Source organism: Lepidochelys kempii, chromosome 8, assembly GCF_965140265.1.
Source record: "Lepidochelys kempii isolate rLepKem1 chromosome 8, rLepKem1.hap2, whole genome shotgun sequence".
NCBI lineage: Eukaryota > Metazoa > Chordata > Testudines > Cheloniidae > Lepidochelys > Lepidochelys kempii.
This window is the reverse complement of record NC_133263.1, coordinates 826546-877839: the sequence shown is the minus strand read 5'-3', so window position 1 is coordinate 877839 and position 51294 is coordinate 826546. Positions and strand designations below refer to the sequence as shown.

The 51294-nt window shown below is 62.3% G+C and overlaps 2 protein-coding genes across 9 annotated transcripts; one reads left to right on the top strand and one right to left on the bottom strand.

The window, feature by feature from the left end:
• The first annotated feature begins 6789 nt into the window (after positions 1 to 6789).
• DBN1 (drebrin 1) lies at positions 6790 to 40652 on the top strand. 6 transcript variants are annotated; one of them, XM_073355075.1, is made up of 15 exons: positions 6790 to 6949; positions 16981 to 17036; positions 17292 to 17404; positions 18969 to 19043; positions 20692 to 20838; positions 25160 to 25237; positions 25801 to 25952; positions 32091 to 32154; positions 32474 to 32536; positions 33005 to 33119; positions 36399 to 36536; positions 38345 to 38479; positions 38571 to 39145; positions 39522 to 39621; positions 39742 to 40652. In XM_073355075.1, the coding sequence occupies exons 1-15, from the start codon at positions 6864 to 6866 to the stop codon at positions 39810 to 39812; spliced, it is 1968 nt and encodes a 655-aa protein (XP_073211176.1). In that variant the 5' UTR covers positions 6790 to 6863; the 3' UTR covers positions 39813 to 40652. The 6 variants fall into 6 exon arrangements, with proteins under 6 accessions (XP_073211176.1, XP_073211174.1, XP_073211177.1 ...); XM_073355073.1 differs by having other exon boundaries at positions 36396 to 36536; XM_073355071.1 differs by lacking the exon at positions 6790 to 6949 and adding an exon at positions 11014 to 11034 and having other exon boundaries at positions 36396 to 36536.
• Positions 40653 to 40980: 328 nt separating this feature from the next.
• On the bottom strand, positions 40981 to 49082 carry PRR7 (proline rich 7, synaptic). Of its 3 annotated transcripts, none has more exons than XM_073355082.1 (3): positions 48899 to 49082; positions 42079 to 42754; positions 40981 to 41678 (listed from the first exon to the last, which is right to left on the bottom strand). In XM_073355082.1, exons 2-3 carry the CDS (start codon positions 42371 to 42373, stop codon positions 41290 to 41292), a joined length of 684 nt encoding a protein of 227 aa, XP_073211183.1. In that variant the 5' UTR covers positions 42374 to 42754; positions 48899 to 49082; the 3' UTR covers positions 40981 to 41289. The 3 variants fall into 3 exon arrangements, 2 of the variants coding, with proteins under 2 accessions (XP_073211183.1, XP_073211182.1); XR_012160179.1 differs by lacking the exons at positions 40981 to 41678; positions 48899 to 49082 and adding exons at positions 43579 to 43661; positions 44367 to 47123 and having other exon boundaries at positions 42666 to 42754; XM_073355081.1 differs by lacking the exon at positions 48899 to 49082 and having other exon boundaries at positions 42079 to 42936.
• Positions 49083 to 51294: the final 2212 nt, after the last annotated feature.

Below are 51294 nucleotides of genomic sequence, written 5' to 3'. Positions count from 1 at the left end.
CTCAGCTCGCTTACAGGGGTCTAAGTTTTCTCTCAGCTCAGAGAAGGACCCTGGGCATAACTGCTGCTAGCTCAGTGGAGACCCCTGCTCGATGTGACGCTGGGGGCAAAACCACAAATCAGGCTGTGTAAAGAATGGACTGGAGACTAATCTGGAAAGTACAAGGCTGCTCTGTAACTTGCTGTCCCACTGTAGCTGGCTGCTGTGCCCAGTACTGGTCAGCCCAGTTCCAGCAGGACATGGCAGCCCCAGAGGAGGGGCAGCAAACAGTGACATGACTGAGCCGGGCTCTGGAAAACTCTTTTCTGAAGTGAATGAAAAGATTAGGATTGTTAATCTTAGAAAGGAGACAAGGGCCCCTGATGAAAGTCTAGAGCAGGGGAATTAGGAGCTCCTGTCTGAACATGACAAGCGGAGGCCTTCCAATGACATTGAAAGATGGCAAATTCAAAAGTGATAGTAACACTTTTCCAAAGAAAGTGTGATTAGCCAGCGGAACTCATTGCCACAGGATGTCATTGTGGCCCAGAACTTAGTGAGAGCCCAAGAGGGGCTGGCCATGTGTACGGATAACAGGAGTCAGCAGAGCTATAACACCAGTGCAGCCAGAGTGGGGAAGGTAAACCTGCACTGAGGGGCTAAAGCAGGCTCTGGTAGGATGAACAATGAGGAGTCCTTGTGGCACCTTAGAGACTTAACAAATTTATTTGGGCATAAGCGTTGGTGGGCTTGAACCCACTTCATCAGATGCATGGAGTGGAAGATACAGCAGCAGGTATAATTACATGAAAGGACAGGAGTTCCCTTACCAAGTGTGAGGTCAGTCTAACAAGACAGGTTTCAGGGTAGCAGCCGTGTTAGTCTGTATCCGCAAAAAGAAAAGGAGGACTTGTGGCACCTTAGAGACTAACACATTTATTTGAGCATAAGCTTTTGGATTGACGTGGACCAGGTGTGCTGAAGATTCAGAGAGAGTCGGTTTCAGGGGGTGGTTAACCCCTGGGAGTGTGTGACCAGAGAGAAGAACTTTTGCAGTAACAGGGTCCCCCGGGGGATTGCAGCGAGCGGTCCCAGGGGCGGAGGAGGCTGCAGCTCGACCCTGGCAAAGAGGTGGTGACCTCAAGAAGGACTGGCACCCTCGGGGTTCTTCCTGGAAACTGTGGAAAGCTGCCCAGGCCTGCGAGTGGCAGCAGGGAGATGTGATGCAGCAGGGAGGGGGGAGTGTTGAGCTGGGAATGTGGCAGGGGAGTTTCACTGGGGATGGGAGACCTGAGAGCCTGTCACCTGAGCCGGGAGTGGGAGGGGGAGGTGACACCTCTGCCCGGGAAACTGGACAAAGGCTGCAGGAGAGAGCCTGCTGGGGGGGGCGGGGTAGTTTCAGTTTGGGGCTGGGTGGAGGAACGCAGGGAACCCCAGGGCTGGGGTCTAAGCTCCCTGCCCCCCAGAAGGACTTGACTGAGGGGTCCTGGGTGTACCCACAAGCTCTGTTTTGGACTGTGTTCCTGTTGTCCAATAAACCTTCTGTTTTACTGGCTGGCTGAGAGTCTCAGTGAATCCCAGGAAGAGGGGTGCAGGGCCTGGACTCCCCCACATTCTGTGACAACTGGTGGCGCTGATCCACCAGGCACTGGAAGGTGGCCGGCGCTCCCTTGAGGCCGAAAGGCAGGGTCAGGAACTCATAGAGCCCCAGAGGGGTGATAAAGGCCGATTTCAGCCAGGTCTCTGCATCCAGCGGCACTTGCCAGTAGCCCTTTGTAAGATCCTTGGTGGTAAGGTATCGAGCTCCTCCCAGCTTGTCTAGGAGCTCGTCCGGCCTGGGCATGGGGTAGGCATCAGATTCAGTGATGGCATTGAGCTTCCGATAGGCCACACAGAACCAGACCGACCCATCCTTTTTGGGGACCAGCACCACCGGCGAGGCCCAAGGGCTGGCCAATGGCTGGATCACCCTGAAAGCCAGCATGTCCCGGACCTCTCTTTCCAGGTCCTGAGCAGGTGAGCTACAGCTAAATTGGTTAGTCTCTAAGGTGCCACAAGTACTCCTTTTCTTTTTTCTAATGAGACAATTCACTTAGCAAGATACCAAGGGAAGAAAAATAACTTTTGAAGTGGTAATGAGAGTGGCCCCTTTCAGACAGTTGACAAGAAGATGTGAGTAACCGTAGGGGAAAACTAGGTTTAGGTTTTGTAATGACCCAACCACTCCCAGTCTTTATTCAGGCCTTATTTGATGGTGTCCAGTTTGCAAATTAATAGGTAGGATGAGCTACCACTGGGGGCAGATTCTCTTGTTGGTTACTGCTAGGTTCTTGCCCCTGTCTCTGCAGTAACTGGCAGGGCACAGGACTAAACGAACCTCAGATCTGAGCCCATCTGTCAGTTGCTGAGGCAGCCAGGATGCTGTGGTGCTGTTGATGGACAAGCTGAGTCAGACCATCCAGCCTAGGATCCTGCCTGCCGGCAGTGGCCAGTTCCAGGTGCTTCAGGGGCACTGAACAGGACAATCATTGAGTGATCTCCACTCCTGGCTTCTGGTGAGCAGAGCATGGGGTTGCATCCCTGCCCATCTGGCCTAACAGCCCGGGATGGACCTGTCCTCCACGAACGTGTCTTGTTATAGCTCTGCCTTCACATGCCCTGGCAGTGAGTTCCGCAGGTTGTGTGCCTGTTGTCTGCTGCTCCCCAAGGAGCACAGCTCCGAGCAGGAGGCAAGGCAGCCACAAACACAGCAGCCTGGCAGGGTGGGCCTGGCCCCTGTTGATTTGCTACTGCTGGCTGTGCACCTGTCAGCACTCCCATTTCCCTGCTCCCTGGGTTAGCCCAGCCACAAGCGGTGCAGGGGCAGAGCTCTTAAAGCCCCCGGCAAGGCCAGGGGCTGCCGGCTCAAAGCGCGGCAGAGCTGGAGAAGCCAGCGCACTTTGGCATGAGTGGGGGGACCTTGGGGGTGGGCGGAGCCAGGGCTGGGACTCTGCCCAGTCCAGCTGCCTTGGGAGAACAAAGCTCCCGAATGCTGAGCTCTCCAGCGGCATCCGCGCTACGGGCCGAGAGCAGCCTGCAAGCGGCACCGGGTGAGGTGGCAGCTGCCCAGACCCTACCCAGCAGCTGTGGGCAGGAGCCTGCGTCAGCTCATGAAAGGCTGTGGGTGCAAGGGCATTTGGAGAGGCGCTGGAGCTGGAGTCCAGGCAGGAATCATAGAATATCAGGGTTGGAAGGGACCTCAGGAGGTCATCTAGTCCAACCCCCTGCTCAAAGCAGGACCAATCCCCAATTTGTGCCCCAGATCCCAAATGGCCCCCTCAAGGATTGAATTCACAACCCTGGATTTAGCAGGCCAATGCTCAAACCACTGAGCTATCCCTCCCCCCCAAGGCCTTTCCTGCCTCTGGCAGAGGACCCAGGGCCTTTCCTGCCTCTGGCAGAGAACTCCCCAGGGGAGCATTAACAGGCAGGAGCCACCACAGTCATGCAGGGGGCTTGAGCCCCTCACCATTGTATCTGACCTGAGATGCACGGTGCTGGGTCAGTGGGGTCAGCAGCACTGAGCACAGGGCCGAGTGGCCCCCTGCAGGGCCGCACCCCCGGTACCATGCTGGGGCATTGGAGTCAGGGCTGGCTGCAGGAAGCATTGCCCTCCTGAGCCTCTCGCACCATTGTAAGCGTTCCTTGGGTGGCGACTTCCTTAGGTCCCGGCTGATTCTCAGCTTGTGCCATCGGCCCTCGGGTGAGCTCAGGGCTGGTGAGGGGGCAGCACTACCAGGAGGTGAGCGCGAGTGACAGATGGGGGGCCTGGGCAGCAGATTCTCTGCCAAGGAAGATGCTAAGCCCAGTTCCTGGCTCTCGTGCTGCCAGCGGCTGGGGCAGGTTCCTGGGGGAAGGGCCCAGGCAGTGGAATGCAGCAGGAGTCGGTGGAATTGCAGGAGTAGGGCCCAGTGAGTCGTGTGCCCCATTAGCAGAGCCTGAGGAAGGCTAATCTTGGGAGGAGGCCCCAAGCTGCAGCCTGGGGAGCTGGCCACTGGTGCGGGATGTTGCCTGCCCACATGCTGGTCACCGGGGGGCTGCTGTTTTCCAGGGGGCTGAGGTCTGGGGCACGGCCTTTGGCTGCCTTGTAGCAGCTTCCCCCACCTGTAGGCTCCGGCCTTTTCTTTGGGAACACTGGTCAGGAGCCAATGGAGCTGGGAGCAGCCCTTCATTTGTAGCAGGGCTAAGCCCCCGCGCTTCTGGGCTTGCCACGTCAGTGATGAATGTAAAAAAACCAGCTGGAGCTCTGACCACTCTGTCATTACAAATTAAGCCCTGGCTGGGGGGTATGGAACCAACCGTAGGGCGGAACAGGTCCAGCCCAGCAGGGTCCCTGGTGCCTGTCTGAGGCCAGCCAGGGAGCCCTGCAGGGCAGCTGCAGTCCAGAGCTCACTTTCGCAGCCAGAGCATGGAGCTGGCAACTGTGTGGGCTCCCCCAGGGGCACAGCACCCGCCTGCAAAGCCAGGCAGTGCTAATGAAGGACGTGACGCAGGAGAAGTGGCGCGTTGGCACCTACCACGCAAGGTGCCATGGCAGCCCCGCAGCCGCACTCGCTGTATGGGGGGCAGGGAGCTGAGCCTTGAGTGCACTGGGCTGCTCTGAAACAAAGCAGTGGGGGGTGGGTGCTGGGGGGTCCGGGCAGTGGGTGGGGGGAGTGGGGGAACTGGGCGGTGGGTGGGGATTCTGGGGGAGGGCCTGGGGTGTGTGAGGGCACTGGGGGGTTGGGTGAGGGGTGCTGGGGGGTCCAGGCAGTGAGTGAGGGGAGCTTGGGGGCTGGGGGGCTGGGTCCATGTCCGGGGTGCTGGGGGGGCCTGGTGGTGTGGGGAGGGTTGGGCAAGGGGTGCGGGGTCCGTGTTCAGAGCGCTGGGAGAGGCTGGGGGGTTGGGTGGGGGGCGGGGTCTGTGTCTGGGGAGCTGGGGGGATCCAGATGGTGGGTGAGGGGAGCTCGGGGCACTAGGGGGCGGCATCCGAGTCCGGGCGGTGGGTGCTAAGAGGCGCGGGGGGGTCTGGGCCGTGGGTGAGGGGAGCTCGGGGCGCGAGGGGGGCGGGGTCCATGTCCGGGGTGCTGGGGGACCTGGCCGTATGGGGTTGGGCTTGGGGGTTGGGCGAGGGGCGCAGGGTCCGTGTCTGGAGCGCTGGGGGAGGGTCTGGGGGGGTCTATGTTTGGGGTGCGGGGGGCCTGGCGGTGTGGGGGGGTGCTTGGGGGTTGGGCACGGGGTCCGTGTCCGGAGCGCTGGAGGCGAATGGGGGGCTGGGCGGGGTCCGTGTCCGGGGTGCTGGGGAGCCTAGCGGTGTGGGGTGGGGCATGGGGATTGGGCGAGGGGTCTGTGTCTGGAGCGCTGGGGTGTTGGGCCGGGGCGCAGGGGTGTGGGGTCCGTGTCCAGGGCGCTGGGGGGTCCGGGCGGTGGGCGAGGGGAGCTGGGGGCGCTAGGGGGCGGGGTCCGGGTTCGGGGCGCTGGGGGGTCCGGGTGGTGGGCGAGGGGAGCTGGGGGCGCTAGGGGGCGGGGTCCGGGTTTGGGGCGCTGGGGGGTCCGGGCGGTGGGCGAGGGGAGCTGGGGGCGCTAGGGGTCGGGGGTCGGGGCCGGGGTCCGTGTCCAGGGCGCTGGGGGGTCCGGGCGGTGGGCGAGGGGAGCTGGGGGCGCTAGGGATCGGGGGTCGGGGCCGGGGTCCGTGTCCAGGGCGCTGGGGGGTCCGGGCGGTGGGCGAGGGGAGCTGGGGGCGCTAGGGGGCGGGGTCCGGGTTCGGGGCGCTGGGGGGTCCGGGCGGTGGGCGAGGGGAGCTGGGGGCGCTAGGGGGCGGGGTCCGGGTTCGGGGCGCTGGGGGGTCCGGGCGGTGGGCGAGGGGAGCTGGGGGCGCTAGGGGTCGGGGGTCGGGGCCGGGGTCCGTGTCCAGGGCGCTGGGGGGTCCGGGCGGTGGGCGAGGGGAGCTGGGGGCGCTAGGGGTCGGGGCCGGGGTCCGGGTTCGGGGCGCTGGGGGGTCCGGGCGGTGGGCGAGGGGAGCTGGGGGCGCTAGGGGTCGGGGCCGGGGTCCGTGTCCAGGGCACTGGGGGGTCCGGGCGGTGGGAGCTGGGGGCGCTAGGGGTCGGGGTCCGGGTTTGGGGCGCTGGGGGGTCCGGGCGGTGGGCGAGGGGAGCTGGGGGCGCTAGGGGTCGGGGGTCGGGGCCGGGGTCCGTGTCCAGGGCGCTGGGGGGTCCGGGCGGTGGGCGAGGGGAGCTGGGGGCGCTAGGGGGCGGGGTCCGGGTTTGGGGCGCTGGGGGGTCCGGGCGGTGGGCGAGGGGAGCTGGGGGCGCTAGGGGGCGGGGTCCGGGTTCGGGGCGCTGGGGGGTCCGGGCGGTGGGCGAGGGGAGCTGGGGGCGCTAGGGGTCGGGGGTCGGGGCCGGGGTCCGTGTCCAGGGCGCTGGGGGGTCCGGGCGGTGGGCGAGGGGAGCTGGGGGCGCTAGGGGGCGGGGTCCGGGTTCGGGGCGCTGGGGGGTCCGGGCGGTGGGCGAGGGGAGCTGGGGGCGCTAGGGGGCGGGGTCCGGGTTCGGGGCGCTGGGGGGTCCGGGCGGTGGGCGAGGGGAGCTGGGGGCGCTAGGGGGCGGGGTCCGGGTTTGGGGCGCTGGGGGGTCCGGGCGGTGGACGAGGGGAGCTTGGGGTGCGGGGGCCGGGGCGCTGGGGGGCCGGGCGGCGAGGGGCGCTGGGGGATCAGGGCGGGGGCCGCGGCCGGGGCCGGGGCGCTAAGGCCGGGCGGGCGCGGCGGCGGGCGGAGCCGGCCCGCCCCTGGCCCGCCCCGCCCGGCTGCTGCAGTGTCTCCGAGGCAGGCAGGCGGCCGGGTCCTTGGCTTCGCGCGGCTCCCTGCGCCCGGCATGGCTGGCGTGAGCTTCGGGGCGCACCGGCTGGCGCTGCTGGCCGCCTACCAGGAGGTGATCGGCGAGGGGAGCCCCACGGACTGGTGAGCGCCCGGCGCTTTGGGCGGCTCCGCGCGGGGCCGGGGGGGACCGAGCCCCGGGGCGGCGCCCCCCGGGCCCCCCAGCCGGGGCCGAGCGGCAGCCACGAGCTGCCCAGAATGGTGCGCGGGCGGCGCGGCGGGCTGGGGAGCCGGGGCCGGGCCCCTCGGGGCGGGCTGCGCTGGGCGAGGAAGCCGGGACCCCCCCGGGGCCAAGGGCGCCCCGAGACCAGCCCCCTGGGTCCGCCCGCTGCGGGGTGGGGGACGCCCCCCCCGGGCGCAGGGAGGCAGCGTCCGGCTCCAGGGGGGCCCGAACCCGAGCGAGCCCTGCCCAGGTTGCTCCAGCTCCCGGCGCCCCGCTCCGGCTCCCCGGCTGTGGCCCATCTCCGCGGAGTCCCTAGCCCCGGGTCCCCAGCACCGCCCCGGACTCTGCCCGGCCACGGCACCAACTGCCCGGGCGGTTCGGGGCTGTTGGGCCTTCGGGGCTGCAAGAGTCTGTAGCGACAAGCTGCACAAAGGAGGGTGGGGCTGGGGGATGCGGGGGGAGGAGAGGGGAGGGGAGGGGCGGGGGGAGGAGGCGGTTGGGGGGCTGGGGAGGTGGGTGGGGGGTGGTCAGGTTACTAGCCGTGCCCGTCCTCCCGCTGGCCCTGCCACTGGCTCCCGTGGGATCCATTCCCAGCCCTGCAGTCTGGCTCCAGCAGGCCCATCGCCTCCTGTTAGGGTGGGCCCTGGCCTGCCAGGCACCCGCTGGGGATAGGCAGCTCTGGAGGCCCCATTTCCTTTCGTCTCCCCATCTTTCTCCAGGGCAGTGTCTACCCTGCCTGTGCTGGAGGGACCCCCAAATTGCTTCTTGCTGGAGTGGCTGGTTCCGGTGGTGGAGACGCGGGCCCACGGCCCCCGAACCGGAGCCACTGACATCCCAGCCTGCACTGGGGAGACGGGCATTGCTGGGGATGCTGGTACCTGCTGGCATGGAGGGGCTGCGACCTCAGCCAGCGGGAGGGGGCAGCGAGGTCACCAGACCTGGCCAGCACCTTGGGGTGCAGGACGGCCGGCTCTGTCTAATGGCCCCCAGTAGGGGAACTCAGTGCTGCATGCCTGGGCCCAGGTCCCAGCAGGATCCTGCGGCTGTGCCCTGTGGAGCGAAGGCTCGTGGGAGCCTGGGCGGCCGTTTGGCGCCTTTGCTCAGCATTGGTGCTTGCTCCGGCGTTGGCCAGGCTGGGGAATGGCCTCGCGGTGTGCTCTGGGGCAGCCGAGTCTTTGTCTTTGAGCGAAAAGGCCCCCGTGGCTCTGGTCCTGCCCCCAGGCTCTCCCCGGTTTCCTAATGTGTCCCATGGCTGTGGGTTCTCTTTCCAGTCATCCTTTCCCAACAGCCGGTGAGGTGCCAGGCTGGTGCCTCCCCACCCTGGCCAGAGCTCCAGCTCCTTGGGACGGTCATGTGGGAGCAGGGTCTCAGGGTGCAAAGTCTCTTGCTTTTGACACCCCCCTTCTGGGGTGAAATAGCGATGTTGCCCCTTGGCCCGACACGCCTCCGTTGGTGCAGGGCATGAAGGGAAGCAAATGGCTAGTGGCCATGCAGGGCCGGGGCTGCGTCCGGCGGTTCCCCGGGTGGTCGGGCCTGGAGCTTTTCTCTGCCCCCACTCGCTGGTCCGAACTGACCAGGGGAAAGGATCTGTGCTGTCTGGCCCCTGAAGCCACGACCACTCAGCCACACCATCTCATTGGCATCTCCCCTCAGCTGGGTCTGCCCCCTCCCCACAAATCGCTTGCACATGAGTGGGGCTCTGCTCCCTGGCCCTGCTGGCCCTGGCTGAGCGCTCTGTGCAGGGATTGTTGCCCTCGGCCCCTTTTGCATCTTCCTCCAGCTGCCGGCCGACGCGGCTGGTGCCCGGTTCCGCTGTTCGTGAGCGCTGGGGCCTGCTCCCTGCCTTGTCGCTGTGGACCCACAAGGCCCTCCCAGCGAGTGTGCACTTCACCCCCACTCCAGCTGCTGCGCTCCACTCCCTGCCCTCCCCGGGCCCTACCAGCTCCCCGCCTCTCTCACCCCCCAGCCGAGGAGCAGGGGTGCTGCCCTTCTTCCTGCCCACGCCCCAGTAAAGGGCCAGCAGCATGTGAGCTGCTCTCCTCCCACACAGGACCTGGGGGCTTGGAGGGGCATCAGCCCCCTCCCCAGCCATGTTACCGCAGAACAATAACGGGGGGGCTGGGGCAGGGGCCAGGGAGCAGGTGCAAAGGCTTCTGGGGAGACGGCCAGTGAGCTGGCGATGTGGTGAGTGTGGGGTGTGGGGAGCTGGAGGCCGGGGGCCAGCGGGGGCCAGCGTGGCCCCCGGCAAGTTCTAACCTGCTTTGTGAAGCGAGGCTGGAGCCCTAGGTCTGGGCGGGGGGGCGCCGAGCAGGGGGCGAAGTGGGGAAGCTCCATGGGGTGTGCAGGGAGGAGGGTCTTGAGGCGCTGGGGATGGAGTTGACCCCCGGGGGCTGAGGAGGACTCCCCACTTCAGGCAGGCTGGAGCCCCTCTGGCTCTGGAGGCAGCTCTGAGCATGTGGTGGGCAGAGGCTGCATTGGAGGCCCCGGCCAAGGGGAGACTTTGTTCCTGGGCGTGCTGAGGGAACCTGGCCCAGGGGCTGCTGCATGGAAAGGTGGCTAGAGCCAAGGCACCGAGTCTGGCGGCAAGGGGAGCAGCGACCTAGGGGCCGGGCGTCTGCCAGCACTTGGGGATGGCCAGCTCAGCCAGAGACGTGGGCTGGGGTCGGGTGCTCAGACCGGGAGCTCTTTGAGCCTGGGGGCAGCGTCCCCCTCCAGAGTCGGGGCTGGGGGTCGGGGGCTGCTCTGGCATGGGGCAGGTAGCTTGTTGCTGGTGAGATGCTGTCCGGGCCCCTGGAGCGCAAGGCTCCCAGGCTGAAGGGCCTGGCACGTCCCGGCTGGCTCTGGGGCTGCTGCCCAATGCGCCCCAAACATGGGGCCTGGTGCCACTGTGGGGTGAGGCCCAGCTTGCAGCCAATCAGATTGCAGGATGCAAATTGGCCCAGTGGCATTTGATTGGCCCAGCGGCCATTGATGTCACATGGGGCTGCTGAGCAATTGCCCAAGTGGGAAGCGCAAATCTCCAGGGGCGGGCGGAGCCGCACGGGTACCCTGGGCAGGGATGTCCTACCCGAGACAGGCTGGGTGAGGGCGGAGGGGGCATGTGCCAGGCAGCAGGAGAAGTCCCCGGTGCTGCCCCCTGCCCAGTGCGGAGTGCCCACCCTGGCAGACCAGGCTGAAAAGGAAGCCAGGTCCCCCCTGCTCCAGCCCCAGCAGCCGCCTGAGGCTGCAGACGGGTCACCCCTGCTGGCCTACGTCGTGGGAGGCGCAGTCAGGTTGCTGCTGGCCCTTGGGGGCGGGGTGGGCACACGGCACCTGTCTAATCCTGCAGACAGTGGCATTGGCTTCTCCCCCAGCAGCCAGCGGGACCCTGTCTCCGAGAGGTCACGGCCAGGGCCCCATCCAGCGTGGCCCTTCTGGCCAAGTCACCGCTCCTCAACGGGGGGCGACCCGAGGGGGCGGCACATCTCTGGTCACACTGGCCAGGAGACACTGGCAGTGTTGGGCTGGCTTCTGACAGACTCCGCCTGTGGTCTCTGGCTGGGAGTCCCCTTCCAGGCCGCCTTCCCTGTGGCTCAGGCTGACCTGAGCATCCCCGACCCCCATGTGGGCCCGTCTGGCCCCAGGGGGCAGTAGGGCAGCACCATGGGGAAAGAGCAGGGGCAGGGCGGGGAGCGCTCCTGAGAGCTGGGGTGCCAGGGCCCAGTCTGCCCACCTGAGACAATCCGCTGGGAAACACTGCGCATGCAGCAGGGCCGGCCTGGGGGCTGAACAATGGGCTCCTTATGCAGCCAGTCCCCCAGCCAGCCATGCAGCAGCTGGGGCACGGGCTGTGTGCTGCATAACAACAGCCCTGGCAACAGTGTGCTCTGGTCACCTCCTCCCCACCCACCCGGATGAGCCGGGTTGGGGACAAGACCCTTGTCCGGCCTCCTGGGGAGCACAGGCCAGAGACCTGCCTCACACGGTTCCTGCAGCGGAGCTGGCAGAAAGCTCTCCCATGGCTGGGGTGAGTGCAGCCGGCCTGGGTCCTCGGCTTCAGGCGCGGCGGGGCAGGACTTGCTTCTGGAGTTTAGGCTTTGCCCCCTCCTTTGGGCTCTCTGCCCCCTCCCTCTAGGTTGCTGCTGGGTGCGTGGTGGTTCTGGGGCTGGCAGCCCTGGGAATCTGGCAGCTTCTTGGAAGGGGCAGCAGCCCCAGCCACTGGGCCTGAATTGTTCCTTTCTAAAGATCTAACTCAGGGGCTGGGCTCTCTGCTGGAGAAGCTGGGTGCAAGGGGAGGAGGCTGGGGACAGGGCGAGGTGGTGCAGAGGGGCCGCTCCACCATCCTCTGGGAGAGAGACTGTGCAGGAGATTGTTCTCAGGGCATGGGCATCAGGCTCCGTGCTCAGGGTTCGGCTCAGATAGCAGGGGCTGCGGGTCAGGAGTGAGGGCCATCATCAGAGCAGGGGGCTGGGGCTGGATGGGGCCATGGAGGGAGCTAGTGCTCCTAAGCACGGCCTTGTTGCGCAGACAGGGCTCCCATCCCAGGGCTGCTCAGCACAGGGAAGGGGATGTTTAGTCTGGGGCTTCCCCTCCCCTGAGCGTCCCGGAGGGTCCGGGGTCAGAGCGGCCCCTCCCCCTCCCTGCCTGGTGGAGGCGGCTGGGCCCATTACTCCATAGGAAAGGAATTCGGTGCTGTTTTCCGTGCAGTGACTTGCTGGGCCTGCATTGGAAACACATGTGCGCAGGCTGGGGGGGACGGGGCTTCTCCCCCTCCAGGCCATGGGGTGCAGGGGTCGGAACAGGGCTGCCTCATGCCCCATTCACACTCTGCGCGGGCATGTCCTGGGCCCGTGCTTTGTGCTTCCCCCCTCGCTGGCTGCTGGGCCCCAAGCCTGGGATGTGCAATGTGCTGTCCCTGGCCCACGTGGTGTGAGGGCTGGTGGGGCAGGGCGCGGTGCTGCTCCCAGGGTACTGGGGGGCGCTGGCTCGGCTGCTGGGGTGCAAGAGGCACGTGAGGGGCTGACAAAGGGACACTTGAGGGAGGGTCTCATGAGGATGATCCCCCTCCCCCGGCCTGGCTGTGCAGTGACTGGCTAGCTTGTCTGCGGCTGAGCCCGGAGCTCTGAGCAAGGCAGCGGCACTGGGGGGGTCTTTGCCAGTGTCGTCCTCATTATTTATGTCCATGTGCGGAATGAATTTTGTGATGTGTGGTACATCACCTTCGTACTGGTGCACATAACATTCATGGGGTGGGGCTGAGGGGTTCACGGTGCGGGAGGGGCTCTGGGTTGGGAAAGAGGGTTGCGGTGTGGGGGGATGCGAGCTCTGGCTGGGGGTGCAGGCTCGGGGCTGGGGATGAGGGGCTTTGGGTACAGGAAGGGGCTGGGGTAGAGGGTTGAGATGTGGGGGGTGAGGGCTCCAGGGTGGGGCCGGGGATGAGGGGCTTGGGGTGTGGGCTCAGGGCTGAGGCAGAGGGTTGGGGTGGGGGGTTTTGGGCTCTGGGGTGGGGCCAGGGATGAGGTGTTTGGGGTACAGGCTGCCCCAGGGCTGCAACGGGGAGAGGTGCCTCTCCCCAGCCATGGCAGCTCTGGCGGGGCCAAGGGAGGGGCTCCTCTCCCCGGCTGGCTGCGGCAAGTCCGGGACAGGTCCGTGTTGAGGCATCCTCTCCCCGCCACAGCCCTGAGCCCCTGTGTGGGGCTTAATGGGCAGCTGCGCGGCCGTGCAGCTTAGAGGGAACTTAGGTCTCCGTGTCGTGGAAGATGGTGCCAATGGGGCGAAGGCCTGGCTTGGCGAGGAAGCTGGAGGGGGTCCTACGGCCCATGTGGGCACATGGGGTAGCGGTGGCCTGTGGAACTTTCTGTTGCCGGAGCTGGGATGCAGAGCACGCAGCATTTGGGAGGGCGGTGGGGCAGGTGCATCTGGGCCTTTGTGCTCTGCCCATATCTAACATTGCCCTTCATGTCTCTTCCTCCTTGGCCTGCTTCCTGTCACCTCGTCCCATCAGCCCTGGGCTCTGGGACAGACTCCCCCACCACTGCCAGGCTGCAGAGGTGCCCGTGTGGCTCGCTCACACCAGCATTGCACCGCTGGCCCAAGGCCAGGCACACAGGGAACTGAAGCTGCTAAAATTAGCTGCCCATTGTGAGAGTTAATGGAAGGTCAGGCTGGTTTCTGATTGCACCAGGCTGGTCTGGGCCAGGCCCCTGGGCATGCTGTCCTCCCAGGCATGCTCCCCCCTGGGCCGTGCCCGGTGCAGGAAGCAGGGCTCCCGGTGGCTTTGGTGCTGTGTCACTGGGAAGATCCATGCCACCCTGTGTGGAAAGGGGGCTCGGGCAGCCTGGGCACTGACCTGGCCATGCAGGGGTTGGGGGGAAGGAAATTACCCAGTATCCCTCAGCCCCGCCCAGGCTCCCTGGCCCGCAGTGACCCCCGTGCTTGTCGTGTGCCCATGGTCTCCCAACAGCACTGCTCCCGCTCCGCTGGTATTGCCCCCCCAGCCTGCCCCTCCCCCATTGGCAGCGCCACTCGCACTGGCTGAATCCACGCGGTGCCCAGCCCAGCCCTCGAGTCTCCTGTGGCTCAAACCTGTGGGTATCTCCATCTGCCCTGTGCAGCTGGGGGAGGGTCTCGGATGCCCCAGGGCTGAGCATGCTGCGGGGAGGGGCAGGCTGGTGGGGGGCTGTGCAGCAATGAGGCTCCAGCCGATTGTTCCTGTTTCGTGGCCCCGTGTGGGGTGTTGCCTGGCACCGGGCTCTGGGCAAGGGGCAGTGCCCTTCTGTGGGACAGGCAGGGCACTGGGGCTGTGCATGGGGGGCAGTGCCCAGTGTGGGGGTGTCTGTGCAGGTGGGGACTGTCCCCGCTCTTTGTCTGGTTACATTGGAGCCGGGGGCTGGAGCAGGGATTTGGTCGCAGCTCGTGGTGCTCATCAGGGGCGCAGGAACCCCGTGGGCTCCCCACTGCCAGGCAGGCGAGTGTCCTGGTGCCCCGGTGCGGTGGGCTGGGATTTTGAGGGTCCCCGCACATCCCCCCCATCCCTGCAGCTAGGCTGGAGCAGAGTCCAGGTCCATCTGGCTCAGAGTCGGGAGGCAGCCTGGGCCGGGGAGGAACCCATGTCCTGAGCTGCCAATCTGGGAGATTTGGATTTTGAGATTAACGTTGATCTCCTTTATGCCATTATCTGTGTCTCAGGGAGGGGGGTGGCTCCCAGTACTGCCAGCTCTGTACCGGTTCAGGGACTGGGGTGCGGGCTGCTTGGGGGGTGTTTGTCCCCAGTGGTGCAGCTGCTCCTGTCCCCCCACCCAGTGCTTGGTATGGACGGGTCCCGTGGGAATGGGGGAGTGGTCTGCGCCCACGGTTGGGTTTGGACTCTGCCTGGTGAAAGGGGTGAATGCCCGCAAGAGCCACAGGCAACATGAGGGCCAGGGTGGAAGGTTGGGGGGTCATCGCGTCCCTGGGCTCGAAGCTTGGTGGTTACTAGGCCTGGTAACAGCATCCTGCTTGAGGGGCTAGACTAGGGGTGGACAAACTTTTTGGCCTGAGGGCCACATCTGGGTTGAGAAATTGTATGCAGGGCCATGAATGTAGGGCTGGGGCAGGGGGTTGGGGTGCGGCAGGGGGCTCGGGGCAGGGGTTCGGGGTGTGGGCTCCGGGGTGGCAGTGGTGCGCAGTTGGGCTAAGGCAGGCTCCCTGCCTTCCCTGGCCCCATGCCACTCCCGGAATGGCCAGCATGTCCGGCAGTGGCTCCTGGGGTTGGGAGGGGGCAGGCGGCTCTGCTGCGCGCTGCCCTCACCTGTGGGTACCACCCCCAAAGCTCTCATTGGCCGCAGTTCCCCGTTCCCGGCCAATGGGAGCTACAGGGGGCGGTGCCTGCAGGCAAGGGCAGCGCACGGAGCCCTCTGTGCCCCACCCCAGGAGCTGCAGGGATGTGGTGCTGACCGCTTCCGGGAGCGGTGCGGGGCCAGGGCAAGCAGGGAGCCTGCTTTAGCCCCACTGCGACGTGGGACTGGCAATCCTGCGGGCTGGATTGAAAGCCCTGATGGGTCAGATCTGGCCTGCAGGCCGTAGTTTGCCCTCCCCTGGGCTAGGGGCTCCTGGGTCTCCTGCTGGCATGGCCCTTACTGGGCCATGGGCCGGGGGGCCCTCAGTGCTGATGGTCGGGGACCTGCAGAGCTGACAGCCTGAGTCTCTGCAGCCTCCAGGGATGTGAGGGATGAACGGGGTTTGTTAGCCCTGCCTTGGGGGGCCCGGGGCTCAGGCCAGGGCTTGCGATTCCCCACCCCCTGCTCTGGGCCTCCAGGGGCTAATGGGACTGCCCCTCCCAGGATGAGTCCAGTCGGCCACGGAGCTGCCCTGGGCCCACGTGGCCCTTCCCTTCCCCATCCCCACCAGACCCCAGAAGCTCAGCCAGGTGGATGAGGAGCTGGGTGCGGGGATCCCAGCTCAGCAGATGGGGAAAGTGGTGATTCAGCAAATGGTCCTAGCTCCACAGAGTGTCCCTCAGCGAGCGGCCTGGTGGGGGATGGGGAAAGGTGCACAGCCCAGGGGCCGGGGCGGCGCGCTCGGGGGCCGGGGGGCCAGTCTGCAGTGGGGAGCAGGATGTGTTTGAGGGGAGGGGTCCGTGGGGCAAAGTACAGCAGCTAGTGCTCCCGCTAGGGTGCCTGCCAGATACCAGTGCGCCCCCTGCCTCCCCCACTCCCCCCACTAATCATCTCCTCATCTTGTGAGCGCCATCCCAGCTGGAGAGCTGGGTGGTTGCCATGGAGACAGAGGATGCTGGTTGCCTAGATAAGCTGAAATTTCCCTGTCTTCGCCCACCAGCCCTGGACCGTCTCTGCCGGCTGCCCACCCCCGCCTTTGAGGAGGGGCCGCCATGGGGTGCAGGGGATACAGACAGCAGGGCTTCATGTGGGGCAGTGGGTGGGGGGAGGGGGCCTTCCCAAGCACAGTCCGGAGAGGGGCCGGTATCCAAGAAACCGTCTCCATGGAGCCCCCATCACACCCTGAAGGCTCATTGATTTGCTGCTACTGCTTTAATTGCCTTCCGCTCCCTGCCAGGGGCTCACGCAGCTTGGGAACGTGAGCAGCTCTTGCTTTGTCCTGCGGGAGGCGCTGCTGCCCGAGTCCCAGCGTTCCCTGTGGGTGAACAGTCGCTGACTGGCCCCAGCCAGGTGAATCCTGGTCCCTTCCCCCTCCAGTCGCCCGCCGCCCCCATGCCCCCAGCTCATAGGTGACCAGCCACCACGCTGTCTGGTGGGGGGGTGTGTGAAAAGGACCCGCTAGGTGCGTTGGCCTGGGGGCCGGGACCCCCAGCCCTGTTGGCCATCCCCTTCCACGTGCCACTGCTCAGCCAGGGCCTGAAGCCCAGGGCAGGGGGTGGCTCACCCCCCACCCCCTGCTCCCAGAGCAATGGGGCCGGGACTTGGATTCCGCCCCCCGTCTTGCTGGGAGCGGCCACAGGGAGGCTTCTCCCCGGGCCTCTGGTGCCTCCGTCCCCGGCTGGCCCTGGGACAGGTGCCCGGGTAGCTGGGGCAGGCTGCTGAGACTTGCTCTGCTCAGTGGCAGGCGAAAGGCTTGTGCTAGTGGCAGAGACTTGCTGGGAGCCGGGCTCTGCTGGCGGCCCCCCTCCGCTGGCGCCCGCAGGCTCAGCGTGAGGCCACGCGGCTGGGTGGGGAGAGGGGTCGTGCAGTGTGGCCTGGAGCGCCCAGTGCAGGGGGGCACAGCTCCCTGCCCCCATCCTGGCTCTCCCGTGGGAATCTCCTCCCCAGGGCTGAGCTGCTGGAGGACAGGGTGTGCCAGCTTCTGGCCTCGTCTTCCCCCTCAGCTGCGGGGGGAGGCTGGCAGGTGTGCTGTGTGTGGTAAGGGGTGCAGGCCCCCCCGTGAGTGGGCTCTAGTGGAGTTCTGCGCCCCATGCCCGCCCCATGTCCCGGGGCCATGGCTGGAGCCTCGCTGTCCCTCACGCGCTCTCCTCCCCCAGGGCTTTGTACACCTACGAGGATGAGTCTGACGACCTGAAGCTGGCTGCGTCGGGAGGTAAGGGGACCCCAGCCCCCCACCTCGCTCTGTTGCCCATGCCCCTGCCAACGGCCCTGGGGGTTCCCTCCCTCCTGCCTCTGCAGGGCTGCAATTCTGGGGGGTTGAGGGCGCCTAAACACCCCTCCCCCACAAAGAACTTGACACCTGGGGGGGCAGGGTGGACAGACTGTCCGTGGTCCCTCCCTGCCCCATCCCCTGTGTGTGTGTGGGGGGGACAGACTGACTGACTGTGCTTCCTCCCTGCCCGGCCAGGAGGCGGTTTGCAGGAGCTCTCTGGCCACTTTGAGAACCAGAAGGTGATGTACGGCTTCTGCAGCGTCAAAGAGCCCCAGGCAGCGCTGCCCAAATACGTCCTGGTCAACTGGGTGAGTAGGGCCCGCGGAGGACTGGTGCAGGCCTGCGGGGAGGAGACCTCCTTTGAGCCCGTTTGCAGAGAACCGCATTCGGGATGATGAGGCTCAAGGTCCGGTGTGGGTTGCAACTCGCCTGAGTCATTGCGGTGGGGGGGCTGGTCGTGCTGTTCTGTGGGGGTTGGATGCCTGTTCCTATACACTATCTGATAGCTCTCTATAGGTAGGGGGATCCTTGCCCGGTTCGGGCCTGTTCCTGGCCTAATGCTAGTCAACGTGATCAGTGAGCTGGAAGAAAATATCAAGTCATTTCTCATAAAGTTTGCAAATGACACGTCAGTTCTGGGAGGGACTAAGGCTGGGGACTGGTCAATTCTAGGGCCATCTGGGTCGCTTGGCAGCTGGGCTCATTAAACAAGCATATGTCTGAATACAGTGCAAAACAGGGTGGCACATCTGGCACCCAAGGGTGGGGAGGTGCATGGCTGGCTGCGGGCAGCAGCTAAGAAAGCAGCGACTCAGAACAGGACTTGGGGTCGTGACGGGAACCAGCTGAGCCAGGGCTTCAAACAGGATATTGAACACGGGCAGAAGGTTCAGCGATCCAGGGCCTGGGAAACCAGCCTGGCGGCACTGCGTCCATTCACTGAACACAGAGGAGGCTACAGGTGCCCTGACCCTGGTCTCTGGATGCCAACGTAGGGAGGAGATTCCCAAGAGGAGGGGGCCCTTCAGTCCTGCTGGCCAAGCCAGAATGAGAGCCAGTGCCTGGAAATGGGACAGGACACAAGGCAGACAAGCCCGGAGGCACCGATGGGAACAGGGAAGGGAACTGACCACCAGAATTAATTGGGAATTTCCTTGCTGCAGGCCGAGGCAGATTCTGCGTCACTTGGAGTCCGTAAATCCTGGCTGGGCCCCTCTGTCTGTCTGAGCCAGGGGCTCTGTGCTCTCCGGCCTCCCAGAGCTCAGAGGGGATGGTCCTGTGTGGCCTGAACATCCAGGAATGCTCTCCCCGCCCCCCATCTCCAGGGTCCTTGGGCTTGGGGGCTGGGCGGGGCCCGGTGGCGCTGGGCGGGGCCCCGTGGCATGGCCCTAATGCACCTGGCCCCATAGCTTTTCCAGGGATCCCTCCTGGGCTCTTGTGCTGCCACCTAGTGGACCTCTGCCTCCCTGCACTGGACCCAGCTGAGCTGCGGTGGGGGGGTCTCTCCAGACCCCAGGAGTGTAGCCTGGGTAGGCTGCGTGCCCCCGCCCCCCTTGGCATCCAGGCCCACGCAAGTCTGAGCAGGGGTGGGATGCTGCCGCCACAGAGGCCCGGCGCGTCCCTCGGGCAGCTGAGACTCAGGCAGAGCTCTGCGCCCGCCCGCCGGAAAGGGACGCTCCGGCCTCCCTGCCCTGCCCTGCCCAGCTCGGCGGGCGGAGCCCCGTGCCTGCGGGCGCCAGGCTGGGAAGAGGGCGTCGGGGGAGACACTGAGCAAGCGCCATCTGTCCTTGCCCAGCCCCCGCATTGCCACTCCAAGCTGCTGCCCGGCAGCCCCTGCAGCCCCATCTCACTCTGCTCCCTGTGCCCGGGCAGGTTGGGGAGGACGTGGCCGATGCCCGCAAGTGTGCCTGTGCCAGCCACGTGGCCAGGATCGCAGAGTTCTTCCAGGTCAGTGCGTGTCGCTACGGGGGGCAGGGGCAGGTCCGCGGGGGGCAGGGGCGGGATACGGGGGACCCGGACAAACCGGAGGACTGGGCCAAAAGAAACCTGATGAGGTGCAACAAGGATAAGGGCAGGGTCCTGCACTTAGGACGGAAGAACCCAATGCACCGCTACAGACTAGGGACCGAATGGCTAGGCAGCAGTTCTGCGGAAAAGGACCTAGGGGTGACAGTGGACGAGAAGCTGGATATGAGTCGACAGTGTGCCCTTGTTGCCAAGAAGGCCAATGGCATTTTGGGCTGTATAAGTAGGGGCATAGCGAGCAGATCGAGGGATGTGATCGTCCCCCTCTATTCGACATTGGTGAGAACTCATCTGGAGTACTGTGTCCAGTTTTGGGCCCCACACTACAAGAAGGATGTGGATAAATTGGAGAGAGTCCAGCAGAGGGCAACAAAAATGATTAGGGGTCTGGAACACATGACTTATGAGGAGAGGCTGAGGGAACTGGGATTGTTTAGTCTGTGGAAGAGAAGAATGAGGGGGGATTTGATAGCTGCTTTCAACTACCTGAAAGGGGGTTCCAGAGAGGATGGATCTAGACTATTCTCAGTGATAGCAGAGGACAGAACGAGGAGTAATGGTCTCAAGTTGCAGTGGGGGAGGTTTAGGTTGGATATTAGGAAAAACATTTTCCCTAGGAGGGTGGTGAAACACTGGAATGCGTTACCTAGGGAGGTGGTGGAATCTCCTTCCTTAGAAGTTTTTAAGGTCAGGCTTGACAAAGCCCTGGCTGGGATGATTTAATTGGGGATCGCTCCTGCTTTGAGCAGGGGGTTGGACTAGAACCTCCTGAGGTCCCTTCCAACTCTGTTATTCTATGATTCTATGTGTTGGGTGCAGGGGTGTGCTGCTGGATTAATTGGGGTGCAGTAACAGGTCCAGAGAGTCCGAGGTGCTAATGTGACCCTGACACTGAACAGGGTTAAACAAGGGCTGGGTTTGGTATCCAGAGCCCTGGGGCTGCTGAGTGCCAGGCAAATGCCTCGGCGAGCCCCCCCCCCCCCCCCCCAAACCAACTTCCCCTTGAGACAGAAAAAGAAAAGTTTGAGCCTTTGAAATGTGAGTATCAAGCCAGGCTTTAGTTTTGCAGAGTCCCACGTTCCCTTCCTCTGGCTGCAGAGCCGGGAAAGGGGCAGACCCTTGTCCGACACTTCGAGGTTGGGAACTGTCCTCTGTGCAGAACCTAGGCGGGAGCTGGGCTGGGCCAGAGCTGCTGGTTACAGGCGGGTCCCTTTCCTGTGGGGCCGGACCACGGCAAACGCGTAGAGAGGAGAGAAAGGAGTGACGCCGAAACACACAGCCTCCCTGGCCCAGCACGGCGAGGCCTGGCAAACTTGTACCGGCCCCATGCTGGCCTGTGCTCCCCGCAGTGCTGCAGGAGACATAGTGTGGGCCAGCAGAATTTCCAGTCCCCAGGCAGGGGCAGAGGCGGACCAGCCCAGGGGAGCCGAACCAGGGAGCATGGCAGTGGAGGGCCAGGAGAGGGGCTGGCTGGGGGTGGGTCAGAGGCTGGGCTGGGGCAGTGCAGCTGTTGGCTCAGATCCGCCCCATGCCAGCCGGCCTGGCTCTCCCATGCTGCTCCCCGGTGCAGGGTGTGGATGTTATCGTCAATGCCAGCAGCGTGGAGGACGTAGACCCGGGGGCCATTGGGCAGCGCCTCTCCAATGGCCTGGCTCGCACCTCCAGCCCCGTGCTGCATCGCCTGCGGCTGCGAGAGGACGAGAACGCCGAGCCCGTGGTAAGGCCCCGCGTCCAGGCTGCCTGCCCCAGCCAGGTGTTACAAAGTGTGGGGGAGTCAGGACCCCGTACCTCTGCTTCCTCTGCGATTCACATTCACCGTGACTCTCAGCCAGCCGGTAGAACAGAAGGTTTATTAGAAATGACAGGAACGCAATCCAACCCAGAGCTTGTAGGCATGAACAGGACCCCTTAGTCAGGCCCTTCTCGAGGTCAGGGAGATTAGACCCCAGCCTTGGGGCTCCCTCCTCTTCCTCAGCCAACTCCCCGCTCAAAAACCCCTTCAGCGTCTCACCAAGCTTCCCCCAGCCAGCCCTAAACTGAAACTGCCCCCCCCCCAGCCCCTGGATTCCTTTGTTCTCCAACCCTTTAGCTCTCACCTTGCAGGGGGGAAGGGCCCAGGCCTTCAGTGGCCAGGAAACAGGGTGTCGGCCATTGTCTGTGTCCAGACCCCTGCACACACCTGCCCTCTAGGGCTCTGCAATGATCATACACTCTTACCCCACTGTCACGGAGTGTGGGGGAGTCCGGGCCCTGCACCCCTTTTCCTGGGATTCACTGAGACTCTCAGCCAGCCAGTAAAATGGAAGGTTTATTGGACAACAGGAACACAGTCCACAACAGAGCTTGTGGGTACACCCAGCACCCCTCAGTCAAGTCCTTCTGGGGGAGCAGGGAGCTTAGACCCCAGCCCTGGGGTTCCCTGCGTTCCTCCACCCAGCCCCAAACTGAAACTAACACCCCCCCCTTCCCCCCCAGCAGGCTCTCTCCTGCAGCCTCTGTTCACATTCCTGGGCAGAGGTGTTACCTCCCCCTCCCCTTCCTGGCTCAGATGACAGGCTCTCAGGTCTCCCATCCCCAGTGAAACTCCCACATTCCCAGCTCAACACTCCCCCCTCCCTGCTGCGTCACATCGTCACACCCACCACCTACATACTTAAGAACTGCATAGGGGAAATTGAGGCACCCCCACAGTATTCAGAGAAAACATTAAGAACAGTCCCACTTTGTCACACCACCCTGAGGTCGGCCAGGTCCCTTATCTTCCACAAGGAGGAATCTTTCTGGAACTCAGCGGTCGGGGAAGGGATGGGAACCTGCTCCCTTTTGCCAGCTTGGTCTGAGGCCGCAGCCTCTCTGAGCCATGGTCCCTCGGTGCTCCCTCTCCTCCGGGCTACAGTCCTGCACCTCTGGCAAGGTACCCTCCCTGAAGTCAGGGCATAGCACCCCTCGCCGGCTCTGGCTACGGGTCACAACCAGGGCTCCCTGGGGGTTGCTTGGCCAGTCTTCTAGGTCCCCCTGCCCCCAACACCTCAGTGGGCAAATGGTGGTGCACCCCCACATCCTTGGGGCCCTCCTTGGCCCTCCATTTCAGATGCACCCTCACCACAGGCACCTTGAATGGGGTCCCGCCCACCCCGCTCAGGGTCAGGTAGGTGTTGGGCACCACCCGATCTGGGGCCACCACCTCGAGCCGGGCCAGCATCACCTCCGCGCCTGTATCCCAGTATCCCTGGACTTTCCTCCCATCCACCTCCAGAGGGACAAGGCACTCGCTCCTTAGGGACAGCCCCGCACCCCCTTCTAAACTGAAAACCTTGAGTCCGGAGCATCCAGCCCTCCAGAGGAGCTGGCCTGGGGTACTCTTCCTCCTGAGCAGTTGATAAGCTGCTAGCCCACCTTGCCTGGGCAGTCTGCCCCTCGTCCAACTGGGTCCCTACCCAGTTAACCCTGGGTGGGTTCGGTCTGCTCAGTCTGTCCCTGAGCTTGGGGCACTGGGTCCGTACGTGGCCTCTCCGGCCACAGTGATAGCAGCTCGTGTCCCGTTGGTCCCCTCGAGCGGGTCAGCTAACCTGACGCCGGATGTTCCCTTTGGGAGGGGGTTCTCCATATTTTCCCACAGGAGGTCCCATGGTGACTCTCTCTCTGCATCGTGGTGCGCCTGCTTATTTGGGATTCCTCTTTGCTACCCCCTGACCAATCACAGACTCGTCGGCCAGCTGCCCTGCATGTTGCGGGTCCTCTGGCTTTTTGTCCACCAACCATAGCCTCAGATCAGATGGGCACAGTTCATATAGTTGCTCCAGTATGATTAGGTCGAGCAGGTCCTCCTTAGTTTGGGCGCCATCCATCCACTTGCTGGCATATCCCTGCATCTGGCGGGTCAATTGTAGATATGTGCCCTCAGGGTTTTTACGTTTTCTCCGGAACCTTTTCCGGTACATCTTGGGAGTCATCCCAAGCTCGTGTAGCAGGGCCTTTTTGAATAGTTCGTAGTCCCCTACCTCCACCCCTTTCATTCGGCTGTGCACCTCCATGCCTTTGGGGTCCAGTAAGGGGGTGAGAAACTGGAGCCTGTCTGCAGGGCCTACCCTGTGCAGCTCGCAGGTGTTCTCAAAGGCCGTCAGGAAGTCATCTATGTCCTCCCCTTCCTTACGCTGGGCCAGGGAGCCCTTGTCAAAGCTCGGTGCAGTCTTGGATCCACCCTCACTCACTGCAGCCGGAGGCTTGCTGGTCCTCAGCCTGGCCAGCTCCTGCTGCTGCTGCTTTTCCCGTTCTGCTCGCTCCTCCAGCTCATGCTGACGCTGCCTTTTGCGGTCCTGTCGCTCCTTCTCTTGATCTTCCAACTCTCTCAGTCTCATCTCCCTCTCCCATTCCAGCTGCTGCAGCTCCAGGGATGGGGAGCTCTGGTGGGAGGATCCCCAGCTGGCTGCTCAGGTCAGGGTGCCCTCGGTATTCACTGGGCTCCTCCCAGCCCCTCCCCTAGGCATAGGTAGGAGGGGTCTCGGGATGCCCTCGGCAGCAGTCTGACCCCTCCCAGCTGGGTCAGGTATCGGGACCCACACTGCCTCTGCTGGGCTGCTTCCCTCGAGACAGGGATCGGTGCATCCGAGTGATCCTCCTCCTCCAGCTGGGCAATCAGCTGCTCTTTGGTGAGCCTCCCAGTGCGCAGCCCCCTCTGCCTGCTCAGCTCCACCAGGTCGCTCTTAAGGCATTTAGCGTACATCTTCCTGCTGGCCACTCGCAGGCCTGTGTGCTCTCAGCTCCCCACGGCTTCCAGGAGGAACCCCTAGTGTGCCAGCCCTTCTCCAGGTCACCACCTCTCTCCCGGGGTCAAGCCGCAGACTCCTCCACCCTGAGACTGCTCGCTGCAGTTCCCAGGGGGACACCGTTATTGCGGCAGTCCTCGCTGGTCACACAGTCCCAGGGGTTAAGCGTAGCTCTTCCACCCCCCGAAACTGCTCCTCTCTGAATCTTCAGCATGCCTGGTCCCCATCAATCCCTTTTCATTTTACTGCTCCCCAGTCATGTACTGCAGGAAGTGCCATCCATGAGGTGCAGTACATCCCACCGCTACCACCAGTTGTTACGAAGCGTGGGGGAGTCAGGGTCCTGTATCCCCGCTTCCTCTGCGATTCACATTCACCGTGATCTCTTAGCCAGCCGGTAGAACAGGTGGTTTATTAGAGATGACAGAAATACAATCCAACCCAGAGCTTGTAGGCATAAACAGGACCCCATAGTCAGGTCCTTTGTGGGGGTGGAGAATTTAGACTTCCTTCTCTGGGGCTCTCCCCTCATCCCCAGCCAACTCCCCACTCAAAAACTCCTTCAGCGTCTCACCAAGCTTCCCCCAGCTCCTCCTGCAGCCTTTGTCCAGTTTCCCAGACAGAGGTGTTACCTCCCCATTCCCATCCTGGCTCAGGTTACAGGCTCTCAGGTCTCCCATCCCCAGTGAAACTCTCTGGCAACATTCCCAGGTCAACACTCCCCCCCTCCCTGCTGCATCACACCAGGCTGGAGGGGGAGCCCCGGCCCAGTCCCCCACCTGCATCCCTCTCCCCAGCAGGTTAGAGATCCTGCCCCACCAGCCATCCTCAGCTGCCTCGCCCAGACCCACTGCTCAGGATCTGGGGCTCTCAACTGTGGGACTGGGGAGTCCAGCGCTATCTGGCACCTGTAGAGCCCTCTGGCCCCATGCTGCCCGGCTCCAGCATGGTGGAGCTGTTCCAGCACGGGGCGCCTTGTGGGAGTCACAGCAAAGGAGCCCCGGAGCCCCAAACCCCCTATCGATACCTGGGGGGGGACATGACCTCTGCAGTGCCATGGACCCCTGTGGGAAAATCCCACTTGCTGCAGGTGCTGTCCCCACCACTGATCCCAGGGAACTGCCAGGCCCTCTTCCCCTCTTTCCCCCTCGCGTCCCCCCTCCCCGGATGCTGGGGCACCACTGCGTGCCCCCTCCCCCAATCCTGGGACATTGGCCCCACCCACTGACGCTGGGGCACTGCTGCACCCCCGCTGACCCCTTTCTGTTCCAGGGCACGACCTATCAGAAGACTGATGCAGCTGTAGAGATGAAACGGCTCAACCGGGAGCAGTTCTGGGAACAGGCCAAGGTAGGGGCAGCCGATGGGCCTGCCATGGGGCAGAGGCAGCAGTCCTGGGGCACCCCCACCCCCTGTGTCCAGGCCTGGCCCAGCCGGCAGGTCTCTGCAAAGCCTGAGCTGCCCTCCTGTCCTCTGCACCCCTCACCATCTGTGGCTGGGGTGTGTCCCGAGCCCGCTCTTGAGAGCTCCCCCAAACCAAGTGGTGTCTGGGGTAGCCAGGCGAAACCTGAGTGTGAAACTGGAGCAGGGAGCTGGGTCCAGCCTGGGGAACAGGAGCTGTTGCCGCAGGGTGAATGGGCCGGACTTGCTCTCCGGCATCCCTGCAGGGCCGTTTGGTTTGGAATGGGGAGGGATTAGGGTTTCACTGTCAGGTTTTGCCCCAAGTCTACCAAAAAACTTCTCCACGACTCTGCCCAGCCCTGGCTGCTGAGCAGGAGATTGTCCTTGAGCCGCTGGTACTGCCGGAGGCCTGGGATGCCCCTCCATGGTGTATGCGTGTGGGGCTGTCCTGCGGGGCCGGCAGGGGCCCCTGCGGGGTAGGAGCCTGGCGGGCTGACGGGCTGCCCCCGCAGAAGGAGGAGGAGCTTCGGAAGGAGGAGGAGCGACAGAAGGTGCTGGAGGAGCGGCTGCGCTTTGAGCAGGAGCGCATGGAGCAGGAGCGCATGGAGCAGGAGGAGCGGGAGAAGCGCTATCGGGAGCGTGAGGAGCAGATTGAGGAGCACAGGCAAGGGCTGGGCTCGACTTGGTTCTCAGGGGAGGCGTGGGAAGATTCTGCCCCCCGCCATGCATGGGCAGGGGACGAGGGGCTATGTTCTTCGGGGGTCAGGGTGTTTGTGAGCGCCCTGCCCTGCATGCATGGGGGAACGGCGTGGGGAGAGCATGGCACGGAGAGATGGCTCTAGGGGCTGTGTGGATGGGGGCAGGGCGCTGCATGCTTGCTGATGCGGTGTTGGGGCGGATCTGGGGGCTGCGTGGATGGGGGCAGGGCGCTGCATGCTTGCTGATGCGGTGTTGGGGCGGATCTGGGGGCTGCGTGGATGGGGGCAGGGCGCTGCATGCTTGCTGATGCGGTGTTGGGGCGGATCTGGGGTCTGTGTGGATGGGGGCAGGGCGCTGCATGCTTGCTGATGCATTGTTGGGGTGGATCTGGGGGCTGCGTGGATGGGGGCAGGGCATTGCATGCTTGCTGATGCGTTGTTGGGGCGGATCTGGGGGCTGCGTGGATGGGGGCAGGGCGCTGCATGCTTGCTGATGCGGTGTTGGAGGCGAGTCTAGGGGCTGCGTGATGCCACCTGGAACTGGGGTACCACTGAGCCCACCTGATCCCCCAGCAAAGGTGCCAACTTTTCAAATTGCTGGTGGGTGCTTGACCCCCGGCTCTACCCCAGGCCCTGCCCCCACTCCACTCCTTCCTCCCAAGGCCCCACCCCTGCCCCCTCCCCCAAGCGCACCACATCCCTGCTTCTCCCCACTCCCTCCCAGCCTCCCTGCATGCTGCGAAACAGCTGTTCGCGGTGGGCAGGCAGTGTGGGGAGGGAGGGCGAGGTGCTGATCCATGGGGCCTGCTGGTGGGCAGGAGGCACCGGGGGGGGGTGCATGGGAGCTGACTGGGGGCTGCTGGTGGCTGCAGATTCACACAGATGCTGAGATCAGCTCTGCATGGGAAGACTCAGCTAACGAACTGCCCAGCACTCAAAGTGCACAACCCCCTCTAGAGGGCAAACCCAAAATTATACCATCTTGCACTGCACAGAGATCTGTACAGCATAAGCTCATGAAATTTGCCCCCTCCCTCATTGTGGAGAGGAATATACACAGCTTGGTGCCCCAAGTTATGATTTCCACACACAGGCTGGTCTTAGACAAAACAACGTAAGTTTATTAACTACAAAAAATAGGTTTTAAGTAGGGCTGTCGATTAATCACAGTTAACTCATGCGATTAACTCAAAAAAATTAATCGCAATTAATCGCAGTTTTAATTGCATTCTTAAACAGTAGAATACAAACTGAAATTTATTAAATATTTTTGGATGTTTTTCTACATTTTTCAAATATATTGATTTCAATTACAACCCAGAATACAACGCGTACAGTGTTTACTTTGTATTATTATTTTTATTACAAATATTTGCACTGTAAAAATGATAAACAAAAGAAACCGCATTTATCAATTCACTTCATATAAGTCATGTAGTGCAATCTCTTTATCATGAAAGTGCAACTTACAAAGTAGAATTATGTACAAAAAATAACTGCACTCAAGCAAAACAATGCAAAACTTCAGAGCCAACAAGTCCACTCAGTCCTATTTCTTTTTCAGCCAATCGCTAAGACAAACAAGTTTGTTTACATTTGCGGGACATAGTATTGCCTGCTTCTTATTTAGTGTCACCTAAAAGTGAGAACAGGTGTCCACATGGCACTTTTGTAGCCAGCATTGCAAGGTATTTTCATGCCAGATATGCTAAACATTCGTATGCCCCTTCGTGCTTCGGCCACCATTCCAGAGGACGTGCTGATGCTCATTAAAAAAAAAAAAATGTTAATTAAATTTGTCACTGAACTCCTTGGGGGAGAACTGTATGTCTCTGGCTCTGTTTTACCTGCATTCTGCCATGTACTTCATGTTAGAGCAGTCTTGGATGATGACTCCGCACATGTTGCTCGTTTTAAGAACACTTCCACTGCAGATTTGACAAAACACAAAGAAGGTACCAATGTGAGATTTCTAAAGATAGCACTCGGCCCAAGGTTTATGAATCTGAAGTGCCGTCTAAAATCTGAGAGGGACGAGGTGTGGAGCATGCTTTCAGAAGTCTTAAAAGAGCAACACTCTGATGCGGAAACTACAGAACCCAAACCACCGAAAGAGAAAATCAACCTTCTGCTGGTGGCATCTGACTCAGATCGAAGAAAGTGAACGTGCATCGGTCAGCATTGCTTTGGATCGTTATCAAGCAGAACCCATCATCAACATGGACCCATGTCCTCTGGAATGGTGGTTGAAGCATGAAAGGACATATGAATCTTTAGTGCATCTGGTGCATAAATATCTTGCAACGTTGGCTACAACAATGCCATGCAAACACCTGTTCTTGCTTTCAGGTGACATTGTAAACAAGAAGCGGGCGGCATTATCTCCTTCAAACATAAACAAACTTGTTTGTCTGAGCGATTGGCTGAACAAGAAATAGGACTGAGTGGACTTGTAGGCCCTAAAGTTTTGCATTGTTTTGTTTGAGTGCAGTTATTTTTGGTCCATAAGTCTACATTTGTAAGTTCAACTTTAATTGTCAAGAGATTGCCCTACAGGACTTATATTAGGTGAATTGAAAAATACTATTTCTTTTTTCACAGTGCAAATATTTGTAATAAAAAATAAATACAAAGTGAGCACTATACACTTCGTATTCTGTGTTGTAATTGAAGTCAATATATTTGAAAGTGTAGAAAACATCCAGAAATATTTAAATGGTATTCTGTTACTGTTTAACAGTGCTATTAAGTGCGTGATTAATTTTTTTAATCGCTTGCAAGCCCTAATTTTAAGTGATTATAAGGGATAGCAAACAGATCAAAGCAGATTTCCTAGCAAATAAACCAAAATGCAATCTAAGCTTAATGTACTAAAGAAATTGGACATATGTAGCAAATTCTCACCCTAAATGTTGTTTTAGGCAGATTGCAAAGATTCTTGAAGATAAGCTGCACTTGCTTGCAGCTTAAAACTCCAGTTATTCCTTTCGTAGGCCAGACGCCCTCTAGTCTGGGCTCAGCCCTTCTCCCCTAGTCCAGTCTTTTTGTTCTCAGGTGTTTCCAGCAGTCTTCTTTCCTGGGCAGGAAGTCAGTGAAGAACAAACCACGATGATGTCACTCCCCTGCCTTAAATAGCTTTTGCATATGGCGGGAACCCTTTTTCTCCCAGTTTTATTCCCACGCTCGGTCAATGGGAAAACACTAGTATTATAGAATCAGAACTGGAAGGGGCCTCGCGAGGTCATCTAGTCTAGTCCCCTGCACTCATGGCAGGACTAAGTATTATCTAGACCACCCCTGACAGGTGTTTGTCTAACCTGCTCTTAAAAATCTCCAATGATGGAGATTCCACAACCTCCCTAGACAATTTATTCCAGTGCTTAACCACTCTGACGGGAAGTTTTTCCTAATGTCCAACCTAAACCACCCTTGCTGCAATTGAAGCCCATTGCTTCTTGTCCTGTCCTCAGAGGTTAAGGAGAACAATTCTTATTCCTCCTCCTTATAACAAACTTTTATGTACTTGAAAACTGTTATCACGTCCCCTCTCAGTCTTCTCTTCTCCAGACTAAACAAACCCAGTTTTTTCAGTCTTCCCTCATCGGTCATGTTTTCTCGACCTTTCATCATTTTTGTTGGTCTTCTCTGGACTCTTTCTCCAGTTTGTCCACATCCTTCCTGAAATGTGGCGCCCAGAACTGGACATAATATTCCAGTTGAGGCCTAATCGTGGTATTGCCACCCTTGTAGTGACAGAGGATGTGGAAAAAGCTAATGTACTCAACGCTTTTTTGGCTCTGTCTTCACGAACAAGGTCAGCTCCCAGACTGCTGCACTGGGCAGCACAGCATGGGGAGGAGGTGACCCAGCCCTCTGTGGAGAAAGAAGTGGTTCAGGACTATTTAGAAAAGCTGGACGAGCACAAGTCCATGGGGCCGGATGCGCTGCATCCGAGAGTGCTAAAAGAGTTGGCGGATGTGATTGCAGAGCCATTGGCCATTATCTTTGAAAACTCCAGGCAATCGGGGGAGGTCCTGGACGACTGGAAAAAGGCTAATTTAGTGCCCATCTTTAAAAAAGGGAAGAAGGAGGATCCTGGGAACTACAGGCCAGTCAGCCTCACCTCAGTCCCTGGAAAAATCATGGAGCAGGTCCTCAAGGAATCAATTCTGAAGCCCTTAGAGGAGAGGAAAGTGATCAGGAACAGTCAGCATGGATTCACCAAGGGCAAGTCATGCCTGACTAATCTAATTGCCTTCTGTGACGAGATAACTGGCTCTGTGGATGAAGGGAAAGCGGTGGACATGTTATTCCTTGACTTTAGCAAAGCTTTTGACACCGTCTCCCACAGTATTCTTGCCAGCACGTTAAAGAAGTATGGGCTGGATGAATGGACTATAAGGTGGATAGAAAGCTGGCTAGATTGTCAGGCTTAACAGGTAGTGATCAATGGCTCCATGTCTAGTTGGCAGCCGGTATCAAGTGGAGTGCCCCAAGGGTTGGTCCTGGGGCTGGTTTTGTTCAATATCTTCATAAATGATCTGGAAGATGGCGTGGACTGCACCCTCAGCAAGTTTGCAGATGATGCTAAACTGGGAGGAGTGGTAAATATGCTGGAGGGTAGGGATAGGATAAGAGGGACCTAGACAAATTAGAGGATTGGGCCAAAAGAAATCTGATGAGGTGCAACAAGGACAAGCGCAGAGTCCTGCACTTAGGACAGAAGAATCCCATGCACCGCTACAGACTAGGGACCTAATGGCTTGGCAGCAGTTCTGCAGAAAAGGACCTAAGGGTTACAGTGGACGAGAAGCTGGATATGAGTCAACAGTGTGCCCTTGTTGCCAAGAAGGCGAATGGCATTTTGGGATGTATATGTAGGGGCATTGCCAGCAGATTGAGGGACGTGATCGTTCCCCTCTATACGACACTGGTGAGGCCTCATCTGGAGTACTGTCAAGTTTTGGGCCCCACACTACAAGAAGGATGTGGAAACATTGGAAAGCGTCCAGCGGAGGGCAACAAAAATGATGAGGGGACTGGAACACATGAGTTATGAGGAGAGGCTGAGGGAACTGGGATTGTTTAGTCTGTGGAAGAGAAGAATGAGGGGGGATTTGATAGCTGCTTTCAACTACCTGAAAGGGGGTTCCAAAGAGGATGGAGCTAGACTGTTCTCAGTGGTAGCAGATGACAGAATGAGGAGTAATGGTCTCAAGTTGCAGTGGCGGAGATTTAGGTTGGATATTAGGAAAAACTTTTTCACTAGGAGGGTGGTGAAGCACTGGAATGCGTTACCTAGGGAGGTGGTAGAATCTCCTTCCTTTGAGGTTTCTAAGCTCAGGCTTTACAAAGCCCTGGCTGGGATGATTTAGTTGGGATGGGTCCTGCTCTGGGCAGGGGGTGGGACTAGATGACCTCCTGAGGTCCCTTCCAACCCCGATATTCAATGATTCTTTCTTCTGCGCTGCCTTCAGAGCTGGGTGGCTGGAGAGGGGTGGCTGCCAGCCGGGTGCCCAGCTCTGAAGGCAGTCCCAGCAGCAGCACAAACGTAAGGGTAGCAGAGTGGCCACCCTCTTCCCCCGCCCCCCCCCCAGTAACCTTGCGACATCCCCCCCACACCTCCTTTTTTGGTCAGGACCCCTACAGTTACAACACAGTGAAATTTCAGATTTAAATAGCTGAAATCATGGTGGCGTGGATGGAGCGTGGGGGTGGCACGGCAGGGCGTGGCTGGGGGTGGGGGGGCAGGCCACGGCATGGATGGCACTTGGGGGGCGTGGTGTGGAGAGCTGGGGCTGGGGGCTGCGTGGGGCGGGGCACGGCGTGCTGGCTCGTGCATTGTTGGGGGCGGGGCTGGGGGCTGCGTGGGGCAGGGTGCAGCATGGATGGAGCATGGGGGGGGAGGGCGCATTGTGGGGGGACAGGGCATGCTGTGGACGGACTGTGGGGGTGGTGGGGCAGGGTGTGGCTGGGGGATGCATGGGGCGGGTCTGGGGGCTGTGTGGGGTAGGGCACACCGTGCTGGCTGGTGCACTGTTGGGGGTGGGTCTGGGGGCTGCCCCCAGCAGCCGCTCAGGCCCCCTCGCTGGCTGTCATGGCAGGCGGAAGCAGCAGACTCTGGAGGCGGAGGAGGCCAGGCAGCGCTTGCAGGAACAGTCCATCTTCGTAAGTGACGTCCTGGGCTCCCCGCGTGCCCCAGCCCCCCTCCCCGGGCCCCAGCTCCACTACCTGGGGCAGGGACTGTTGCTTAATTTGTGCCAGGGCTGAGCCCCGGCCCCCACAGTCCTGGCGGGTCGTTGCCCCAGCCCCTCTTTCGTTGCAGATGAAGCCTTGGAAGGGGCCCTGCCCTCCGGAGGCCCCTGCCTCTCTGCCACCACAGCGGGGGGGCCTGGGATCCCCCGGTGCTTCTCGGAGGGGCCCTGCCGGGGCAGCTCTGCCAGGGCTGGGGGCTGCAGTCGGGGGTTGATGCTGCCTCTCTCCCCAGGGTGAGCAGCAGCCCGGGGCAGAGAACGGGCAGGAGCTGAAGAAGTCGGAGTCGGAAGTGGAGGTAAGCGGAGCTGGGTGGCCATGGGGCCGGGCAGAGCCAGGCCATGGCAGGGCAGCTGTGGGTTCGGCAGGGTGGGGGGCTGGGGTGGGACTGAAGCAGGCCATGGTGGGGAGGGTTCAGAGGGTGGGGCATGGATGGCAGGGTGGCGGGCGGCCCGCGGGGCTGGCCACAGATGGTGGGGTGAGCAGAGTGGGGCACAGTGCAGTGGGGTGTGGATGGTGGGCTGGGGCTTGGGCCATGGATGATGGGGCTCGGGCTGCAGTGGTGGGGGCATGGGTGGCAGGGCCAGGCAGGGTTGGGGTGGTGGGGTGGGGAATGGGGACAGGCTCAGGTGGTGCCTGGGGGAGGAGGGGTCCAGGCAGGACAGGGCTGGGGCAGGGGGTGGGGGGCTCACGGCAGGACAGGGGCGTGGTGGGGGGCTGGGGGCGCTGTGGTAGGACACTCACGGCTCCGTCTCTGCCTTGGCAGGAAGCTGCTGCCATCATCGCGCGCCGCCCCGACAACCCCCGCGAGTTCTTCAAGCAGCAGGAGCGAGTGGCCTCGGGCAGCTCCGAAGCCACATCCCCCTTCAGCCAGAGGACAGGTGCGGGGCTGGGGGGGCAGGCGCAGGCATTCGTGGTGGGGCCAGGCTGTGGGCAGGGAAGGGCAGCAGGCAGATGTTGAGGAGGTGCCTGGCTGCGGGCTTTGGGGGGTCAGGGACGTACGTTGGGGGGGCAGGGCCTGGCTGCGGGCATTGGGGGGGCCAGGGACGTACGTTGGGGGGGCAGGGCCTGGCTGCGGGCGTTGGGGGGGCCAGGGACGTACGTTGGGGGGGTAGGGCCTGGCTGCGGGCTTTGGGGGGTCAGGGACGTACGCTGGGGGGGTAGGGCCTGGCTGCGGGCTTTGGGGGGCCAGGGACGTACGCTGGGGGGGCAGGGCCTGGCTGCGGGCGTTGGGGGGCCAGGGACGTACGTTGGGGGGGCAGGGCCTGGCTGCGGGCGTTGGGGGGCCAGGGACGTACGTTGGGGGGGCAGGGCCTGGCTGCGGGCGTTGGGGGGCCAGGGACGTACGTTGGGGGGGCAGGGCCTGGCTGCGGGCGTTGGGGGGCCAGGGACGTACGTTGGGGGGGCAGGGCCTGGCTGCGGGCGTTGGGGGGCCAGGGACGTACGTTGGGGGGGCAGGGCCTGGCTGCGGGCGTTGGGGGGGCCAGGGACGTACGTTGGGGGGGCAGGGCCTGGCTGCGGGCGTTGGGGGGTCAGGGACGTACGCTGGGGGGGTAGGGCCTGGCTGTGGGCGTTGGGGGGTCAGGGATGTGCGTTGGGGAGGTAGGGCCTGGCTGTGGGCGTTGGGGGGTCAGGGACGTACGTTTGGGGGTGGGGCCTAGTTGTGGATGTTGAGGGGCAGCTGTATGTGTTGTGGGGGGTCCCTGGCTATGGGTGTTGGGAGGTGGGAGGGTGCATTAGGGGGTAGGGCCTGGCTGTGGGCGTTGAGGGGGCAGGGACGTACGTTGAGGGGGCAGGGACGTACGTTGAGGGGGTTGAGGTAGCAGAGCCTGGCTGTGGGCGTTGGGGGGGCAGGGCCTGGCTGCGGGCGTTGGGGGGCCAGGGACGTACGTTGGGGGGGCAGGGCCTGGCTGCGGGCGTTGGGGGGCCAGGGACGTACGTTGGGGGGGCAGGGCCTGGCTGCGGGCGTTGGGGGGCCAGGGACGTACGTTGCGGGGGCAGGGCCTGGCTGCGGGCGTTGGGGGGCCAGGGACGTACGTTGCGGGGGCAGGGCCTGGCTGCGGGCGTTGGGGGGCCAGGGACGTACGTTGGGGGGGCAGGGCCTGGCTGCGGGCGTTGGGGGGCCAGGGACGTACGTTGGGGGGGCAGGGCCTGGCTGCGGGCTTTGGGGGGTCAGGGACGTACGTTGGGGGGGTAGGGCCTGGCTGCGGGCTTTGGGGGGTCAGGGACGTACGTTGGGGGGGTAGGGCTTGGCTGCGGGCATTGGGGGGTCAGGGACGTACGCTGGGGGGGGTAGGGCCTGGCTGTGGGCGTTGGGGGGTCAGGGACGTACGTTTGGGGGTGGGGCCTAGTTGTGGATGTTGAGGGGCAGCTGTATGTGTTGTGGGGGGTCCCTGGCTATGGGTGTTGGGAGGTGGGAGGGTGCATTAGGGGGTAGGGCCTGGCTGTGGGCGTTGAGGGGGCAGGGACGTACGTTGAGGGGGCAGGGACGTACGTTGAGGGGGCAGGGACGTACGTTGAGGGGGTTGAGGTAGCAGAGCCTGGCTGTGGGCGTTGGGGGGGTAGGGCCTGGCTGTGGGTGTTGGGGGGTCAGGGACGTACGTTGGGGGGGGTAGGGCCTGGCTGTGGGCATTGGGGGGGCAGGGGAGTGAATTGGGGGGTGGGGCCTGGCTGTGGGTGTTGGGCCGGGCCGGGCCTGGCTGTGTGTGTTGGGCCAGTCCCTTCCAGCCAGCCCCCCGCTCCCCTCAAGGGCGTTGATGCAGTGTGGGTGCCGGGCTAGGAGTAAAGTTCCCAGGTGTTCGGTTTTTGACTGAAAAGGGAACCGGGCAGTGTCCAGTTGGATGTCCTGACTGGACACTAAAAGTCTGGTTACTGTGGGCGGGGGGAAGTGGCAGCCTGTCGCCCAGCCCTGGTGCACCGGCTCGGGCCGTGGCAGCCCCTTTGAGGAGCAAGGTTTGCAGGGCTGTGGCAGTGAACAGAGTGGGGGGCCCACAGCGAGTGGGGTGAGGGGCTCCCAGGGGCATGGAACGTTCCCTGGGAGGGACGGGATGCAAGCTGCCCTGCTAGCCAGTGCTTCTCCTGGCCACGCTCTCAGGCAGCCCCAGGGTGGGGAGGGAAGGTGGCTGCTGGGCAGGCAGAGCGGAGGGAGGTGGGGGGCTGCCAGGCAGGAGGGCCATGCCTCGCTCCCCAGCGGGGCTGCCTGGCTGCTCCAGTCCAGCCGCAGCACTCTTGTGACCTGCACTCCCGGGCAGCCTGCTGGAGCTGGGCTTTGCAAGTCCTTTGGGGCTGCTCACGCTGGAGTTGAGGGTGGAGAGGAGCAAGTGAGAGGGGGAGAGGAGTGGGGGGGTGGGGCCTCAAGGGGAGAGGCAGAGAAGAGGCAGGGCAGGGGCGGGGTCTGGAGGAAGGGGCGGAGCAGGGGCAGAGTCTGGGGGAAAAGGTGGGGCCTCACAGGAAGAGGCGGAGCAGGGGCGGGGCCTGGGGAAGAGGCAGAGCAGGGGCGGGGCCTGGGGAAAGAGGTGGGGCGGAGGGGTCCAGTTTTCAGACATTACGATGTTGGCCACCCATGCTAGGTGGGGAATTGGGGGTGGGCAGCGCTGCCCTGAGCAGGGCTGAGCAGATGGGGAAGGGTTTGGGGAGTCCAGGCTGCCCAGGGATGGGCTGGGCTTGGGATGTGCCTCTTGGGGGGCCATTCTGACCTGCTGATGGGCTCCAGGGTTGGAGATATGCCCGCTCCTGCGGGTTTTCTCAGGGCAGGACAAGGGGACATGTCTGTCTGGAGCTGCCAGGCTGAGCTGGTCGCTGCCCCCTTCTGCCTGGAGCTTGTGGGGTCATGGGGCCGGTGCCCCATGTGCTAGTGGCTGGGTGCAGCGTCCTGTCCTGTTCCTGCCACGCAGGGTTGTGCTACTGACCACAGGGAGCCAGGGCTGATGCGGTCAAGAGAGAAGTGCAGGCATCCGTCCCTCGTCCCCCCCTGTCCCTGCTCCCCCCGTCCCCTCAATGCCCTTGATCTGCCCCCGCCCCCCCCGGGGTGCAGCTCCGCCCACACTGCTCCTCCCCGTTCATGGTGGCACTGGAGGGCGGGCTGGGCACTAGACCTGGGAGACTGACTGTTCTCTTTGCTTTCTCTGTCTCCGTGCGTCTGTCTGTCTTTCTCTCAGCAGGTCGTCTGCACTGTCCTTTCATAAAGACACCTGACAGTGGGCCGCCTTCCTCCTCCTCCTCCTCTTCCTCCCCCCCGCGGACCCCCTTCCCCTATGCCACCTGCCACCGCACACCAAACCTCTCCTCCTTCTTCCCATGTAGGTAGCAGTGCCCGGGCGAGTGCCCAGGCCCCGCCCTGCTGGGGGGAGAGCGCATTGGGGAGGCCCCATCCTGCCCCTGCCCCGAGGCCCCATCCCCCCCCTTGCCGCCCCCCTGCATGTGATCACTGCAGAGGAAGGTGGCAGCTGCAGGGCACTAGAGGTTTGGTGAGGGAGATGGGAGGAGAAAGCAGCTGCGGGGACCAAATGGGAAGGCCAGAAACCTCCTTTCTCACAGACACTGTGACGAAGTGGGACTGTTTTTAATGTTCTCTGAATAGTGTGGGGGTGCCTCAGTTTCCCCTAGGCAGTACATCCCACCGCTGCCGCCAGTTGTCACGGAATCCCCGGGTGATGCTGTGGAAATGCTCCCTGCGAAGCCAGTCAGGACTCTGGGGCAGTCTCCTTTCTGTGAGCAGCCTGTCTTCAGGACACAAAGCTCACACAGCTTCCACCTTCCTGGGTCTGACCTTGAAGCATTCAGCATCCTCTCTGCCCCTCCATGCGCTTCCCACAGCGAGACCGCTCATGCGGGGCTCCTGGGGAAGGCAGAGGGTCCTGCCCCCCAACTTCGCAGTCAGACGTGACTCTCAGCCAGCCAGTAAAACAGAGGTTTATTAGATGACAGGAACATGGTCTAAAACAGAGCTTGCAGGTGCAGAGAACAGGACCCCTCAGCTAGGTCCATTTTGGGGGGCAGTGAGCCAGACAACCCCATCTGCACTTCACTCCATGTCCGGGCCAGCCCCAAACTGAAACTCCCTCCAGCCCCTCCGCCTCTGGGCTTTGTTCCTTTCCCGGGCCAGGAGGTCACCGGATTCCTTTGTTCTCCAGCCCTTTAGCTCTCACCTTGCAGGGGGGGGAAGGGCCCAGGCCATCTGTTGTCAGGAAACAGGGTGTTGGCCATTCTCTGTGTCCAGACCCCTGCATACATCTGCCCTCTAGGGCTCTGCAAGGATCATACACCCTTACCCCACCACCTAGAGACGTAAGAACTGCATAGGGGAAACTGAGGCACCCCCACACTATTCAGAGGAAACATTAAGAACAGTCCCACTTCGTCACAGACACCAGCTGGGGCATGCTGGGTGGATGGGGCGTGCTGGGGGAAGGGGGGCGTGGCTGGGGCCAAGAGGCTGGGGCATGCTGGGGGCCAGGGGGCTGGGGCGTGCCGAGAGGCTGGCTTCCGTAGAATAAATATTTAAAATGTCTCCCTAAAGTGGCGACTGGGTCAAGTGGGAGCAGAATCGCCCCTGTCCCATTGGGGGGCCTACTCCTGCTGCAGTCCTGCCCCCGTGGCCTGGTGAAGGGGAGGGGGCTCTATGGCCTGGCGTGTGCTAGGTGCTGGGCCCTGTTCCCATGGGGTTTCTAGCTCTGGCGGGGGTGTGACTGTAGGCCTGGGGCCTGAATTCCTGCCTGGCTGTCTGGGGAGCCTTGGGGCGTGGGGGAGCGACCCTGCCCATGTCTGTGAACCTCAAGGGCTGGCCCCGTCGCCCTGGGGCCCCAGCCGCCTGCCTGGAGCGTCCTGCTCTCAGGCCAGTGCTCAACCACCCTGGGGCCTGTGCTCTGCCAGGCCTTTGCCCCTCACCCGGCTGCAGGCCCCAGTGGGCAAGCAGGGTGCCCAGCAGGTGCCTTACGGGAGGAGGCACCCCCAGGGACTCTTGGCGGCAGAAGGGAACGGCAGGGCGGGCTGACGGTGGGAGGGGTGCATGCAAACGAGGGGCCTGCTTATTTGTACATGTGCCAACGCACTGGCTGGCGAGGGGTCGGCCTGGGGCCCCTTCAGCTTCCGTCTCGCTCGTTCGCAGGCAGCCAGTCGGACGCTCACAGAAAGGCCTCGGCCGTGGGCTGCAGCCCCTGTGACTCCAGCCCGGCCTCCACGCCTGTCGGGGAGCAGATCGAGAGGGCTCTGGACGAAGTGACGCAGCAGGCCCCGCGGAAAGGTGGGGTGCAGGGGAGCCCAGGGTGCCCCTCCCCAGAGGGCAGGCGGGAGCTGGGGCTGGACTCTGATGCGCTCTCTCCCCCTCCGTGCAGACTCGCCCGGACCCAGCAGCGAGATGCTGGCACCGCCGACAGCAGACGAGCCGCCCGGGGACCCTGCGTGGACAGCGGCACGGGGGGGCGGGCTGGGCCCCACCGAGGACCTTGTGTTCCTGGAGCCCAGAGAGCCGCTGCTGTTCCCCGTGGCCGTGCTGCCCGCAGAGGAGTCCTCGGGCCCCACGCGGCCCCCCGGCCCCGAGAGCCTTATCGACCTGTGGCAGAATGACAGCATCACCCCACCCGCTGCCTGGGAGCTGGCCACCGCCGCATCGCCAGGGCCCCCCGCGCCCCTCCTGGTGGAGGTGGAGGTGGACGTGCCCCCAGGCACTCCTGCGACCCCCGGCCCCCCTGACGACAACCTGCTGAACTTCGACGAGCTGCCCGAGCCACCGGCCACCTTCTGCGACGCGGAGCAGGACGAGGAGCCGGCCAGCCTCATTGCCATGGAGGGGCCACACCAGATGACGCTCAGCTACCAGCATGCCCTACAGGAGGCTGCCAGCGGGCAGCAGGCCCCCGAGCCCCAGCTGCTGACCAACGGGGAGATGGCCCAGAAGGAAGGGGTGCAGGTGAGCTGGGCACCAGGTTCCTGCTGCACCTGGAGCCCCTTCCCCCAACCTGGTCAGGCAAGAGGCTCCCTGGGGCGCCTGCCCCATACCCACTGAAGTCCCGGCTCTGTCCTCCACGCCCTGTGGACCCCTTGGCGGGTGGGCTCTGGCTCCTGGGCCTTCCCGGCTGCAGAGCCCAGCTTGAGCCTGCAGCAGTGGCAGTGGGAGGGGTGTCCTGGAGCTGCATGCAGGGCCCTGCTCACCTCCCTGTGCTGGCAAGTCCTGGGCTGTGGCCAGGTGGTAAAGGGCCAGCTGGAACCACTGTCCCGCCGGCTGGTCACTCTGCTCTGGGCTCCTCCGTGGCTGCTGCTGATGGCGGCTCCGTTCTCCTTTCCAGGCCAGCGAGGGCTACTTCAGCCAGTCTCAGGATGAAGAGTTTGGCCAGGTGGAGACTTCTGCCAAAACTCCTCCTGCTGTGTTCTACGCCAAGCCCCCCGGTGAGTGGGACAGCCCTCTGCATGTGGGGGGCAGCCCAAAGCCCTGCGTTGCTCCCCCTCGGGAAGGGGTGCGGGGGGTCACTGGGCCGCCTGGTGCTAACGTGTCCGACTCTCCCACAGAGATCGACATCACCTGCTGGGATGCCGACCCGGTGCCTGAGGACGAGGAGAGCTTTGGGGGCAGCGTCTAAGGCTGGGCCCTGTGCGTGTCAGACCCCCGGGACCGCCACCGTGAGATCCCAGCAGTGCAAGACGGCCATGAGGGGCCCAGCCCCATCCCTCTCCGTCTGCGTGTGCCCCTGGGCCCGGCTGGATGGGCCAGCCACGCGGCACCCCTGCCCTCCCAGGGCAACTTTTACAGCTTTCCTCTCTCTCTCTTTTTTAAAAGTTGTCTCACTAGGAGCCATGTGGGTACGCCCGCCCCCCTCCCCTGGTAGCTCCCTGCTTCCCCACCCCGCCGCTCCTGCCTCTTTGCATTGAGCTTATATATTTCTCCGTGCCCCTCAGCTCCCCTGCCCTGGTGCCCTGAGGGAGGCTGGGCAGCTGGTGCTCTGTGCATGGGGCAGGGGCCTCATTTGCCTCTTGCCCGCCGGCTCTGCCCAGAGCCCTGAGAACTTTGCACGAATTAAAAATAAATATGGCAATAAAATGGCCCTGTGTGGGTGCGGCTCTGGCTGGCTGCAGCCCCCTCACTTCAGAGGCGCCCCAAGGTGCTTGTGCAGCAGAGCCCCGCCCCCGAGGGGAAGGTGTTCCCCCTGCAGGTGTTAAGCACCCCTACGGTGGGGGCTGGGAGAGAGTTAGTGCCAGGCTGCCTCTCCCTCCCTGCCTGAGGCTGTCTCAGCTGCAAGGACCCTGCCAGTCTCAGTAGGAGACTGTGGCGATCCCCCAGACTGTGAGCCCTCCTGTGCCCCCCCGCTTTGTCCCCCCCTTGCTTGGTCCCTTTCTCAAGTACAGTAACTGGTTTTTTTGAAAGCACAAATTGTGTATTGGCAACGTGCTAATGTATGTTAATAAATAAAGCCTCCACCCTGGCCTGGGCTGAGCCTGGCTGCTTTCTGTGGGAGCAGCAGTGAGCTGGGCTGGTGAGTGCATGGGGGAGGCCACCCTGCTCCAGCCCTGGCTGCAGGACCTGGGCTCTGGGCCTCGGCAGCCTGCAGGGTCAGCGGGCACCTGTGCTGTGACAGAGGCCCAGCCTGCCCTGGGGGAGAGTGGATCCAGGCTGATCTGCCCAGCCCTGTGGGGCTGGACTCACCTGCTGAGAGGGACGCTCCAAGCCCCTTTGTGGAGGGCAGGGTGGAGCCTGCCCCGAGTCTCCCTCCCCCCCCACAGCCCAGGCAGCCTGGCCCTGCTTGGAATGAATCTGGTGCCACAAACTTTTATTCTCAAACTGTAACAAACAAACTAGGAAAAAGCCAAGTGCAGGGCCTGCTCGGAGCCCCAGTCAGCACCAAGGGCGCCTGCAGGGGCCCACGGGGCGAGATGGGGACCAGCCCCTCACACACTGGCCGCAGCAGGCAGCGCTTCACATTGTCCAGGCAGGGTTTGCACTAGCCCTGAGGTGGGGCCCAGGGCCGGCTCCCAAGGAGAAGGGGCAGCTTGAGCCCAGGCAGGCCCTGCTCCAGCCCCAGTCCATGCAGGCTCCAGTGTGGCGCTCTGCCTGGCAGGCCCCTAAACCGCCGTAGTCCTGCCAAACAAGGGCATGGAGACAGGGAGGTGCCAGGCTCCAGGTTCATACGTGTCCCTGCCACTGAGCTCCGAGTCCATCCAGCTGGGGAACATGCGCTGGGCATGCTCAGCCTCCAAGTAGAGGGCAGGGCAGGCGGGGCCCTGGCTGGCAGAGCTGGGCAGGTGCAGGGCTGAGCTGTAGCCTCGGTCCAGGAAGAGGGGCTTGTAGCTGGGGGGCTGCTCCTGTTTCTCGGGGCGCTCGTGGCTCAGGAATGGGGCGTTGATCTTGCGGTAGAGCCCCCGCGTGTCCATGAGCACCTCGCTGTAGGGCGGCGGTGGCTCAGCCATGAGCAGCGCCTCCTCGTAGCACGGGGGCTTGGACAGGTCCGACTCTGCAAGGCAAGCAGCATAGACAAGCACTGAGTGCAGGGGCCGCATCAGCCCTGGGGCCCAGGCTCGCCCTCTTCTTCCATGTGTAGTTGGGGCCTAAACCGCAGCCTCTATGAGGACTGCAGGGCTCCAGCCAGCAGGATGGGTGTCCATATGGCACTCTGCCCTGGGCCCGAGCACAGCCAGGCCCGGCGGCCTCAGCAGGGCCAGGCAGCCGGGGGTCCTGCTGGATTGGCCATTGGGGCAGCACGGGGCTGCTGGAGCCAGAGAGGCTCTGAGGGGCTGGCCCTGCCTCCGGCTTGGAGCCTGCGTGAGCAGCGCCCGCTACCCTGCCTTGGGAAGCCCTGGCGGGGATGGGCCGGGCCGAGGGAATTGGCACCACGGGTCACCAGCCGCCCTCACCATGCCTGTAGCTCCAGGGCCGGGGGGCCGGGGCGGGGGGGTGGCGCGGCTCCAGGCGCAGCCGGGGGGGGATGGCTGTGGCCATGCCGGGGGGGCTGCCCGAGAAGCCCTCGTAGTGCAGCGGCTCCATCTCCAGCGCACGCAGGTTCTGCTCCCGCAGCCGCTGCTCCTGCCGGCTCTTCAGACGGCGCCGCAGGGAGCTGCAGAAGCAGCAGAGCAGCACGACGAGGCCCCAGATGAGCCAGAAGCCGGCGAAGCAGGTGAGAAAGGTGTAGGTGCCCTGGGACATCGCCATGGTGGCTGGGCCGGGGGCCGGGGCGCCCCTCAGCTGCAGGCAGGCAGCGCACGCCCGCTGCCCATCGCCTGGGCCCAGGTGCCAGCTCCGACGTCTTGTCACTGGCTCAGGGCTGCCCCCGCGCTGCCAGCACCCGTTGCCATGGCGCCTGCTCCCCGCGCTGGGGACGGATGGGAGGCAGAGCCGGGGGGCGAGGGTCAGGGCCTGCCCTGCTCCCCAGGCACCAGGCAGGGACGACCCGGGGGGGGGTGGGCACTCCGGAGGGGCTCGTCCGCCGCAGGGATCTGCAGAGCCGCAGGCCAGGCTGGGTAGCCCCGTCCAAACCAAGAGCGCCCAGCCCAGCTCCTTCCCATCGCTGTGCCGAGCAGCCGACGGTGCCCCCTGCAGACAGACAGACAGACCGACTGACCTGAGCATGACGGCCACACCGCTGTGCCCCTAGTGACTCACCCACAGGTAAGTGATCCCAGCTCAGGGTGGCCAGGCCGGCTCCCGGCTACAGCCGTGTGGATTCCCTCTGGCTGGGTCCCTCTCCTCCCCATACCGACCGCCACCCATTAGCCCAGGCCCCCTTCCCCACCCCCAGCTGCTCATTTAAGGGCTGCGTTCCCACGTGCATGTTCCCACCCCCCTCCGTAGCCAGGGTCCCATGCCTTGTGCATGCCCTACCCCAGACACCAAGGCTGGTGCTCTAAGGTGGCCAAGGCACCAAGCCCAGCAGAGCCTGGTCCAAAGGGATTGTGAAGAGAAGGGGGGCACCGGGCTTGCCAGCCTCCTGGGAAGGGCTGGGGTTGGCATGACAACAAGCTGAAAGATTCTAGAAATGGGAGGCATTGCTTATAGCTGGCAGCCCCAGACCCTGTCTGCTTGGGGTCAGGATGAGCTCCTCTCCCCGTCTGCTTCTCAAGGTTCACCGAAGGAGCCAGGGAGGCAAGGGAACTGGAAGGAGCTGGGTTAAACAGCTTCCTCGGACCCCAGGATCCACCATGATGCCACAGGGCCTGTCAGCCTGGTCCTGACCAGGCCAGAGAGCAGCAGCCACTGCTTCAGTGAAACACTTCTAAAGGGACAAGAACGGATAATTTTTACTCAAGAGTTGTAAAAGAATTGGCTAAGGAACAGCTGAGTAATTGGTAATATCTCATAATTCTTGGACAATGGGTAAGTCTCAGAGAAGGGGAAAAAAGAATATTGTCACAACATACCCTTTTAGCTTAAATGAGATGAGCCGGGTAACTATCGGCCACTTAGTCTGATGTTAATCCTGGGCAATATCATAGAAAAGCTGCTACAGGATGCAATCAGTAAAGAATAAAGAGGAGAGCAGCATAATTAATGTCAATCCACGTAGTTTCACAGAAAACAGGTCTTGTCAAACAAACTTGGTATTGTTTTGAGATTACAACCATAGTTAGTAAAGGTAACTTGACAGGACAGTTAGATTTCTGTAAGGCATTTAACTGTAGCCCCACAGTCCTCGATTACATTATTAATTGATTGCATTCGTACAGTGCTAGTTCTTAATGAAGCACAGATTAAATGGACTAGAAACTGGCTGACAGATTCCAAAAACACTTATCAATGGGGTATTTTCATCCCCAGAGGCTGTCACGGGGTGACTGGCCCCTTTAAGAGGGAGCGGGGCTGGCGCACCCATGACTGATTACTTGGTGCCCAACTGGGTTTACAGGAAGCCCCTGGGCCCTAAAGGGGAGCCAGCAGCGGGGGAGGGGTGCCGTCTGGACTTCTCAGCCCAAGGAGGGAAGGGGAAGAATGACCGAGAACTGCTGAATAAGGCACCTGAAGGACGCTGCTGGGGAAGCTGAAACACAGGCCCAGCAAGGAGGCCTGTGCAACCCCCAAGCTCACAGGGACAGACTGAGCAGAACCTGGGAAGGGCTAAAAATTGGGCCAAATGGAGAGGCTGGGAGCTAGCCAGAGCTCAGGGAGGAGGTGCTGCTCCCCGTGGGAGGCTGGTGGAGCAGAGACTTACCTTTGGGTTTGCTTTATGTTAATGAACCAGTCCCCAAGGAAGGGGGTTGGTATTGCATGGAAGCCTCCATGGAGCATTCCTGGGAACCTGCGAAGGGGAAACCGAGGCCATGTGCTGCAGAGCCACCCCTGGCCATAAGAGGGCAGCGGGGAGGTGGCCTGCCCTTTACATACATCTGGTTTCTAGAGGGGTCCGGCAGGGGTCTGGTTTTGGCCAAAGGCTGTCAGTATCATCTGGCTGAGGATAAAGCAGTTGCTCTAATTTTGCAGAGGACAAAAATTGTTGGCGTGATAACTGCTGACGGGTCAGTTCTGCAGAGTGATTTGCATCACATGGTAAAGTGGGCTCAGCCCCATTCCTTTAACCCACCTACACGCAGGAACCTGGAGGACTGGCCGCACTCCCAGGCTGGGGGACAGCACCTTGGAAAGCAGCGACGCAGACCAGGACTTGGGCTCATGACAAACCTGCTGAATGGGAGCACCCAGCACAGGGCTGTCGCTAGGAGGGCAAACGTGATCCTTGGCTATATGAGCAAGGAATCACCGCGTTACAGAAATGAAGGGCTGGAACCACATTGACATGCCACCGAGCCCAGCCCCCTACACTGAAGCAGGACTAAGAAAAGCTGGACCCGCCTTGGCAGGTGTTTGTCCAACCTGGTCTTAAAACCCTCCAATGATGGGGATTCCACAACCTCTCCAGATGCCTGTTCCACAGATTAACCACCCTGAGAGTTAAGAAGTTTTCCTATTATCTAACCTCAATCTCCCTGGCTGCAGACAAAGCCCATTGCTTCTTGTCCTGCCTTCAGTGACATGGAGAACAACTGATCACAATCCTCTTTCGAACAGCCCTTCACATAACTGGAAACTTATCAGGTACCCACCCCTTAGTCAGTTTCTTTTGTCAAGACTAAACACGCCCGGTGTTTTAACCATTCCTCATAGGTCAGGCTTTCTAAACCTTTGATCAATTTTTTGTTGCTCTCTTCTGGACTCCCTCCTATTGGTCCACATTTTTCCTAGTGTGCCGCACCCAGAACTGGACACTCCAGCTGGGGCCTCACCAGTGCTGAGCAGAGCGGGACAGTGACCTCCCCTGGCTTACCTACGACGCTCCTGTTCATACACCACCAGGGAGATATTAGCCTTTTTTTGCAGCTGCATCATATTGTTGACTCATGTTCAATTTGTGATCCACTGTAACCCCAGACCCTTTTCAGCAGGGCTATCACTTGGCCAGTTATTCCCCGTTTTGTAGCTGCACGTTTGATTTTTCCTTCCTAAATGTAGTACTTTGCACTTGTCTTTATTTAATTTAATCTTATTGATTTTAGACCAATTCTTTAATTTGTCAGGGTCATTTTGAACTCTAATCCTGCCCTCCTAAATGCTTGCAACCCCTCCTAGCTTGGTGTCAGCTGTGGATTTTATAAGCACCCTCCCCACTCCGTTACCCAAGTCAGGGACGAAAATGGTGACTAGGACCAGCCTCAGGACCGATGCCTGCACTAGTTCCGCTGTCCCAGTTTGACAGCGAGCCGCTAACTCCTCATTGAGGACAATTGTTCAGCCAGTTGGACACCCATCTTCTAGTAATTCCATCTCGCCCGAACTTCCCCAGTTTGCTTCTGAGAATGTCATGTGGGACTGTCACAAACCCTGCTAAAATCAAGACCTCACATCTGCGGCTTCCCCCATCTGCTAGGCCAGTGACCCTGTCAAAGAAGAAGATGAGATGGGTTCTTGACAAATCCACACTGGCTGTTCCTTATAACCTGTTATCCTCAGGTGCTCACAAACAGATGGTGTAATAGTTTGTTCCAGTATCTTTCCAGGTATTGAAGTTAGGCTGACTGGTCTGTAATTCCCTGGGTCCCCTTTGTTCCCCTTTTTTACCTGTGTGCCCTTCTCCAGTCCTCTGGGACCTCACCCCTCCCCTAAGTTCTCCAAGATAATTAATTGCTAATGGTTCTGAGATGGCATCTGCTAGTTCCTTTGTACCCTAGGATGAATTTCCTCAGGCCCTGCCGACTCGAATCCATCAAACTTATTGAAATATTCTCTAGCTGGTAACTATCAGCAGGACGAGGCAGGCGGTGTCATCTCTGCAGACGGCCATAGCGAGACTGTTACTAGATGCCGTGTCCAGTTCTGGGGGCCGCCCTTCCAAAAGGATGCTGAGAACACTTGGAAAGGTTCCAAAGAGAGCCAGTAGCACAATTCCCTGCCTGGTGAGAGCCAGAGGATCAATTGTTTAGTTTACCAGCGAAAGTTAAGAGGTGAATGGATCACAGTCCAAGTTCCCACATGGCAGAAAGATTTGACGGGAGAGGGAGCTTTACTCGAGACAAAGGCAGAACAAGCTCCAATGTCTGGAAGCTGGATAAAAATCAGAGTAGAACTAAGGCTGTCTGTGTTTCAATGATTAACCACTGCATGCTGCACCCAGGGCCGCTGGGGGCTCCACAGCAAGACTGGCCTCTTGCTCTGTTCTAGGTCCAGCAGTTGAGGAAGTTCTCCGCTCCTTCAAGCACAGCTGGTTCTAACCGTCCACTGGCATCAAGACTCTGACCAGAGCGATCCGCGCCCCAGGGTCAGGCACTGCAGCCTCCCTAGCACTGGAGAAAGGAACCTCCTCCAGAGCCCCAAGGCATGTAAGGTCCTAGGCCAGCCAGCCCTGGGGAGAGCATGCCAAAAGCCACCACAAGCCACATGGCTGCAGGTCCTTGTATGGAAGGAAAGGAGTACTTGTGGCACCTTAGAGACTAACCAATTTATTTGAGCATAAGCTTTCGTGAGCTACAGCTCACTTCATCGGATGCATGCAGTGGAAACTGCAGAAGACATTATACACACAGAGACCATGAAACAATACCTCCTCCCACTCTATTGTTTCATGGTCTGTGTGTATATAAATCTCCTCACTGTATTTTCCACAGTATGCATCTGAGGAAGTGAGCTGTAGCTCACGAAAGCTCATGCTCAAATAAATTGGTTAGTCTCTCAGGTGCCACAAGTCCTCCTTTTCTTTTTGCGGATACAGACTAACACGGCTGCTCCTCTGAAACCTGTCATGATGTATGGAAGGAGGGGCTCACTGGGACCTGCCCAGGGTGCCAGGTGCAAAGCAATGGCAGACCCTCCTCTAACACAGTCAGCCATCACCAACCCAGAACCTGCCCTGATCTCAGGGGAGCAACTGCAGCCAGTGGGATGGAGAGACTGGGCCAGATACTTTCTGTCTAGCATCTGAGGCCCCCACCACCGGGCAAGAAAGAGATTCCCTTCAAGTTGCAAGGAAAAGTGCTGAGAGGGGAGACCCCCCTCCCCCCCCGTAGATCTTTCCCTTGCATTTCCAGAGGAAACGTCCCCTACCAGCAAACGCACATCTGTGTGTGTCAGACCGCAGCTGGGCTCTGAGCTCAGGGGAGAACTCTGGCACCCGGCAGAGCTGTGGCCACAGAAGGCGGCCCCTACTTGGAGCAGTACTGACCCTAACAGGTTGTCGGGTGCTGGCCAGAAAGCAGGGGCACGGAGCTGCCCTACATTCCCCTGCCCCCCTCCAGGGACAAGAAGCAGTACCTGCCCAGCTACGCCACCACCTCCAGGGCAGCAGCCTGGGAGAGGGGGCCTCAGCACCCAAGTAGCAATGGGTAAAGCCTGACCCGGGACAGAGCTTAACTCTCATACCCTGCATGCAGCCCACGCAGCTCCTTCCCCGAGGGCATGTCTCCCAGTCAGGCTGGGCTGGAAGGGGGGAAAGCCAGAGCCACAGCCATGACCAGGCTGGGCTCGCAGGGAACAGGAGCCAAACCGGTGCGAGCAGCTGGGCGGGTGGCGCACTGGGGCCAGGGCAGGGGTCCTGCAAGGGCAAAGGGGGTGGGGGGGCGCTGGTGCCCGGGCGCACTGCAGGGGAGGGCTGGCGCCGCGGGATTGGGGGCGGGGGGGCCTGGCGCCGCGGGATTGGGGGCGGGGGGAGCCTGGCGCCCCGGGATTGGGGGCGGGGGGGGCCTGGCGCCCCGGGACTCTGCAGGGCTCGCCCGCCCGGCTGGCTGCGCGCACAGAAGCGGGCCGGGGTGCGGAGCCGCCGGGCGAGCCTCGAGCTGCAGCGGGCCCCGGGCCCAGCCCGCGCGGGGAGGGGGCGCAGCCCGGGGCCGCGCTTGGCGCCTGTTCCGAGCCCCGGCTCCATCTCCCCTGGCGCGGGGCGGGGGCGGGCCAGAGCCGGCTGCGGGACCCCCGGGACCCCGGCTCCAGCCGCCCTGCAGGGGCTCCCGCGCCGAGCACGTGGGGGGGGCCGGGCTCTGCCCCGCACCCCTCGAGCCCGCTCCGCCGCAGGGGGGGGCCGTGTCCCAGCCCCGCTCGCCCCCGGCTCGTGCACGGTGCAGCCCCCGCGCTCTCCAGGGCCCCCGCGCGCCCGCCCCCAGCCGGGCACGCGCGGCGGCTGCTTTCGCCTCCGCAGCCGGGCACGCGCGCAGACAGGTGCGCGCGCTCGGCCCCCCCCGCCGCCGCTGCCCCCCCGCAAGTTACCGGATGCGCCGATCTCGGCGGCCCCGATCCTGCGCCGGGCGGCCGCGCACGTGGAGGGCCGAGCCCGCGCTCAGGCCGGGCCCCTCCCGGCGGCCGCTTCCCCGCGCCCCGCCACGGAGGGAGGCCCCGGCCCCGGCCCCGGCCCGGCTCCCTTTGTCTGCCGAGCGCTCCCCGGCTCTGCCCGGCTCTCGCTCGCGAGCTCCCCGGCCCCGCCCGGCTCCCGCCCCGCCCCGCCCCCGGCCCCTCCCCCGGCCGCCCCTCCAGCCCCCCCGCTGCTGGGGGTGGAACCGGCTGGGGCTGCGCCCCCCGGGAATCGGCCCGGGAGCCCCCTGCCTGGCGTGTCCTGCCGGTCCCAGGGACCCTCACCGCGCTCTGGGGCTAGAACCCAGGCGTCCGGGCTCGCCCCGCCCCCCCCGCCCAGCCAGGGGACATCGCTCCGCTCCCAGAGCTGGGTCCAGAACCCAGGCGTCCGGGCCCCCCCCCCCCGCCCCCGCCCAGCCAGGGGACATCGCTCCGCTCCCAGAGCTGGGTCCAGAACCCAGGCGTCCGGGCTCGCCCCTCCCCCCCCCGCCCAGCCAGGGGACATCGCTCCGCTCCCAGAGCTGGGTCCAGAACCCAGGCGTCCGGGCCCCCCCCCCCCGCTCCCGCCCAGCCAGGGGACATCGCTCCGCTCCCAGAGCTGGGTCCAGAACCCAGGCGTCCGGGCTCGCCCCTCCCCCCCCCCGCCCAGCCAGGGGACATCGCTCCGCTCCCAGAGCTGGGTCCAGAACCCAGGCGTCCGGGGCCCCCCCCCGCTCCCGCTCCCGCCCAGCCAGGGGACATCGCTCCGCTCCCAGAGCTGGGTCCAGAACCCAGGCGTCCGGGCTCCCAGACACCACCCCCATTATTTGCTACCTGCTTTGTCCAGTCAGAGCCCTCACTGGGCAGCTTGAGAGCGGGGCTGTGGGGCACAGAGGCCTCTGTCCAGTAGATTATGGGGAAACTCTGGCCCCCTGAGCAGCTCCAGGGAGGGACAGGCCCAGGTTTGGCCTGGGGTGAGGACAAAAAAGGGGGGCAGTGGAGTCACCTGGGGGGGCATGTGCCAGGAGGATGCACCGCCCATGTGGGTGGCACAGGGGTGGTGCCAGGTTGGGCAAGGCTCCAGAGGTGGGTGTTGGGAGCTGGCACCGGGCTGCAGCCCAGTATCGAGCTGCTTTGCTGCCCGGGCAAGGCTGGCAGGAGCTGGGGGGGCATGGGCAGAGCCCACTGCTGCCCCCCATGTGCTCACCACAGACCGATAGTGGCCAATCCCGACTGCAGAGCTGCCAGGGGCAGGAACAATGCAACCGGCAGCCACTCCGCGCGGCTGTCATGGTGACAGCACCGGGAGAAACACACAAAGCTGCCGCTCGCTGCCACTTAATTACATGTGTCGTTCTTCCCTGGCAGGGCCCCGGGAGGGAGCAGGGACAGGCCACGGAGTCATCTCAGGGTAATTTAAACAGACACATGCCCCCCGTCACATTGGCCCACGTGGGTCTCAAATTCCAGAGGCGTTACCCCCAGGCAAGAGAGAAGGGCAGAGATGGCCCCTCATGGATGGTGGTAGAGGGGGCTCAGGAAATGAGGGGCAGAGATGTGGGACAGGAGCTTGCCACAAAGAGCCTACAAGTTCTCTAGCCAGCCGGTGAGGTCCTGTGGCCATGCAGGCACAGAGGCTGCAAACAGGCCAAGCCACTCGGGAATGCATGACATGCCCAGCATCTGTGAGCCTAAGCCTGCCTGCTGCCACACACGCACTGGCCCAGGGACTGAGTGTGGCCAGCTTGGTCTCCCCATGCTGGGACTGGTTAGAGCAGCCCCACCTTCTGCCCTTGCTGCCTGTGTGTGAGACCCTCTGGGTCTGGCCCCATTGGGGACCAGCTGTGGTGCAGGGCTGCCCTGCAGCAGGGGTATTCTCCAGGAGACCTCACCTCTCTGCCAGCTGCCCCCAGTACCCCTGCCTCACTGGTGTCAGACCAGGAGACTGGCCCCCAAGTCCCCACCCAGCTGGCTGAGGCTCCTGTCCCAAGGCCCCAAGCTCCCTTGGACTCAGGCCAGAGATTTTAAACACCCCAGTGGCAGAGCCCCTCCTGCCCCAGGCCATTACAGCTGCCTGGCTGTTCCCTTCCTATGTCAGCCCCTTGCTACCCCCATGCGGTTGGCCCATCATTAAGCTACCAAGCCCCCGAGCCAGGCCAAGGTGTCTGGCCCAAAATTAGCCCAGGAGCTGTAATGTAAGTTCCATGGTTGTTCAGGAAGTGCCAAGAACTGACCCTGAACTCCCAGGGCAACTGTTCCGTTCCCCTCCATCCTGTTCCCTCTAGGACCGTCTGCTCCACATTGCACTGGCCTTGTCTGCTGCCATGTTGCACTGC

Excerpts from the sequence above, each read along its gene's own strand:
- PRR7 (XM_073355081.1), bottom strand. The coding sequence starts at position 42,790 with ATGCTCAGGTCAGTCGGTCTGTCTGTCTGTCTGCAGGGGGCACCGTCG. Across the intron at positions 41,679-42,078 it reads GCCCTGGAGCTACAGGCATG|AGTCGGACCTGTCCAAGCCC; the intron begins GTGAGGGCGGCT and ends CTTGCCTTGCAG.
- DBN1 (XM_073355073.1), top strand. The coding sequence starts at position 6,864 with ATGGCTGGCGTGAGCTTCGGGGCGCACCGGCTGGCGCTGCTGGCCGCC. Across the intron at positions 32,537-33,004 it reads AGTCGGAGTCGGAAGTGGAG|GAAGCTGCTGCCATCATCGC; the intron begins GTAAGCGGAGCT and ends CTGCCTTGGCAG. Across the intron at positions 36,537-38,344 it reads CCTCTCCTCCTTCTTCCCAT|GCAGCCAGTCGGACGCTCAC; the intron begins GTAGGTAGCAGT and ends GCTCGTTCGCAG.